The 72,089-nt window shown below is 39.0% G+C and overlaps 1 protein-coding gene and 3 pseudogenes across 3 annotated transcripts; 1 reads left to right on the top strand and 3 right to left on the bottom strand.

The window, feature by feature from the left end:
* The first annotated feature begins 18,145 nt into the window (after positions 1-18,145).
* On the top strand, positions 18,146-26,647 carry LOC149815208 (putative ADP-ribosylation factor GTPase-activating protein AGD14). 2 transcript variants are annotated; one of them, XM_089989425.1, is made up of 14 exons: positions 18,146-18,282; positions 18,694-18,806; positions 20,475-20,536; positions 20,777-20,864; positions 20,981-21,042; positions 21,150-21,246; positions 21,371-21,835; positions 23,935-24,411; positions 24,511-24,672; positions 24,751-24,852; positions 24,932-25,015; positions 25,371-25,509; positions 25,589-25,634; positions 26,053-26,647. In XM_089989425.1, exons 2-14 carry the CDS (start codon positions 18,708-18,710, stop codon positions 26,189-26,191), a joined length of 2,022 nt encoding a protein of 673 aa, XP_089845551.1. In that variant the 5' UTR covers positions 18,146-18,282; positions 18,694-18,707; the 3' UTR covers positions 26,192-26,647. The 2 variants fall into 2 exon arrangements, with proteins under 2 accessions (XP_089845551.1, XP_089845552.1); XM_089989426.1 differs by lacking the exon at positions 18,146-18,282 and adding an exon at positions 18,343-18,420.
* A 2,898-nt stretch (positions 26,648-29,545) lies between these two features.
* LOC149815207 (cytochrome P450 82C3 pseudogene) lies at positions 29,546-32,333 on the bottom strand (annotated as a pseudogene).
* A 43-nt stretch (positions 32,334-32,376) lies between these two features.
* Positions 32,377-32,790, bottom strand: LOC149815206 (demethylepipodophyllotoxin synthase pseudogene; annotated as a pseudogene).
* A 5,198-nt stretch (positions 32,791-37,988) lies between these two features.
* LOC149815205 (nuclear pore complex protein NUP50A pseudogene) lies at positions 37,989-42,039 on the bottom strand (annotated as a pseudogene). The gene is made up of 2 exons (XR_016428109.1): positions 41,989-42,039; positions 37,989-39,789 (listed from the first exon to the last, which is right to left on the bottom strand). The product of XR_016428109.1 is annotated as a nuclear pore complex protein NUP50A pseudogene (transcript).
* Between the last annotated feature and the right edge of the window lie 30,050 nt (positions 42,040-72,089).

Raw genomic sequence — 72,089 nt, 5'->3', positions numbered from 1 at the left:
AAATTTAGAGTTTTAGTTAAACTAGGACTCTATCTTAGAGTTTCAGTTGGATTAGAACTCTAATCCTGATTTCAAATTTCATCCTATTTCCACCTGTTTTCTGAAACTCTCTCAATTATTGTTAGAAAAACTAAAATCTAGAGTTTCAGTCCGATCAGGATTCTGTCTCAGAGTCCTAATCCGGTTAGGACTTTATTTTGATGATTGTTTTTGCTTCCATTTTCACTCACTTCACCTGTCTTTAAAAAATTAGTTCACTTTGCAGAGTTTCAGTTGATTCAGGACTCTATTCTAGAGTTTCGGTTGAGTTAAGACTCTAACCTTGACTGCATTTTCTGACTTATTTTTACTGGTTTTGACAGAATCTTTCAAAAACTTCTTCGTTTGATTTTTAAAAAACTAAATTTTAGATTTTCAGTTAGTTTAGGACTATGGTCTAGAGTTTCAGTTTGTTTAGGACTCTGTTTTCAAAACTTTTGATTTTTATTCGGTAATTTCAACTCTGTTTTGAAACCCTTTTCAGACTTTATTTTAATTTTTTTTTAAAACCCTAATGCGGGGCCCACTCAGTTGGCACCACATCTAGAAAAGTTTTGATCCAGTTAGAACTCTGATTGATTCAGAAACTTTCAATCTCAAATCTCATTCTAAACCTCTTTTGAAAACCTGTATTTTCAAGATTTAAAATCGTTTTTGAAAAATCAAGTGAGGCTCACTCTGGGTGGTGCCACATTTGACAGAGTCAGGGTTAGTTTAGGATTAGTCAGTGTCCTAGAAAGGTTAAAAAAGTTAAAAGTGATTTTAAAACTTCATCTTTGCTTTTTAAGAGTTTTTAAAGCTTTTAAATTCGAGTTTTAAAAACCAAATGTGAACCCGCCTAGGTGGCGCCACATTTGAAATTTATTTGTTTTAATTAAGTTAATTAAGTCAATTAAAGTTAGATAGAGTCCCACCTAGGCTGGAATTCTCCAAAAAATTGTCTCCCTTGGTGGTTAATTCTAGATAGGGTTGAAAAGTCAAAGTTAGGTATTAATTAGGCCCTAATTAAAGGGATTTGAAAAAACTATAAAAATGAGACCTAAAGGGGGTCATAGGATCTTTTTTTCTCCTCTCCCCCTCTCCAAATTCGTGGCTCCCTCTCTCCTTAGGCTTCTCCTCTCCTTCCTTCATTGTTGTAGCCCCAAGGTAAGGTTTTATTTAATTTATTTTATTATTTTAATCATTTTTATTACTTTATTTCATTAAAATCACCATTATCGCCTCTTTTAGCATGTTTTTCCTTTTCTTTTATTTAAAAAAAAATATTGTGAGGACCTCAAGATGATGTTAAGTTGATTTTTTATGATACCTTACATGTTTTGATCCATTTACAATGTTTATTTTTTTATTTATTATGCTATATGCCTGAAAAAATTGAAATTCGCCCGTTCAATGGGTCGAATCCATATTTTAATGGCTAAATCAAATGTTCTACCATGCTTCTCTGATTTTATTTATTATTTTATCATGTTAATGCTTATTTCATGTTTTCAAGTGTCAAATCATGATTCATTGTCTTGTTTGCATATTTTTTCCATTATTTTTCATATTTAGATTAAGGTTTTTAGTGTTTTATCTATAATCCATGTATTTTGATCCCGGGCACACGAAAATCATGTTATTTCATGCTTAAGTTTTCATCAAAAAAATGTAATTTTTTTAGAGTTGGTTCATGGATTTGTAGCTTTGTCAAAAAAATAGAAAACCGAACCATGATTTTTAAATCGTGAAATCGCTATTGGGATTCAGAAACAACTTGCAGAGGTGATATCTCTCTCGTCAGAGATCTGATTTATGATATGTAAATTGGAATAGTTTCATGTTGATGTCTAGTATTTATTGTATTTTTTAATATTTTTTTGAATCTGTCTCTTATTTTTCTCTGTCAGAAGACAACATCAGTTTCTCAGAGCTTGTTATACTTCGTTTAAACCCTAGATTGACTTATGTCGATCGTATCTCCTTAACCAGAGATCTGATCGACTATCCGTGAAAAGTAAAACCTTCCTATGTGTGTATGTTGTTCACTGCTAAAATTTTATAATTTTTGAATGTGATTTGTTATCTTTCCTTGTACCCGAAACCAGATGCATGTATTTCAACTCGCTATATATTCGTTATAATTGATCGTATATTGCTGGAATGATATCTTCCTAACCGGAGATGATTTTTCCGATCTGTAAAAATGATAAATCTCTATTTTTCTAACTAGTATCTCTCTACAAATGTTTATGAATTTCCATGGTGATTTGATACCTAATTTAGGCCTGACACTGTGACAGGTATGTGCCCGTGGGCAAAAATTATATATTTTAGAGTTTTATTCAATTTTTATATTAAAATAATGTCAAAAATATATTTTTTCAAATGTAATTTATTTTTAGGGTTATCAGAACTATCCATGTTGATTTTTTTAATTTTTGAGTTCATTTGATATGTTATTTCATTAAATCATGAAAACAAGGTGCCCGCGGAGTTCCAATTCGAGTAAAACAATGTTAAAAATTACTCTTTTTGTGATATTTCATATTTTTATGCATGTTTTTCATATTTTAGGCTTTTATCATGTTTATAATCATGTTGGGGTACTTCATACTCGATTTGGCTTTGATTTGAATCCATTTGACCCCTAAATCCAAAGTTTTACAAAAATATTTTCTGAAAACCCTGATTTCAAGGCCATAGTCTTGTTTTTAGTGGTGTTTTTGTCATTTTTTCCCTAATTCTAAATTTTAAAGTTCTTTATCTTTATTATTTTTTAAATTTTATATTATATTTCATTATGTTTATCTCAGAGAAATATGAAAAAAAACTTATATTTAAATAAATCCAGTAGTTTCCAAATATTACTCGATAAATCCAAAAAAGCCAACATATCTTTACTAACAAGTTTTCTAGTTTTCCAGGTAGGGATGGCAGTGGGGCGGGGCGGGGGACGAGGTTTCCACCCCCGCCCCGCCTCAAAATTTTATCCTCCACCCCCGCCCCGCCTCCGCGGCGGGGATGGATTTTATCCTCCACCCCCGCCTTCATCCCCGTTTCATATCCTCCACCCCCGCCCCGTCCCCGTCCCCGTTTCCGCCTTCATCCCTGTTTCATGTCCTCCACCACGATCGACGCAGTCTGCGCCCGGTATGCCTCCTCGAAGGCGGACTGAAAGCCCGCCTCGCGCTTTCGGCATCGATCACCACCGGCATCTCCGCCATGGCCGCCACGACCTCGCTCCACACCATGCGCTCATAGTTAGCGACGTACTGCCGCAGCTTCTTGGTGTGCATTCGCACCCAAGCGTCGTCGAGGACGAGTCGGAGATCGGAGCTCTGCACCTTAACGATGATGTACTGAAGATTGTTCGTAAGGAAGAGGTAGGAGAGGGGTACGTCTCGGTAGAGCTCCGCCCTCCCGTCGAGCTTGCAGAGGAGGCTGAGTATGAGGGTGGAGGCCTCCCCCTGCGACGGCCAACGGTGGTCGGCGACGGCCCGACTACAATGATAATGCGGATGGGGAAGGGGAAGAGGCGACGACCCGGCTCGGCGGCTCCAGGGTTAGGAAATTAGGGAAGGGAGTTAGGGTTAGTAAACAATAAAAATATAAAGGGTTGGGGGCGGGGATGGGGCGGGGCCGGGACGGGGATGGGGCGGGGATGGGCCGGGGACGGGATGGGCCGGGGCAGGGATGGGGCGGGGCGGGGGAACGTGCCAGTCCATCCCCGCCTCCACCCCCGGACGGGGATGGATTTTAACCTTCGTCCCCGCCTCCATCCCCGTTTCATACCCGGTCCAAACGGGGCGAGGCGGGGTGGGGCCTCGCTTTCCCCCGGTCCACTGCCATCCCTATTTCCAGGGACATTAAAGGTTGTGTTTCTTTTATTTTTCTTTATTTAAATTCAATTAGTGATGTAAATTAAATATAAATTTAGAATAAGAGTTTAAATTCTTGCTTAGATTAGGGTTTGCATGTGCATATAGTTTAATTTTTTTTATAAATGTTAATGCATGATGATTCATGCATATTAAAATTCACTATGGCCTACACAAATGGCACATGCACTAGCTTCTAGGGAGTTGGCAAACTCGATTGAGTTCATATTTATGGCCATGGTCAGAATACGAACAAAATCCAGGTTTATCTTCTTTTAAGCCACAATCAGCCTACACTCTTAGGCTATCTTCAAAAACCATTGCATATTTTAATCTTTTATAAATGTTTTTCTCCTTTTAGAATCAAATGAGATATATTCAATCTATATCTGTGGTCATAGTCAGGGATATGAGGTGAATTTACTTCACTAAAGTTCTATAAGGCACATAAACTCTCTTTTCCAAACAATCTTCTAAATTTTTTTTAGAAAACTCAAAATTATATTCATACATCATTTAAGTTTAGATTGCATCATGAAAATAAAAGTTTCATAGGGCTACACGCCCCTTCTTTTGACCTATTTTCCAATTCCATTTCAAGGAAACTGATTTTCCTCAAAATTGTTAGATTTTCCTCAGAAATTGACTTTCTCAAAACCCTTGGTTTTTTGAAGGATTTTTCAAGTACTTTCTCAAATTTAATCCACGATTTTCTAAGTTAGATTCTTTACTTCAAAGTTCAAATTCAGAGAAATCAAGTTTTTTTCAAAGTTATTTGAAATTCCTCAGAAATCGATTTTCCTAAAACACTTGGATTTCTCTGAATTTGACATTTCTTTTCTTCAGAAATATCCTCTCAACAAAGGATCACGGTTTTCAAAGTGTCGTCTTTTCCAAGAATTTTCCAAATATTTCAAATGTCTGAAGCATACATCATGTTTTTCAATCAAAAATTTCTCTAAGTCATAGCACATGCCTGATTCTTTGTGCATCTAGGAAATAGAACATCGATTTAGACAAGTTGGGTAAAGCAAAGCATATGGTTGATCCTTGGTTTGATTACCCCTGGTTATGGTGCCAGAAACGGTTGAACCTCGTATCGACAGGCAAGTCTCATTTTTCAAAACTATCATGCATTTTAAAACAGAGGCGAGCTATTTTCAAAATCTTTTTCAAAAATGAGTTTGACTAGCAAAAGTAAAATTTTGCAATGATAACACCCCCACATTTCTCTTTCATGGGATTATGTTTTCATTTTTTTTATTGATTTAAATTATATTCCTTTTTAAAAATGTTTCATGTGTTTCCCAATCGTTTCCTGTTTGGTCGTTTCACACGAGCTTGGAAAAACTTGTTTCTTGTTTCCGCCTCTCAAGATGTTTTTTGTTTTCGTTTTCCTTTATGGCAACATTAGTTCAAACTCTTTTCTTTTTCTTTTTTACGAGGATGAATGAGTACTTTTAAATTTTCAAGCAACAATACAAAAAAAACTAAAAAAGGACTCATATTTTTCAATATGATGGATGTTGACATGAGGTCCCTATTTGACTGTTTTCGGAAAAAGTTTGGCCCATATTTAGAATTAAGTGCAAAAAGCTACCCCCTAAATGAAAATTTATCTATATATTTATATATTATATATTTTAAATGCATATTATTTGTGTTTTAAAAAATAGATTATACATATATTATATGTATTATAAGGCTTCAAAACAACTCTTTTTAGAGAATGAGCCAGCTTGTGATTGGCTCATAACGATCTCATAAGCCAAGCCCAAGCAGGCATGTACTTTTAACGAGCCAAACCCTAACAGCTCAAGCTTGGCTTGTTCAGCTTGTTTATCAGGAAAACCAAATTTCTAGGAAAAACTGAGATAACCACCATCTTTAAATTCTCACTGGCCTTACTTGTGCCCAAGATTTGAGAATGTGGATGATGATGCTTTTAATATTGGTTTCATAGCATAATGCAATACTAGTTAAGTTGGAGATTATGTGTGTATTTGAGAATGTGGATGAAGGCCTCTTTTGGCATAAATTGAAAATTGGAGTTGTTATATCCAACGCCAAGAGGATGCTTTTTGCAGTGCATCTTCAACACCACTTTAGCAACACCATATTTTAATAGTGTTCACATAATGTATGCAGTGGCGTTGCATCATGCATCACACATATACAACCACCCATCTTGGCATTTCCCGAGATAAGTGTTGTCATTGTCTTTAGAAATGTTGAGATGAGTGGCTGTCAAGGGGCGTTGCGTGTATGCAGTGCAGCGTTGCTGCATAAAAAGTGCACTCCTTTTAAAAAATACATGAAAACAATAGTGTCATTCTACATGATTGCCTAATATTGTCACTTGTGAGGCAAACCCAATTTCTAATCCAAATGTCAATTTGAAATTTTGATTAGTCTGAAATGATTATTCAATTTGCATTTTGGAGTCCTTGTTCCGCGAAGGCATTACCCATGTCCCATGTGTCCTTAATTAAATATTGATATTCTCATCTAGGGTGAACCCGCCTAGGCCCATTTAGAGCTTAGCCCATCGAGTTTTAAGTGCGGTCTGACTCATTTATTAATAGGTTGAGTTTCGGTCTGATTCTTAATGTGTTCGGGTTTGAAGAGCAACACATGACCCAGCCCATTGGCCTAATGGGCCAATGGTTTGCGGATCAGAGCAGCCTGACTCAAACTCATTCGTTGGTTATTTTTGAATTAAGTTCATAAATAAATTATTGTAATATCAAAAGCAATGAATTAAGCTAAAGATTAATTCACCCATCTATTTATCTTTCTATTTCTTATCTAATCAATACAACTAATTAGATAAATAATAATAGTTACTAAGTTACCATGCAACCTTCTACCAAAAAATTAATTAGGTAGCTCAGGCTCATCGGGTCATCCTGGTAGTCCCTAGGCTGACCCAAACTCGATCCATATATTTAAAGGATCGGGTTTTAGACCAATAACTAATGGGTCAGAACCTAAAACCTTGACCCACATCTGGCTCATGGTTGGCTGGGTCAGCTTGACCCACGAAATCGCCCGGCCTATTGTCCACCCTTATTCTCATCAATATATTTTTTTTGAAAGGCAAGTTGGGGTTAAGCAGACCCATACCGGAGATCTCTTATGCCCCATGTGGCAGAAAGATTCGAATCTGAATCTTGGCACAAGACCTAACTTACCACATGGGATACCACCTCGGTGGTTTATTCTCATCAAGCACTTGGAGCTAAAATATGAATTTTATATTTTAACACACAATTTGTATTTTATACTGGGTTTCAAACTTAGCCCTCCACCAATATCAGGAAACAACACTATCCATCGAAACATTGGAAAATAACATCCAATGTCGGGGACACCATGAAAAACAGCATCCATTGGCGTCACTTTCTTGGTATACCAAAAAATAACAGTTGTATCAAACACACCACCCACAGGCAAAGTGTCAGACTCGCCCTAAAACCATGGTCAGGAGAAGAACCTCAGTATCGGGTTCAGGGGCAACAACAATGTACACAGAGTTTTTGTATCCTCACGGTTTCCCCTAAACTGCAACCTCCAAAATTCCCACACTAAAGAAGGAATATCAAGGAAACATAAATTAAAATGTTATTTACTTTCTTTTATCTTGTTATTAATTCATCTCTTTTACACTTGCAAATCAACATGCAAAATTAATAACATAAGCTTGCAAAACAGCATGCCAAGCTTTTCACGGGACCACAGTCCATGGCAACAGAGAACAGTGCAGAAAAACCATAATATCATATTTGATTTTTGCAATGCATCAAAACTACTAAAGCAGAGAACAACCTGTCCTCGAGGCTCACTCAACCCCTGATGATCCAATTGGCCACCAATGCCCTCATAAGCAAACAATCATAAAGAGTATGACACTTATACATTCTATTTACACAATTTTCAGTGCACATTCATACATGCAATTTCCATAGATGTGCATAAGACAATAATATACATATGCATGTGTAAATATCCTTACAACAATATCCCGAATATGCGTCACAAATCAAGTCTAAGCATATGAGAAACATCACCCCTTTGTATACAGAATAAAGCTTTCAACAATCATTCATAGAGATAAAGATGTATCTCAATATATTCTAAGCAGTGCATTCATCCAATTCTTTTACCAATTAAGGCATATTGCTGACATCTAATTCCTTACATTGCATTTGATAAACCACAACTTGTTAAGACAAATCATAAATGTGTATTATACAACAAGAAATTGTAGGGTTACCTTTAATGATTCTTATATTTCACTGTTTACTTCCATTAAGGACAAAGCTATTGTTTACAATAAACTTGAAAAACACTAGCAGAAGTGAGCAAGGTAAACCTACAGTTTCCATGAGCTTCATGTAAGCTCATAACAGAGTGTTAAGAGTAATGGTGTTAAATTGGGATGCTAAATATGTCATTCATATAATAGCCTCAAATAACAGGTCGTTAGTTGATATGGATTTTAAGAGTTAGGACACTGATCTATACTGCATACCATCATTTCTTATAAATTGTTTCTCAAACACCACACACATTGCCCTCACTTTGACTAGGGTCAGAACAATTGTTAAGTTGTCTGTATCCAAAAGAGCACCTACAAAGAATAAGTTTTAGTCTAATACACTTGACATATTTTGAAGTATTTGCAGACATAGCATAACCAGTTTATTTCCATAAGCGAAGAAAATTTGGGCATATCCACTCCAAACTACATATGTTTTTTTTTTGTAAGAGGTTGCCAGCACATGGCTGACGGGGGCTGGGCTATGATCCAGTCCAGCCGACTGGGTCTGGCAGGGTACCGTAGTGCACAGGGTGGGCCTGTGCAACACTTGCCAGAGCCAGGCAACAGCCAGTCCACACCAAGACACTTTTTTTTTTTTTACATAGCCAGCACCCAGTCAGCTGGGTCTCAGTCCAGGCCTAGCTGAACCCAACCAGCTAGGTCTGTCTCGGGCAGCCTTGGCACAACCTGGCTGGAAACTGCCAGGCTTGCATTGGTTCAGCCACATGCTGAACTGGGTCCGACCCAGCCTGGCATGCCCAGCCAACATCGTGCTGGTGCAGCTCGACCAGAGCCCAACCACACCTGGCAGGGCCTGGCGTGTCAGGCCAGATTTGGCTAGCTTGACAGCCAGCCCACTAGGAAACTACAAAGTCCCGGTAAACATATAAAGATTTTTTTTCTTTTTAACTTCGAAAAGACACAAGAATACATACTTTCATTGACAGCATAACATCAGAGATATAAAAATTTCAGGCACTATTATGTACAAGTAGAGAGGAAAAGAAATTCAGTATACATGTACATGAGCTTTTTGCATAAGGTACGCTTGTATAAAGCCAATATACTCAGATTCCTAAAGTACACAACCAGATTAGGAAATAAATCTCATTTGTTATCATAAACATATGTGCAGCCACGTTTTTTGCTTTATTTCCAGATTTACATGCCTTACTAATCCAAAACATGGGTTCTTCAAAGAAAAACCAACATCACCATGGGGCACACGCATGAAAATCCATATTTTTCATAAATAAAAATTCATTTTTACTATAAGAACACATCTATACGTATGTTGTTTCAATTAATCTTCAAATAAACCATAAAACACATGGATTTCATCCATGGGACTTGGAGCAAATACTCGGATTTGCCCCTTCGCATGTATTTCTACTAAAATACTGCATGGAGTCGAATCCATGTCCTTTTTCTCATCTAAGATAAGAGAGAAACCTGTACCTTGAATCAAGTTATAAAAATGATGGTGGAAAAGGGCTTGGAGCTGAAAAATCAATGGCTTCCCCTTCCTCTTCTTCTTCTCTCTTTTATCTCTCTTTTCCTCACCTTCTTTTTTTCCTTCTCTTTCTCTTTTCTCTCACTTTTTGAGGTCTTTTTATAGGCTTCAATAGGGGAGGTCGCTCCTTCATTCTCCAGTCCACCTAGAAGAGCTGGAGAGAGAGAGAACTTTTAAAAAAAATAGAACTCTTTTATAAGAGTTTTCCAAAATTTTTAAAACTCTTCACATTTGACTTTTCAAAGTTTTATGTTTTTAGAAGTCTTTCTTAAAACCACTAAGCCAAGACATGGCTCTATAAAGGGTCCTAATCAACTATCAAAAATAGAATTTCAAAAATAATATTAAATAAATAAATAATTATTTATTTATTTAATATTAAATTACAAATAAATTTCTGAAAATTTCTAAAAATTACCAAATCAATAGGGGAGTCTTCTTAACATAAATAAACCCCAATTGAAAGGTTTTAGACAAATTTAAAATTGGAAAAATCATTGGGCTTGGATTTAGATCAGGTTCCGATTCAAGATCCAAACCCATACCCAAAACGAAAATGGATCAAGACCTGAATCAAGTCCAGATTTAAGTAGGACCTAAATAGAACCCAAACCCATAGAAATTTGGATCCTAGGCCTTGGATCCAGTCCGATCCAATCCTGAATTCGTTTCGACAAACTGCTCTTTTTTCAGAAAAATGTGATTTTCGAGTCAATCGTAGCTCGAATCGAGGAAAATAAAGTACCATTGTGCTCAAAATTCTGAGACACATCCAATGGTATATAACACACATATAAAATTTCATTTTTCGTCAAAAATTAACCTGAATTTTGCTCAAATTTCGCTTGAATTTAAAAGTTGAAAATAAAACTCTTTATCTCGCTTTGATTGACTTGTCTCGACCTTGTCGATGATACCTGGGTCAAACCTGGACTCAAAGGCATCGATCTAAAAATCGAGCCTCAAACGATTTTTCTCCCCGACTTAGACAAATTTTCGAAAATCTCAATAAATGTTTAAGTACTAAAATACGAGATCTTACATTCCGGTCTTATGGTGGCGGGAGGATGGGCGATGGCGATAGTGGCTGGCGGGAAAGAGGCGATGAGGTGGATGGTTCTTGGGGTTCTGGCGGTGGCGGAGGCTCCATTGAGATCACTGCAACATCAACAAGGTATGAGGGAGTTGATCCAACCCACCGTAGGAAGGAGGTTGCAGAATACGCAAAAGAAGAGGACCGTCTGAGCGATAGAAGGAGATCCTATTATCCAAGACAATGAGACTCAAACTTGCAACGTTTCGCTGAGTCACCACAATGACCGGGAAATTGACCGTACGGTCGTTGAACATGACAGAAAGAGACAACCAGCGGTCGACCTTACCTTGACACATGTCAAGAAGTCTCCAGAAGCTTTCAATTCCCTTTCCTCTCTCGTTCCTATCTTCGAACCAACTCCCCACCCCTTGATTCAATTGAAACCGTCGGTCTCACCATGATTCAATGGACCGGCTACCCTCCATTCTCCTTCGGATCAAGCCAAACTGTGCATTATGGATTTGAACCTATCGATAAAATCTCGATCCAAACGGGGATGGGACGGGGCGGGGCGGGGGAAAGTGTTGGTCCATCCCCGCACGGAGATGAATTTTAACCTTCATCCCCGCCTCCATCCCCGTTTTATGCCCTCCATCCCCGGTCCAAACGGGGTGAGGCGGGGTGGGCCCCTCTTTCCCCCAGTTCAATGCCATCCCTAGCTTCACGAATATAATTTTATGCATTGAAGTGAAGACTTCAGTGCAGCGTGGCTGCATGACAGCTATCTATATAGACATTTCTCAAAATGAATTGGGTGCCCATCTCAAAAAATGTTGAGATGGATGGTCAGAGCATAAAAAGGATCAATAAATTAAAAAGCTGTTCTAGACTCATTTTTTCTCCTAGGCATTAGTATAAGAATGATCAATGAATTGGGTGCCCAATCATGCATAGGGATGGCAGTGGACCGGGGCGGAGCAGGGTATAAGGTCTCCACCCCCACCCCCATCTCAAAATTCTGCCCTTCATCCCTGCGGGTTTTGATTTTAACCTTCATCCCCGCTTTCATCCCGGTTTCATATCCTCAATCCCCGGTTCAAATGGAGCGAGGCAGGGTGGAGCCCCGTTTCTCCCCTGTCCACTACCATGCCTAAAGAATCAGAGGAAGGTTTACTAACAGAGATCAAGAATGTGGTGAGGGAAAGCCTCCATCCCACACGGGTTTTGATTTTAACCTCCATCCTCATTTCATGTCCATCCCCAGCCCAAACGGGACGAGGCGGGGCAGGGCTCCGTTTCCCCCCGGTCTGCCATCCCTAACTCTGCAGCACCAAAAGGAAGTACCAAATATGAAGAATTTGATGATCCAGGTTCAACAAAGTGAGCCGCATTTAATCTCAACCTTTGAATATCTTTGCAGAAGCCACCGGCTTATTAATTTTCGTGGCATCGGCCAATCACTAAATAGTTATTGATGTATTTGTGGGTATTCAAAGAATGGGAAACTGGAATATGTTTACCAACCAAACCAAATATGTATATGTTTGGTGGTATAAATCAAGAATTTCATATATTTTTTTTGCAAATCTAATCTTGCTCCATTTGCTAGGAATAGACTGTTGGATCATCATAATCAGATCAAGAAATGAGCTTTTCTATTCTTAAATATTTATGACAATTTCAAGGCATTGTTTTTCAACCCTTAAAACATTCTTCTTATAAGTAATTGGATGATCCAAGAGTTTGTTTCTATAAAACCAAGTTTCTAGATCACATCGGTAATGTGAAAATTTTGAAAATATTAAAAGAAAAACTATGAAAATCTTGGTTCGTACTAGTAAACATATTTCAGTTACCCTTCAAAGCATAACTTAGAAAGATATTTTATTATCTTGGATATATGGTCCAAATCCATAATTTAGTTGGATCTATTTATGGGTACACCCAAAGCTAATCTAGTCCTTAGCCGTGTAAGTAGAGTTTTTTGGCTGCCTTGAACATGTATTGGTTATGGTACTAACCCCAAAAACACGACTACCTTTAATTTCTCTAAAAGAAAATAACTACATTTAATTATTTAAGTAACATAGATGCCTACATTGTTTTAAACTGAAGTATTTAAAATACCTAGACCTCATGGCCCACGGGAAAGGAACTGGATACTTTCCACCATATTTGGGAAAGACCAAGTACCAGATACTTCCAAGATATCCAAATCCAACCTACATCAGACCAATTCGTATAAACTAATAAAGGATGAGCTGGATAACTGATCCAAATCCAACCTTGCATTACTATTCTTAATAGAAACTAGAAAATTACACAAGAATACCCTATCTAGTGTCTAGTGTCCACTTGGCAGCTCGAATCCAACGTACTGTGGACCTGGATAACCTAACGTTTTTCCCAAAAACGGGACCCACTTCAAACTGCCACGAGAGAGAGAGAGAGGCCCCATATATTGGGATGCCACCAGTTCGGGTCTTTTACTTGGATTTACATCTGACTAATAATCAACTTTAATTGTACTAGATAATCGGCCCGTCCATATGGTTTGCCTTATAAGATAAGTCAAACGTTTAAAAAAGGTTTACATCAATTACATTTATCAATATTGAAAGTAAAAATAATGAAAATCATAAATACATTGATAAATTTAAAACATTATAAAATGAGGAAACACATTGATCTGATTCAGGTCCAGGTCCAGGTCCAGGTCCGAGTATGGCTAGAAATTATGGACTCATACACGTTAACAGCTTCAGGTATGTGTCTGGTTTGGTATAATCGGGTGGGTCCCCATATTCTAATCGAGTTTAAAAATTACATCAAGTCCAACTCATCTTGATTCCAGTTTGGGTATGACTAAAAAAAATAGACCCATATGGTTTAATCGGTTCGGATATGATCGGCTCGGGTTTTAACGAGTTCAGTTTGAGCTCGGGTATTGATATACTTGGTATTTAATTTAGACCTAATTACTTGGAAAATAAAAAATCATGAAATTAGCTATTTATTAAAATTATATGATAATAAATGAGAAGTTTATTAGAGAGAGAGAGAAGTTATAAATAATAACTCATTAATTTTTGAAAAATTTATAATGTGCCATGTAAGACTTCGTTTTTAAAGAAAACACTATGCAAACACCTGTATAAATTTTTAATTACATTCTTAAATATTTTTTAAAAGAAAATTACATTCTTAAGTCACATGACAAGGATGTCAATAAAGAAAATGTTATAAAGCATCCAATTTTTTGCACATGATACCCTTGCTTCTGCTTTTATAATATTTAGGATTTAAAATGCTACAAGGGTTAACTCAGATTATGGCAAATGTATATCCAAAATAGCCAATCAAAACTGGATTCCATACTCATCTGATTCTGAATCCAACTCTAAATCTGACAAGATCCGATTTTGATTACACGTAAGTGAATACCCGTTCAGGATCAATAGCTAAGCGGGTCCCAATTAAGGGCTTTCTCCATCTGGCTCCAAATCCAACACCAATATGATCAGGTTCATCTGGTGATATATATCCAACCTGAGGCAGGCCTATCTACATCCGTACGAATACTGGATCCAAAATGATATCCTCGATGTTAGCTAACAGCCTAACACCTTGGGATGACTGTCCTCATTCTGGATGCCCAGTATGGATCCATCATTGGAACTTACACTCCATAGTGACAAAAGTTTTTATCGGCAATTTCTCATTTTTCAAAAACTTGAGAGAAATTGAAAAAATTCCATAAATCTCATGTTTTTTTGACAAAATCTTGGCAATAAAAAATTAATTAAAAAATATACAATTTGTTTTTTTATAAGAAAATATTAATAAAAATTATTTTAAAATAAAACTATAAGATTTTTTCAAGATAAATAGCCGTTTAAAACGTAAATATCACTTTTAAATCGTGGTATTTATGTTTTTTCATAAATCTCGCGATATTTTGAAAATCTTGCAAGAAATTGTCGTTTTAAACTTTCAGGCAATTTCTCATGAGATTTTCATAAATCTCGCGATATTTGTCACACTGCACTCCACCTCCAACACTAACTTAATGCCAAGCAACGAGCATCAGTGGGGGTTTGGGACAGATTCTGATCCGATAATAATGGATCTAGGTTTGCCTACCGGGTCCAATGGGCTAACAAAGTCATCTCAAATTCAAATAGAATATGAAGCCTCGAAAAAGAACATGCATGCTAGATAATTAGTATGACCTCCTATATATATATATCAGATCAACTTATGGATATGGATGCTCCCATTTTAGTTAGACTTGTCCGTTTGTCACAAGAATAACTGGACATGAGGACATGGGATGTGCGTGTTCGGCTCGCAAGTTTGATAATTTTTTTAAGAATGGACATGTGGACACATGACACAGTACGGTGGTACACATTCTTTTGGTATGGATCTAGCCATCAAATGGTAGATCTAACTGCACATGCGTTTATCGTGATTTATTTACTATGTTAGAAAGTTTTATCATGTCTAATCATCATAAGATTCTATTTTTGAGAGTAAAAAACAATGACTCACAATTCATAAATATAAGGGTCGTCTATAAATGATGTAAAACATTGTATTTTAGTCAACTTTAACACATGAAAATAGTATAGAATATGTTAAGCATAATCCAATTAAAGGTTAGATTTTGCATTTGGAGCTTAGATCCATGTAAATGTGTACCCCAATAGAAACACCCTTAAATATTTAGAAATGTTTTTTATTGTAAGAATTTACATTCCAATCACCGTGCCCGCTTGTGCCACTAGATATATGAAGCCAAAATGGTGTGTTCTTGTGAGATAGATACTAACATAAAGTTTTGGATCTAATCCCATCTCGATCCAGCCCATTTATAGCGTTAAGGTCAGTATTGTAAAACATTGGGAGTTTTTTTAACACTTAATAATGCAGATGACATCAATTTTTCAATAAAATATAAGAATAACAGATCATATATATTGCACACCCATGCACATAGATAAATGTGATTTGTGTTGAATAATTACACACACATGGCATGCATAAAATAAGATGATTTGATTAATCCTAGAGCGGTTAAACTAAATTATAAAAAAATTTGATGAGCCAATGCCATATATTTTTTAATATTATTTGTTTTGAATATCCAAAATTATGTTAAATTATTACCATAAAATATATGGGATCATGAGAGGGGTACTGCATGGTTATGACAAAAATAGTATGGGGCTTATCTTGTTGCAAGGTCAAAGCTAGGTGAATTTCTTGGTGGGCAAAGGGACATGGGTATTCTACACCAATGAGCTCGCGAGTGAGGTGGTTTTCCCATTGGCGGAGAAGAAAACGAGTATGGGAGTACAGGCTGAGTTGTGCACAAATCCATCCTAGGCTCATGCACATGTCTACTTGGATCATTGTAAATCTTAATATATTCCTTAAGAATCTGAGTGAGATTCTATTATATGGGCAGGACCACCAATCACGGAGGGGAGGATAAGGAGCAATGCCATTGCACACTTTTAATGTGCTGCTGCACCTGATCACCTATCATCTTTGGGATACAGCCTGTTAGCTGTGGGAGCAACAGCAGATATGGTGGGTGATCAGTCAGCAGCACACTAAAAGTGTGCAATCATATCACACCCAATGTTGTTAGTATCGTCCGATACCTATTGTATCGGCAGAAATTTGATATGATACTAACCCGAATCGGCTATTTTTTAATAAATATAAAAATACTTATATTTATTTTTAATATTGTTTTAATGGTTTTAACAAGTGTCACCTTCTGATTGTCATAAAATAATGTTTTAATTATTTTTCTAGCTGATTCTGAATGATTCACTTGAGAATCGGTATCCGTTCGATTCACCTGAATCGTTGGCCAAACGATTCAGGGCCGATACTGACAACATTGATCACACCTGATCTCAACTCCCAACTTTGGGGCAGAGGTCCTAGCCTCGGAGTTTTACGATGCGTGCATGATGACAGTAAGTATGGCAGGCTAAGCCAGCACGACCAGGTCTTCGTGCCAGGTGCGTTTTTTTTGGCCAAGACTCAGGTCAGAGTCAAGAAAGGCTGGCTCTCCACTTCATGACCCCTAATTTTCATAACATGCATACTTTTCATATAGTTTTGTTTAGTTGTTATTTGGGTTAGACCTTGGACTCTGTTGGACCCACAAGGTTGAGTCTGGGTCACATTTGACCAACTGATATTCCCATGTGAACGATCTTTAGTTGGAGGTTCCTTGCAACTTTTATGTCAAAATCCAAAGTATTCCTTGATGACAAGGGAAAAGAGGGCCAGATTTGTGACATCTTAACCAATGGACCATAGAGGGGATCGGGTAATTATCCAAGTTTCTTTTTAATTTTCTTATATCTTTCTTGGAACCATAGTGACATTTTTATAGGCAATTTCTCGTTTTTCAAAAACTCACGAGAAATTGAAAAAATTCCATAAATCTTGCATTTTTTTCGGCAAAATCTCAGCAATTAAAAATTATAATATTTATTTTTTATAAGAAAATATTAATAAAATTTATTTAAAAATAAAAAATATAAGATTTTTTTTTTTACGATAAATAGCCGTTTAAAACATAAATATCACACTTAAATTACGGTATTTTATGTTTTTTTCATAAATCTCGCGATATTTTGAAAATCTCACGATATTTGTCACACTGTTGGAACTCTTTTTCCCGTCCATACAATTGAACAGTGACATTCATTTAGGCTCATTTTTCAATTACATCCTCACAAAGATATATATCAATATCATCACCCATTTTCTTCTTCACTTCCATTGTCCCCCTCATCTCCTTTCCAACACCGACTCCCAAACAGTGCTTTTGATTGCTTAGGATTTGAGATTCACGGATCTCTGGCCTGATCTCTTGTCTCAATGGACCAAAATTAACATCTTGTTTCTCCCGTCCTTGTTCTTTTCGTAATAGGAGATGAATATTGTCAAATGACTGTTTCATGCACCGTCCACACCAGCTGCACTCTCCTAGTTCGGGCCGGTGCATCAAACAAGCCCTTCGGGATCGATATACAGAGTCAATGTTATAACCGTAGGGGTGAGTGAACCAATCCAAGCTTCATTAGACAGCTTAACATATCTATGTCCCGATTCATTTTTAGTGGACCTTGGGTCCATATCCAAAGGCACAATCCAAAAAAGAAAAAAAGGGAACTCGCATGCCCAATATTGTCATTTTCAAAAAAGTTAATTTTTAATAAAATTTAAAGCTAGGTTAGGGGCATTTGTGTCTGTTGATCACGAAAATTATTATGTTCCTCGTGTAAAATAATCCCCAAAATGCAAAGAAATAAAAAAAAGTGAAAAAATTCTCCTGTAATGATTTACATTCGTCGATCTTCAAATCTCTCTCTCTCTCTCTCTCTCTCTCTCATGCACCCCATTCCTGACGATCCGACGCTCAGTTGGACCAGCTAGGGTTTCTCAGACAACCATTTGAAACCCTTGACACCAGAAGGTTACTCTTTCTCTCTAGGTTTCTGGAGATTTCTGGGGATGATGGTAGGATTTTAGCTGATCTGATGGAATACGGTTGGATTCCGTTCCGTTGATCGCGAAAACTCGGGATTTTGTCGGTCATCTGGCAGAAATTTAGGTCTTTCTCGTGAATTACGGGTCCGATTTGGGGTTTTTGGGAACTGGGATTTTCGGGATTTCGCGTCTCTTTGTTAAAATTTCCACTTTTTTCATTTTGGTGGTGATGGGGTTTCGTTCTTTTCTGTTGTGTGGGCGAAGCAGGAGATCTGGGAGGGATGGCGAATCGCATGAGCTGGGGTTTTCGGGATTTTGCGTCTCTTTGTTAAAATTTCCACTTTTTTTCATTTTGGTGATGATGGGGTTTCGTTCTTTTCTGTTGTGGGCGAAGCAGGAGATCTGGGAGGGATGGCGAATCGCATGAAGGAGGACGAGAAGAACGAGAGGATAATTCGCGGCCTCTTGAAGCTCCCCGCGAATAGGAAATGTATCAATTGCAATAGCCTGGTGGGTTTTGCTCGTGATTTCTTGATTTTGATAAAAAAAAAATCCTTTGAAGAGAGTCGAAGTTGAAGCAATCGTAGATCTTGAATTATATTGATTGTCCATCGTATTGAGTTGTGGAACATCTTAGTTTGATTTCTTTAGATGAATTTGTTAGTTGGTTTTGATAATTTGTCTAATAAAAAGCGTGAAGTTTCTTGTTTTCTTTTAGTATTTTTTCAAGGTATCTTCTCTTCCATAAATGACTTCTTCCATGTGTGAAAGCTGCAATACCAATCACATGTTTGAATTTATCGTTTCAGTTTGATTTGTTGTATATACGTAAGATTTACATAGATTTAATTATGTAGGCGTTCAAATACTTGCTTCAATCTCACGATCTATATTAGCCATGCAAACAATTTGGGTTCTCCATCTTGAATTGGTTATGATTTATGGGGTGTTGCTATCAGTGAATTCTCAACTTTTAAGTAGCATCTGATCATGCCTTGCTTGGTCCAAATGGGTAAGTTGTAATGGGGCGATCCATTTACATTGAACGATTTTTTTGGTTATATAGATTGAGTTGCTCCTGTTTCCAAAATTTCACCATGTTGGAACACCAATTAGCTGTCTTAAGTGGATTCATCCTCGAGTTTCTTTTTGCCTAAGTTGTTTCTTGGACGTGGTTGACTTTTCTCTTAGCTAGTTTTTGCTTGTAGGTCCGCAACATTTACATATCATGGATCAAAGGGAAGAATTTCTGCAACATCAGTTGTCTTCTTTCATGCATTCTATAAAAACACTTTATTTTCTTGATTTTTTGGAAGTGGCGAAGACACCAACAAGATTGGGAAATTGGTGGTGCAGTTGAGTCCGCTTGAATTCTTGGAAGTCCTATAGGATGTACAAAGTTCACTTCCCAACTTTTTATAAAGTAGAAACCCAAATTCTTAAGTATCAATAGAGAAACACAAGTGGCAACATATAATTATAGCCAAATGAGTAATATCAATAAGCTTAAAAGTCACGCTAAAATCCAAAAATTGCTTTAAGTATCAACGTCAAATTCACAAGTCATGACTTATAATTGAGATATCATAATGCAAAATTAGCATATAAAAGCCAACACGAGAAGTAACAAGGAAAGAGGGTTAAATTTACCTTTCAAAACATACCTAGGCCACTAGATAATAACCAAAATTATGCACCATATTTACCCTTGAAAACACACCTAGGCCACTAGATAATAACCAAAATTATGCACCATAATTACCCTTGAGTAGCCGGTAGCAACCCAATATTCCGACAGTAGACTAGTTGACTAGGGTATCCAATCAACTGCACATTATGTTGGTTCCGACCAGTCTCACATTTAACAACATGGTCTGATTTCTTTCAAAGAAAAAATGGAAGGGAGGAAATCTTAACCTGTTGTAGAATTCACATGGTGAGGAGAGGTGAAAAACATATATTGACCGATAAATTGCAACTATTTGCCTGACTGTACTGTTTGCTGGTTTTTCTTGCATTTTTATTGTTTGTTGATGTCCAATGCAATCTACTTCCATCCTTTTTGCTTCTTTTCGTTATTCTATTTAGGACCGACTGTCTTTTTAATGATCAGAATTATTCACGTCATTAAATATTTCATATAATGAGATAGACTAACTCTTTTTGTTTGCTAAACAGGGGCCACAGTATGTCTGTACAACTTTCTGGACATTTGTTTGCACGACCTGTAGTGGGATACAGTAAGTTTTAAATGGTTTTTCTTCATTATGTAATCATGTCTATGTTCTGTTCATTGTCTATTGTTCTGCACATTGATCTTATTGGATTATGTAATCAATATAAACATTGTCTGTGTCCACAATTCACTTTGTCATGATATTATTTTCCCTGTTTGTTATATCTCATGTTCAGACAGTTTCTGTGTTCAAGCTGTTGGTGTTATTGTTCTAATTTGTTTACTATTCAATAATACTTGTCAGTCGTGAGTTCACTCATCGTGTGAAGTCAGTTTCGATGGCAAAGTTTTCTTCACAAGAAGTCAGTGCACTTCAGACTGGTGGAAATGAGGTATTGCCTAATAGATACCAATGTATAAAGTTAATTTTCAACATTTTTCTTTTATCTTAATCATGGCATTTCTATCTTAAATCTTAGCTTGAAATGGTTCTTTTGCATTCTTTCAGCGTGCGAAGGAAATCTATTTTAAAGAGTGGGATCCACAACGTCATTCAGCACCTGATAGCAGGTATTGCTAACTGTGTTTTCTTTATTTGTTTCTAAAGGAAGGGTTTGGAGTGTTGGCCTTGTTTTGGTTGTTGTAACCAGTTGCTAATTCGTGCTTTTATTTTTCAGTAATGTTGATAGGCTCAGGGACTTCATTAAACATGTCTATGTGGATAGAAGGTACACTGGGGAGAGGGGTACTGATCGGCCTCCAAGAGCGAGAATGGTCTGTTTGCAAAGTTTTGGTGGCTGATTTGCTTCTCTCATGAATGATATTTGTTTTTGTCAGTTTTTATAGGTTATTGTGGTGGCATCTTCACATGCTATCTGAACTGTTTGGTCTTTGTCAGGGAGATAGGGAGGATTCAAATGAAAACAGGAGGTCAGATGCTTATCGTGAAGACTCTCGGAGTCCACCATATGAGGATGTGTATGATCGCCGGAGAAGGCCTGAACAGGGTCGCTATGATGATAGAAATACTAGATATGGATATGATGATAAAAGAAGTCCCGGCCGATATGAGGACATGTACAAGAGAAGTCCTGGGCGGTTTGAGGTTGTAGATGATAGGCGTCGAGATGATAAATTTGGAAATGTGAATCAAGACAGGAAATTCGAAGACCGACGATTTTCTGATGGGCCATACAGGACTGAGGAGAAGTCACCCAAGCATCAAGGGGACTCAGACGTATCCAGTCCTCCTGTGGTGCGCCCTGTTAGAGATATTTTGGGTGAAGATGTTCCGCCTTTAAGGGTCGGTGATCCTCCAAAATCAAATGGTACCAAAGGTGTTGATGGTTCTGCTCGTGCACAGGTTGCTTTTATAGTTCTGACTCCTGTTCTAAAATTGTTTCAGCTTTGATATGCTGGGAGTCACAAGTGCTAAATGCTTCTAAACTATAAACATCTTTACTTCAAATATAACTGCCTATTTTATGTGTGAATGACAGATAATACATGTTTGTTTATAATCATTTTTATGTTCTATTGTCGATTTATTTATCTTTTTGCATTGTGGGTGATCCTAGTTGAGATAGGCACCTAGCCTTGGCCTACATAGAGTAGATCCACCAATATTAGGTCTAGAAAATGGACAAACATCCAAATTCTGGATACCTATATCTTGAGTATCCATGGCTTCTGATATATCCATGCCTAGGAATCCAAACAAGCTCTGGATGATCTCCAATTTCTTCATAGTGTTTGTTTTGCTTGTGATGCAAATCTTATCTTGAAATGACATCTCAAAGGTTTCTCACAATCAGTTCATGGCAATGTTACAGACAATTTTGCTTGGGTTATTATTGGTAAGGAAACATTTTGGGATATTTTGATTTTTTTTCTTGGAAATTCTTGATATCTGGTAAAAGAATTCAAAAAGATACCTAGCATTTTTTTTCTTTTTAAAATAGGCAAGCTGTAGGATTACACCCATAGGATATGAATTAAAGGTCCTTTGGTTATGATAATGAGATCTAACCATCCAGCTATCACATTTGAACCCCAAAATATTAAAAATTTTGGCATTTAAGAAATCACAAATTTGTCATTGTTCTACAATAAATTCATGATATTAGCATTATAATGAAAATTTAAAAAATGCACCTAAATGATTAGCGATAATAAAAAACATGTCTGGGTTTTCAAAATTGTTAAAAAATACACGTAAACTTATGCTTCATTAATCAGACCTGTTTTTTGTCATTTTTACTTGCGTTATCACAAACCCAAGCTAAATTTTGAGACTAAAGTTGCTATTTTACCCTCAAACTTCCTATGTTAGGTTTTTTTTTTGAGTAAAATGGTAATTAACTTTGATGGAAGTAAACTCTGGGTTTTTGAGTTAACCATGAAAAGATTTAGGTGTGTTTTCAACAATTTCAAAAAATTAGGTGTGTTTTGATTTTTGCTAATGGTTTATGTGATCCTTTGAAAATTTCCCAACATTATATTAAAATATGCATATAGAATGGTTATATCACAATTTTCATTTATTTAAGTTTTGGTTAAATTATGGGAAAACTCACCAACCTCGATTTATCATGATTTTTGTGGCATTAATTTATGGAAGGGATACTGCTTGTTGGTTTCGGGGTAAATGTGAAAGTGTTGGCTTTTGAAGATTTGCTTTCTGATCTCCCCACTCATTATCTGCTGCCTTAATATCACTTGTTCATGGGTACATAATGGTTAACCATAGTTTTTCTTATTGTCTATTTTGCTCGCTATGGAGGCTATGACTGCATTTCAAGCTCATCTATGAGTGCATTTATTGTTGATTGATGGTGGAGGCTTAAAAACTCAATCTTTTTTTCAAAGAAAAAGAAAGCAAGCAAGGATGAAAATGGAAAAACCAACCATTTCGCAATTCAAAATCCTTGGCTGATTAGGATGCAGGATTGAAGGCTCTGTATTGAAGCCATTCACTATTTAGACTAGTATATCTTCCTATTTTATAATCAAGCTCTTGATATGTCTTTCTTTTTTGTTTTGTTTTGCCTGATTACCAATCTAGGGAATGCTCCATAAGAATATTGTTGATAATAAATTTCAGTTGCCAGAAGGATTTCAATCTGGAGGTTTATCCCTTGCCTAAAGCCCAAAGATCTGCAAACTTCTTAGCAATTTGGTTTTCAATTAAGTTTGCTTTAAAAAATTAAATCATTCTAAAATGTAATAATTGATCATTAAGAGTAGGAGGGATTCTCAACTACGGAATATCAATTGCATGAAAGTCTGTGCTATATAGACCAGTGCACTTCTTTTTCTCCAGCTTGGCTTACCTGTGCTATTTCAAATGCAATATGTTTGATTCATGCAAAAAATTGTCGAAGTTTTCCTTTAGATAATTTGATATAGAATGTGCACTCTCTATTTTGGAAGGTTTTCATTTTGATTTTGTTTTAATTGCAGCGAACTGCATCTTCCAGTAGCATGGGTTCCACCGAGGGAAATCCAGTAGAACTGAAGAGAGTGAATTCGGGAAGTTTAATTGATTTCGCTGCAGAACCTGAACCTCCTGTTGTTGCAGTGCAGCAGGACCATTTTTCTGGTCAATCTATTTCTCAGCCAACAGCCAGTTCATCAGTTGGCAGCAATGACTGGGCATCATTTGACAATCCCTCACAGAACAAAGCTGTTGCAACATCTTCAAATGCAGCTACACCAGCTTCTGTACTGGAACAATTGTCATTTGACTCATTTCCCATCGTACCAGTTGCAAACATCTCCACAGCGCCTGTTGGTGGTGTTGATCCGCTTGTCAAAACTAGTTCAGGTGGGCATTGGCAACTTATGCAGCACCAACAGCCATCTCCATTTCCTTTAGCTGATGGTCAGTCTGCAAATGTGCAGTTTCCGCAACAGGTTACTGTGGTTCCCAATAACCAGGTAACTCCAGGCTATTTGATTTACTTTCTGGATGGTAATTGCTATATGTTAATTCTTCTCTATGGATTTGCACTCAGCTCCGTATTTTTGTCTGTACAGCCCTGGAATTCGATGCTTTCATCTAATGCACAAACTCAGTTAACTGTACAAACAGCACAACCATCACAGGTGGCTCCCAAGCAAACTCAAGAAGCTACAGGGGCGGCACCACAGCCCAATCCTGCGGATGCCAATCAGAATGTTAGAAAAGCATTTCCTGAGGTAATAAGATAGGTTACCTAGCAAAGACAATATTTTGACTTCGTATGAAAATTTCTTAGTTAAAAATGTGTTCTGCAGAATCTTTTCAGTCTTTACTCAGTGGCACCTGCTCCAGTCCCTGGTTGGCAAAGTCGACCGCAGATTGGCTTCAATTTTGGGGGCCATTATCCTGCTGCAATGGTACTTGCATGCTACAGACTCATTGTAGTTTCTAATATCATACTTTAGAAACCAAGTAACAATCTGTAGTTTATTGCAGCCAATTACCACTTTCCCACAGTCTTCAAAGTCCACAAATCCATTTGATCTGACCAACGAACCAGCACCAGGTCCTGTAAATATGGTATGCATATTTGTTTCATCTCAGCTATTTTGCTTTTTTTTTCCTGGATCGTATGATGAATTATTATGCCACGTTGATAAAAGAAAAAAGTGAGGGTAGACAAATGTAATGATGGAAAAATCCACTCAAGTGCTCGAGTTGCACACGTCATACTGTGAACCATTATATCCTCTGTTGTTTTTGAACTCCTTGGGGGGTTTGGCCATCAGAATATGCAAGCAAGTGGATAATAGATACTGGAGTACATTTTCTGCAATGTTTTTTTACTTTTTTATCTTCTTATTTCATCATCATGTCTAACCATTCATGTCAAAGGAGGTGTCTGCTTTGAGTTACTCATGTTTTTATGGTGCAGTTTCCTTCCATGTCGTCTTTGCAAGGAGCACTGCCAAATGTGCCCACTCCTGTGCTCATGCATCATGCTGGCTTTGGTGCACCCACTTCTCAATGGGTGCCATCACAAGCAACTACATTTCCGATGTCAATGGCTCCAGGTGGGATGGGCCTTACAATTTTATAGTGTTTGGAATATCATTCTACCAGATATGCTAATGAATATTTTGGTAACTGCAGGTGCCTACATGGCTCAGCATGTGCCTAACAGCTTGCAAGCTATGGGGTAGGTCTCTTCTTCTCTGCTGCATAATTTTCTCATAATTGGTGACCCATCAGACAAAACCTTATGTTGCTAGGTTCTAAAACTATAAGTTGCAGAAACCAGAAACACAATCTTCGGATGCACTTTGATGTCAACTGAAATGTTCATCTCTTCCATTCTTTGTCTTATTTATTCTCATCTGTAAAAAACAAAGCAAAAACTTCAGGCTTTAAACCAGGATGATGATTGGACTTCAGCTGGTCTGCCCTTGCATTCCATACTTTTCTTTCTAATTGGGTGGGAGTTGTCTGAAGTTTAGGTTTATAATTGTGTGCCATTGTGCAGTCCAAAGATAAACTTATACTATTAGTGTATGCTTGTATGCACTTTCATGCGTGCATTTAGATGAACAGCTTTTGATGAATTTGCATCATTGCAGACAACCAGGCCTGGGAACTTTTAGCGGTGGTGGGGTAGTGAAAATTCCTTTTGGGGCTGATCAGCAGCCAGCAGTTGGAGGTCCACATCCGTCTGCTCCAAATACTTTTGCATCCCTTGGGGGAAATCCTTTCGGATAAGATTTTGAAAGTGTCTTAATGTTTTAATGGTCATCATCTTGGTCCTAAGTTAATTGTCGGCCTCCATTCTTTCCAGTTAAATGAGGATCATATGAAGCATGCTTGGGTTAAACAAGTCTCTGGTCGGTCCTGATCCAAGTTAGGCGCTTACATGGTTTTGTTGGTCATGTAAAATTGAAGTTGAAGGGGAGGTATGTGAATTGGGTAGTTGCTATGGAACATAGGCAGTACAAGAAATTGAAAGTCTCGTGCGATTGTTTCTCTAGTGTAAATGTATTGTTGATGATTATGGTTTTTGAGCAGGTGGGTTCCCTGCCTGCCTACCTAGTGTCTTGTATTTTTTGTTTCAGCTTATTGTTTCCTGTGGTCACCTTCGCACGGTTAGTCGTTAGGACTTGTTTGTAAAATGATGTGATGAACATGGTTGTTGAAATGAAGTTTTTGTTGGTGTTAAAATCTCTCTCTCTCTCTCTCTCTCACACACACACACACACACACACATAGGCTGAGCTGGGGGGGGGGGGGGGGGGGGCAGAACTGGGCTGTAGCCCAGTCCTGCCTCCCGGTCCAGTTTTTTTTTTTTTAAAAGCCCAGTCTTAGCCCAACCCTGATTCCATATGAAATAGATTTTTATCCATTTTTGTAGCCCAGCCTAGCCCAGCCCTGACCGCAGCAAATAGTTTGATTTGTCCATATGAAATAGATTTTTATTAATAATTGTAGCTATTTTTTATTTTAGCTCAATTTTTTTTCCCGAACCCGACTATCACAGCATTTTTTTTTTTTGCTACACCCCTGTTTGCGCACCCCCCCCCCCCACCCACACACACACACACACACATGAATCCTAGCTACGCCACTGCACACACGCTAATATGCTGTACCAGCCTGTCTTTTCAGTATATATTTCAAGCTTGCCTTTTACCGAGGATTTAAGTATGGTTTGGTTGGCTTTAATGAGGAGAAGAGTGAACTGCTGATTTGGATCTTTTAAATAATAAGGCAACTCTCCCGATTTTGGTTGAACCTAGTCTGCTTCAATTGATCCGATCCATTAATGCAAAAAGGCAAAGAAAAAGAAAAAAGAAGAAAATAGCCTTGGTAGTTTTGTGATGGTTTGTCCTGGTGCATTCCCGTTGAGGGGGTGTGTTGTCTCTTTCCTCTAGTTAATCCATTCATTGTCAGCCTGCCCCATCACCCTACTTTATGTTGTGGGGTTTCTTTTGAAGCTCACCTTCAAGATCATAAAGAGAGAAACAACCTTGCATTTCATTTTTCACCTAAACCTTCCTATCATACCATAAATAGCATTCACTGAATAATACGGATACGCAGGTCTCCCAATATTAGAGATATGGATGCCTATTGCCTTCTGATGATAACCAGGGAAAACCACCTCACAGGCCAAGCTAATTGGTGTAAAAAACCCAGGTCCCGTTGCCCACCAGTGAGTACACCTGGCTTCACCATCTGTGAGTTTCAAACTCATGACGTCCCTTCAATTGGGTGACCAGTATGTCGCCTCTATCAGATGATCTGGCCGAGCCAGACCCTCTTCACACTGTTCCATTGGGCCAATGGCCTGAGTCATGGGCTGTTCTTCAAACCTGAGCCCGTTAAGAAGGGGCCATCTCCGGGCCGGGCTGCACTTAAAGCCTGGTGGGCCCAGCCCTAATCATAAACCACATATATTTTTCTCCCAGAGGCCCATCTGCACATTAATTATCAAAGCAATACATCACAAGGAGTGTTTATTTCCATGTCCTACGACAAGGACTATTGATTCTGACGTTCATGGTGAGTAGATGCAACTAGGAGTGGACATTGGGCCGACTCAGCCTGATTTGGGCTTGACAGGCCCCGACCTAGTAATAATTGGCTCGGGCTCGGGCTCGGGCCTGTTGGGCCCTATTCATTTTGCAAATAGGCTGGGCCCAATTACCTTATCAGGCTAAGCCCATCCCGATCTGACAACCAGTCGAGTAGTCGGATACCCGGCCTGATGTTGACCCCTTGCTGCTCTAACAAGCAATCACCTTTCCAAGACATACTAAAAAGGTAACCAAGAGACCTACATGAGTTAGCCCATTTGACTTAGCCCACTGCTCGACCTGGAGTTAAGGACTAAACCTCGCTTCTATGGACTTGAAAGTAGAATACCTAACTGGAGTCAGGTGAGCTTGAAGGAGGGCGGAATCTAGCCTAGCCAAGCTTATGCTTGAGCCTATGCACTAAGTAGCTTGGCCAAGCTCAAGCTTCTACAAGGCCTCTTGGCATGTCATGATGCAGCTTGGCACTGGCACTGGGGTGCAAACCGGCCTGACATACCGGACGGGAAGGGCAGCACATGTCGAATTCATGCATCACAATGGCTTGACAATTGGAACGCAAATCAGTTGGAGTTTGGCCCTGAATCCAAACCAGATCCAATCCAAATTGTCAGATCGAGTAGTATATGCCTCAATGTGGGTTAGTTTTGGAACAAACAAGGTCAGGTATAGCGATATTGCAGTTAGAATCAGGCAAATCACATGGTCGGATCTAGATAGAATCATATCCAGCCAACCTGTTTTATTTTTCAAGACGAAGATTAAAAGATTTTGCCCATGTTCTGTGGATATAGTAGCAAAGTGACTCAGACCATAACCAGATCTGAGATTCTTCTGTAAGATCTGAGTTTAATCCTGATCAGGTAATTCGATGTAGGTGCTTGACAGAAAGTCATTTTAAGTATCACAGTCGATTAGTATCACCACAACCAAACATGGATGTCAACGGGGCACCAATTAGTTGGATTCAGTAAAGGAAAACAAATCCAATTAATAATCAGGTTTGGATTCAGTTTAGGATTTCTTAACCGAATTCAAGGACATCCAAATCTAATTACATGTATTTAATCGATTCACTATTACCTTTTCTCCATCCAAATCTAACTCCGATTAGTTGAATTTGGTTATTGTCAACATCTGACCTGAATCCGAACAGTTCACATCCCTATAACCAAACCAAGCCCTATAATGCAAGGCCTTGGTTGGGCCAGCCCTAACATAAATCTTAGACCTGCACGTGCAGAAAAAGGGGCATGTTAAGAATGGGTTAGATTGAAGTAGACCCAAATGATACAAAAAGGTTGATCTTGCAATGTTTGACTCACTTTGCCTTCCACTGCAAATCTATTTAAAACACCCAAAAGTAAGAATGACATTTATGTCCAAGATATCCATGCCATGATCAACACATTTATTGCTATCAAAACACAACTTAAGTCATCTACATAAAAAACTCAACTTTAATCATTTATCTTTGTGGAGTGAACTCTCTCTCTCTCTCTCTCTCTATAACATAGATTGGCTCTCATTGATATAGATGTGAAGGCAGACGTGGTTGCAGCAAGACATGGAGAGGGTTCAGTTTGGGAAGGGTTAAGCCAAAGCCCTCAGTCATGTCAACCATATCATTCATTGGTGTAGCCCACTCAAAGCCATGAAGCAGACGTGCCAAGGTCAGGTGAGCAACCTGTAGAGCAAGTGACTGACCCGGGCAAGACCGCCGCCCCGATCCAAATGGCAACAGCTCGAAATGCTGACCACCTACATTGACATCCTTGTGACTTGTCGAGAACCTCTCCGGCCGGAACTCATCTGGGTCCGCCCACACGCATGTGTCCTGCTGGATCTTCCAGACGTTTACGTATAGGCATGTGCCTGCTGGTATACGATACGGACCTACATTGACTGGTCTGATCGATTCATGCATCACGAGCGGGTCTGCCGGGTACAGGCGCATTGACTCCTTGATTATGTTGTGCAGATATGTCAATTTCTTGATATCTGATTCGTCCACATTCCGGTCTCTGCCAACATGGACATCCAGCTCATCTTGAGCTTTCTTTAACACATGGCGGTTGTTCAAGAGGAGAGAGAGGGCCCACACCAAAGTATCTGAAGTAGTGTCTGTTCCTGAAGCTATCATAGCCTGTAAGATCACAAGAATCAGTAAGTAGATTTGAGTGTTTAGCCCTCGTACCTCTCTTTAGACAAAAACACAAAAGTTTGTTGCTCGCATCAGTTCTATCATTCAATTGAAGTAGGTAGTCAGGATTAGGGATGGTAAACGAGGCAAATGAAGAGAAGCTTGGGCTATCAAGCTTGGCTCGTTTAGGTTCAGACCCAGCTTGAACTTGGGTTCATGCATGCCTAATTTTGTGCGAAATTCACTTTGAGAGTTTAGTGATTTTTAGAAGAAAATCACTATTGTGTTTAACACTTAAGGAAATCACTTTTGTGTTTCAGGATTTTTCTTGGTATGTTCAGTGGTTTTTGTAATTATTGCCTTTAACACGAAATGCCGGAGACAATTGGACAAGTGTTGCATTTTGAGTGGCCGAGTACCTTCAAAGGTACTCATTCTGATTATCGGATCCCATCCCATGAATCAAATCATGCATGATCCACAACTATGTCTATTTAGCAGGTTGGATATGCATCAGATCATGCATGATCCACAACTGGTTGGACCTAATTCGGAACTATGGCCCATTGATATCACCTGGACCATTCAGCATGGCTGCACAAGCATGACATATTGCCAGGGTCCACTCAGTTGTCATGCATGTAGAGGTCAAGCACCACAAACTGGAAGCTAAAAGCTAAGATGTGCAGTGAGGACCTACACATGGTGAAGATATATTGCCCAAGAAAAAGTAAGATAGATCAAGGCAGTTGGCGAGTAAAAAATCTGAGGGCTCTTACTTCAGCTGACAAGTTAATAAGAGATTTTACTGATTATCGCCTTGCTAAAGCTGTGTGAATAGGTCAGCTAAATTTTGTTACCATGAGCTATATTAGTACTACCATCACATCGACCATTGCCATTATCATCAATTGCTCCATATCATGGGCAGCAATATCATTAACATGATCACCATCAACAAAGGTGATATAGAAAGAGAATTGAGAGATAGGAGGCATCTTGCCCCAAAGTCAACATTATCTTATACCAACATCAATATCATCTTTGCCATACCTATGATGCTACAACATCATGAAAGTAAAGCATCACCATCATGATGCCATCAACTCTATTAACACCATCATTCCTCTCAGTCAACATGCAATCAAACATTGATGTTGATGATAGGTACATTTTGGTGACAAAGGTAATGATGAAAATCATGTTGGCAATGATAGTGCAGGATGACAAAGCATGATGAGCAATCTGTCATTATAAAACCTTTCTGTTGCTTCCATAAGAGTGGTGATGATGATACATGGCTATGGGGCACGCCTCATTTCTCTCTGCCATTTCCTTATATAGCTCCATTGTTGCTGATGGTGTTGATATTGGCTCATGCTTATTGTAGTGGCAATGGCACATGATGATGGTGATGATGTTAGATCATGATGATGACAATAGAGGTGTCTGGTTCCAAAGAATGCCTATGTTTGGATTCTCTGAAAAGGAATCTTTCTGGCCTTGAAAAATGCATCTGAATTGCTTTCCCTGGCAAGGAAGAATTTGTTATGGTCATCTAAATAGATGACTTATTTCCAGGCTCTGGTGGAAAAGGCATGGAATATAAATTCCTTGATTATAGATTCTGCCACAAATCAAGCAGTAGTTTGCAACATTGGGTGGATAGCATACAAATGTTGCAGATGCAATCACAAAGAGAAAGGAACCAAGAAATCAACTAGTGTATCTTTCAACTCACCATTGCAGTTGCTGTGATTATGGAATCTGAAGGGTGGGCCTCAGACAAATGGTTGTCATCAAGAATTGAGATGAGAATGTCAATAAAATCATGACTACCATTGCAGGAATCTTTTCTTCTGCGGTGCTCCACCCAACCAGTGATAATTTCATCCAATTTTCTTTTGACTCTGCTCATGGCTTTCAAGTGACCACCTATATCTAACCATTCAAGGAATGGAAGTGCATCAGGTGTGAAAACTCCAAGTAAATTGAAGTACTCCTCTATCAAGTCACTGAAAATGTGTGCTTTCTCTTCCCCAGAACGCCTTCCAAACACCATTCTCATCATGACATTCATTGTCAGCAAGCCAAACCTCCTTTTCATCTCCACTGGTTCATTTTTTCCAGTCACTATACAGCAACTTAACAAGATAGTCAACCTCTTCATGCCTGATGTGCTTAAGCAACTCTAACCTTCGAGCTGAAAGCAACTACATGGTTGAGATCCTAGGGATCTCACGCCAGTAGGAGCTGTACGGCGCAAGGCCTAGCTCAGCATAATTGTGGCCCAGATACCGGCCATTGCAGAGCAATGGCCGGCCAGCAAAAGATCTATCATGAGTGGTGAAGCATTCCTTAGCCAACTCGCTACTGCTGATCACTAGTGCTCTTCGCCAGCCTAATTGAAGAGTGAAGATTGGACCATACCGGTCAGAAATTGCAGCGAGAGTTCTATAAGGAGGTGAACCTTTGTTGAGTAGGGGGAGGTGGCCAATTATGGGCCAACGTCCAGCTGGTTCAGGTGGTTCATGAGATTCTGTGGATGGCTTCCTTGGCCAAAGGTGATAGAGGAAGAAGGTGGCAAAGAGGAAGGCCATGACCTGCATGACTTGGACAGTTTCCATGGTTGCTGGATGGCTTTGAAGGACTGTTTTCCACGGTAGTAGAAGGTGAAGTGCAAATATGATCAAAGCACGCTTACCATCTAGGTAGTTGACCTTGCTACAGTAAATTGAGAGCATTAAGACTGCAGTATTTGCATATAAAGACAGAAAAGAAGTAATAAATAGTCCTCTGCTCATGTTTATCAAAATATATGATATTTCACTCAAGCATTGCAAGATGAGTCCAAATTTTAACTCAAAGTATAGGACTTTTGCTCTCATTAGATATCACATTTCTGTTCTGTCATTTTACACAGCAAGTTGCCAACAACAACAACAACAACAACAACAACAACAACAACTACGCCTTCATCCCAAAACAATTGGGGTCAGCGATATGAACCAAAAAAGAAATTCATTTTGGGTCTTCCACATGAATCCTTTTCCTCCAATCATTTCTATCCAACGCCATGTCCTCGGTGAGGTTCAAAGCATTCATATCCTTTCCTATCATCTTCATTCAAGTCTTCCTAGGCCTACCCCGACCTCTTTTAACTAATATATTTTCCCATTTCTCCAACCTTCTAACTGGAGCATCATTAGGCCTTCGCCGAATATGTCCAAACCACCGTAAACGATTCTCTCGCATCTTATTTTCAATGGGTGCAACACCTACCTTCTTACGTATCTCTTCGTTCCGAATCTTATCTTTTATTGTATTTCCACACATCCATCTAAGCATCCGCATCTCAGCTACACTCATTTTTTGAATATGATGTCTCTTGGCAGCCCAACATTCCGTACCATATAGTAAAGCGGGTCTAATAGTCGTCCTATAAAACTTTCCCTTCAACCGCAATGGCATTCTACGATCGCACAGCACTCCAGTAGCACTTTTCCATTTCATCCACCCAACCTTTATCCTATGATTTACATCTCCATCAATTTCTCCATACTTTTGAATGATGAATCCCAAATATTTGAAATAATCATTCACCGGTATATCTTGCTCACCAAGCTTCACTACACTCCCATCACTACTTCGTTGCTTACTAAACCGACATTCCATATATTCAGTCTTACTCTTACTCAACTTAAAACCTCTAGCTTCCAATGTCTGTCTCCATAATTCTAACTTAGCATTAACCCCAGCTCTAGACTCATCAATCAAAACAATATCATCAACAAACAACATACACCACGGTACATTTTCTTGAATTGATCTCGTAAGCTCATCCATCACTATCGCAAATAGGAAAGGGCTTAAAGCAGATCCTTGATGTAACCCAACCGTTATCGGAAAGGAAGTGAGTTAGCTAATTACGAGTAAGAATTAACATGATACTAAGTTCATGATACTTAGCAGTATGAATACCTGCATTGGACCATTTGTACATCCAGATTGTCTACCTCCTCTCTATCTTGACAGTTGAGATGTGTGCCTGATCATCACCTAAGCGTTAACCAAGTTCATGAACTTGGTAGAAGTCATGGTTTTCATAAACTTTACCATGTTTCACATTCCAACTGGACAGTACCATAGGGCTGCGTTTGATTCAGTGGACACCAGGTGGCATTTGTCCAGGACCTGCGAGTTGCCCCCTAGGGATGCGACTCACAGGTCCCATGCACCCTTGTAAAATATAAAGGGGTGGGAAGAAAGCTGTCCCCGACGGGCCTGCTTGGTTGCTGCGTATCAAATGCGGGACAGCACCTGGGCAGGGATTAGTCTGTCCCCACTTGGGTGCATCCCGAGATTCAAACGTGCCCTAGAGGTGTAGAAGCATCACCTGGAACATAAGTAGTGTATGTAATTCATGAACTTGGTAGAAATAATAGTGTTTATGAACTTTTTGTATAAGATCCAAACAAGAGATGTATGCTATGAAGTAGTGTAATTCATTTATGTAGTTGAGTGAGCACTCAAAAAAGTTGTCTGTACCTTGCATTACCATGAAAAAATTTCCAAGGGCTAATAAAAAAAGAAAAAATTTCCAAGGCACAAAACGTCACTATGCAAGCACCAATAGGCATCTCAAGTTGTTTCTTTAGTGTAAGAAATATACTAGTAATAGCTTGTCACAAAATACCGCAGCATCTCAAAATTTTACATGGTCTTGTTGGGTGCCTAAGAGGTGAACATCTTAGTACTTCTTAAGAACGCATCGTGGGCATTGCATGACAAAAATTAGGCGCAGTTATAACATTCTTAAAATGACGTTGTGTTTGTTTATAGTATATATACCCTTTATTAATTTGTTGGGCTTTTCTGACCATTTGCATTATAAAATGGTCAAGCCACACACAATATGCTACTGTTGGTGCTTTGGAGGGTAGCAGGGTTTTTGGGAAATTACTTGGCCATATGACTGAATTTTTTTTTTGAATGAGACAGGGATTTTTATAACTACTGTAGATGCTTTGGAGGGTAGGAGGGTTGTTGGGAAATCACTTGGCCATATGACTGAATCTTTTGAATGAGATGGAAATTTTTGTAAATAAGGTTGCAGTGAAATTGAGAAATTATTTGGCCATATGACTGAATCTTTTGAATGATATGGGTATTTATGTAAATGTGATTAAGGTAATAATAATGTTTTGTTATTTTATATACTTTTTTGAGTGAAATAATTACAATCGTATACGTGTTGCCTGTTAAGTTGTATGTATATATATATTTATAATGATTTAATAGGTAAATATCCATTAGGGGTATTTTGGTCATTTCAGTCATTATGATAATTTTCAGAACATTTATAAAATCTGGATATAAGGTTCTGGTATTTAATCAAAATAAAATAGTAATTGACCATGAAAAATTCTGAAAATTTACAGGGATGAACTAGACACATAAACGAAAAGAACCAGTTTTACAGAACTGAAAAATGATCTCCTATTAGGGAAATAAAATTCAGGCAAAATGGATCAAAATCTGAGCCGTTAAAATGACACAGGGTGACAGGGTTATGGTTTTCGACCCAAAACTGGTATGAAAATACCATAGAAATCGCTGAAATTTGGTATGAACAAACTAAATTCAATTTAGAAAACAACCCTTTTTACGGATCGAAAAAATCATCTCTGGTTAGGGAGAAATCACTCCCGCAAGTTGGTCCTGATTCTGCTAAAATCCTGACGGTGCAAAATAACAGGTTCTGAATCTCGATTTTTAAAGTGGGTCAAACAAACTCAGAATGATCTGATTTTTGGTGGAGAGCATGAAGACATATGCATAAAGTTACAGTAAAAAATTCAGATTAAAATGAGCTCTGGTTACATACAAATCGATAGATCTAAAATGCACCAGAATTTAAAGTATAATCTAGAAAGCAACTGAACATGATGAAAGCAAACTGCACGTGCGTGGGTGTTCAAACATGAGATCTAATGCCTTAAAACATGAATGAGTAAAAACTTTGAATGAGACTCTACAACTCTTCAAGTTGAATGATGCTACCTACGCTGGGAGGAGCTCCCAAACCCCCCTCCTGTAAGGGCAAAAACTCTAAATTAGGCTCTACAACTCATCAAGTTGAACGATGCTACAGTCCGTGTGCAAGTCAGTCGGTGTTTGATGGAGAAATGTAGGATCGTTTGTTGGATGTGCACAGAAGTAGAGAGAGAAGGGAGAGAGAGTGAGATGGTTGATGTTCATGGCCTTCTTCAGGGGGAACTCTTTGCCTCCCTTGGTTTCTTCTCTAGAAAGAGAGAGTTTTACATTGTTTTACGGAGAAAGAAGAAGAAGATGACGATGAAAAGTTCAAACAGACATTTTTGATGGCTCAGGTTTGTTTCGTCGGATGACCATCGGGAGGAGCCCCCAAACCCTTCTCCTGTAAGGGCAAAAACTCTGAATCAGGCTCCACAACAAATCAAGTTGAACGATGCTATCCACATTGGAAGGAACCCCCAAACCCTCCTCCTATAAGGGTAAAAACTGTGAATCAGACTCCACAACTCATCAAGTTGAATGATGCTACCCACGCTAAGAGGAGCCCTCAGACCCCCCTTTTGTAAGGGTAAAAACTCTGAATCAGACTCCATAACTCTTCAAGTTGAATGATGCTACCCACGCTGGGACGAGCCCTCAGACCCCCCTTTTCTGTAAGGGTAAAAACTTTGAATCAGACTCCACAACTCTTCAAGTTGACTGATGCTACCCACGTTGGGAGGAGCCCCCAGACCCCTCTCCTATAAGGGTAAAAACTCTGAATCAGGATCTACAACTCATTTAGTTGAATGATGCTACCCACGCTGGGATGAACCCCCAAACCCTCCTCCTGTAAGGGTAAAAACTCTGAATCAGGCTCCACAACAGTCAATGTGCAGGTCAACCGGTGCTTGATGGAGCAATGTAAGATCTTCTATTGGATGTGCATAGAAGCAAAAATAGAAGAGAGAGAGTGAGAGGGTTGATGTTCATGGCCTCCTCCAGGGGAGATTTCTTTCTCAGATAATCCTGCAGTGCAGAGACTGGGTCTTAAATAATCATCTTCAGGACACTTAAGTCTTTACAACCACTTTTTTTCAAGAATCGTCATTTTTTTTTACACCAATGGAGAAGAGGGTACTTAAGTCTTTGCAATCGCATCAAACTCCAACGCTAATTAATGCTGACAAACATGGGGATACGAGACACACATGCTTACATACGTGGTGCTCTTTGGGACCCCCAAACATGAGATGTAGCTAACTGCCCTGTTCGGGAAGGGGGGGGGGACATATAACCTGCTTTGGGCTGAACCAGAGCGAGGAGCGGTTTCTCTGAGAAAAAATAAAAAAGTTGTATAATTTATATAAAATAGTTTAAATAATATTTTTGTAGTTAAATGTCAAGAAAACAAATGTACTTTTTTCATAAAATTCATGTGTGTGTCTCTGTACCCGTGTCCATGTGACATAGGATGGGATCCCACTCATTTTAAGTCCATAACAATGATTTTTGGATGACAAGGAACCCTCGCCGAGAACTGGGTCACTTGATGGCCCGCCTCCCTGCGAGGTAAACCATGGGTGGGGTCACCAACACCCAAACCCTTAGGGAGAATGTGGATGATGTGCAACAGTATACCCTTAGGTATCACAGCATAAGTTCTGAGTACATATCACAACCACCACTGTAACATTTCGACAAGGGGCTCCAAGCAGTGATCTTCCACACACACACACACAAGAGAGAGAGAGAGAGAGAGAGAGAGAGAGAGAGAGAGAGAGAGAGAGAGAGAGAGAGACCCAAAGTTCCATACTAGTAATTATGATAAGCTGTATCAGGAAAACAGTGTCAAAACTTTGCAATGGATCTCTTATAATTTATGAAAACAGCCTCATGCCACAAGTATCCCAGAGAACAAAATTATGGATCTGAAATGGCCATTTACCTCTCTCAATCTAGATTGAAGAACTCAACCAATTACAGTGGCCGCCATATTTGAAAGCCCAAATACGCAGATCTCTAATACTACAACATAAGGGGCAACAGAAACAACTATGAATTCATTCAAAAACTTTCCTGTATGAAGACGTGGAGGTAGGCTTGCTTTTCCTGGCGAAAAGTTCGTGGCTCTAGTCATCTGAAGCCTTTGGAGAGTTCTCAGGTGTCTTCAGAACTGTACTTTTCTTTCCTTTGTGATCCATCACCGCTGCTCGAAATGTATCCACAATAGAACTTTCCTTGAACTTCAAAGCAAATGTAGTCAGGGTATTTTTACCTTCAACAGCACTATTGATGCATGCAAAGGTGATGCCTTTCTTCTCCATGTTTGTGAGTTTCATATCTGGATAGAGGCCCGCATTCAGGATCAACCTGTAGTACCCTTTAGCCCTCATTACCAACCTCGCCTTCCCAACACTGTCTGTAGCAACATTCAATTTCAGCTCACCTTTGCCTCTTTCCTTCCAACCACCATCGAGGAACTCAAACAATGCGGCATCAGCAACAAAAACTGCCTTCTCATTTTCTTCACCAGTTTCGACAGGTACCTCCTGCATCGCAGGCAGAACATTTCCACCGGATTTATTAAAATCTCCAGCTGGAGTACCAAGAGATGAGCCTCCATTGTTAGAGATTCCAGTACCAAATAAAGGCAAAGATGTGTTGCTGCCCTTTAAGCCAAAGATGGAGGTTGATCCAGAACCAAATCCTGAAGTACTGAAGCTGAAAGAACCATCTGTTGTTGGAAGTTTCCCAAATGAAAAAGATGGATTGGCAAACCCAGTTCCTGCAAGACCAGTAAAAGCATTCTGGCTGCTGGATAATTGCTGAAATAAATTGAGGGGAGCTGATGTCCTTGTTTTCACTCCGCCGCCATTTCCCTCCCCTTCTTTGCTCACAGCTGGATCTTCTGAATCTACTGCCTCCACTTTATTGGTTGCACCCGACGGGATCACATCTTCACCAGAATCACCCTTCGCTTCATCACCTCTTTCTTTGGATGATCCATCAGTTCTGGTCTTTGATTCTTCAGCAGTGCCATTAGTTCCATTTGGCTCTTTTACTGAATCTCCTGGAGTTCCTTCACCATCTCTTTTGATGTCTTCACAGTTGGAAACCAAGTCCGCAGTGGGTTCTGGCAACGGTTTATCCTCATCAATTTTCTCTGGTTCACCAGTGCCATCACCACCCTCCTCTTTTGGAAGCACTTCATCATGGGTAGGATGTGTAACAGTAGCTGTATCAGACAGCTTTGCATCAGAAGCAGCATCACTTACAGCAGGAGAATCAGCGGGTTGGGAAACCAAACACACACCAGCAAATGGGTTAGAAGCAGCAGCAGATGCAGGCTGGTTGCGGCGAACCTTAACAATCCTTCTAGTTGCTAACACTTCATCACTAGCTTTCTTAAATGTCCCCATTTCCTCTTCTGGGGCATCGTCATCGGCATCAAGGCCTGGATCATCACGAGAGATCTCCCTTCCAGCAACTCTCTTTTTAGAAGGAGGAAGAGAATCTCCATCTCCCATTGGAAATAATATGTAAAGTACAGTGATTCTCCTTACTCCAAGTCAGGTTTGTTCAAAGATCTAGAGAGATATCACAATACATCCAAGGGTAAATTCAAAAGTTGCGGAAGATTAAATTAAAACATTTTGCTAAAAATCTGAATCAGACCCAAAAAAGGCAATCCCACAAACCGTAACTAAGTAGAATCAGGTAGCATAGTTATTCCATGGCAATAGGGCTCTGGCCGCTGGGCCAAGGCTTGTTATCATAACCGGTGGGTGATAACCCAATGCATAATTAAGAGCCACTGATATCTAGGTGTCCATACTCAGGTAACTCAGCATGTTGTGCCATCAAAATTTAAATTTAATCCAACAATGTATAACATAACAGGGATACATAAATGAATCCACAAAAGGTTCCTGTGTCTATGTCATAAACAGAGTTACGAGAAGCTTCTTAGGTAGGTGGAAAGCATGCTTCGTAGAAACTCGTTTCGGAAGCACAATACACCTCGCTTCAGAAACTTCACGAGAATCTCGATTCTTCCACGCTTCTCCTATGCTTCCCACACGCTTCATCCATGCTTCGCTACAAACTTCCAATATGCTTCTCTCACATTTCTTTTCATGTTTTCCATGTGCTTCTTCTCACGCTTCCACTCACTTTCCCTGTGCTTTCTCATAAATTGATAGCCATCATTTTTAAATTTTAATAAAAATCTAATTCTTGCACTAAAAATCATGAAATATAAGAATAGTCATTTTTATTTTAGCTTTTATTTGCTTCTTGTTCAATTCCTACTCAGTTCCCACATTGCTTCATTCATCATTGTTTATTCCTATTTTGCTTTTAAATTGATTCCTCACTTCTCGCTTACTATAAATTTTAAAATGTCTCATTTCTCGCTTCTGTTTCCCGTATCATTTCCTGCTTATGCTTCTTAGTCTGGCAACCTTGGACACAGGCAGTTTAGATGAAGTCACAGGCTGTAACTTGTAAATAAACCCTAATCATGATGTTAACTTTGTCCAGAGAAAAAGTGAGATGACTATGACAGGCATAACAATGTCAAAATGCGATAAAAGCCAGCAGGAGGAGTTTACAGTTTTACACCATACAAGAACAATATACAACTTGGAGCAGAAAACACCACCCCACATGCAATTTGGGTCATCGATGGCAATGACTGATAATATAATAAATTTTTTCACAGTCGAACCACTAACATAACACATATTATGGAAAGCTAGGCACAAAACTTGTAGAAATTCAACCAGCATGTTCAAAAAAATGGAATGTGATTTCTTTCATCCAAAAGACAAGTTTTGTTTCTCTGATGAAAGGAAAAAGCAAGAATCTGACTAATCATACATCATAATGTATCATTTTCAAATACATTAGGCAACGAAATTCACATTTTCGATATGTAAGGCAAGGATAAAAGCATAAATTCCATGTTCATCACATTTATAATGGATCTAAAAGTGTATACAGTTTCCTACTAAGTGAAAAAAAAAGATTTCATCTAATAAAGCTGAAATTGTAAATCAATCTGCATAGAAACAAGCCATCAAACTAAAGTATCATACAAGCACTCGTGTTGAAACTTTGACATTAAGTGAACAATCTCACGAAATTCATAATACCAAAATTACCAGTACAACACGCAACTTTTCTAGATTACCAGAAAGAATAAACTCGCTACTCTTCAAACAAAGAAGCACCTAAGTTCTGAACAACCAAACAAAAGATAAACGAAGTCTATAGTAGATTGACAGTACGTCTCGAATTCGCAATCTGGGAAGCAAAACTCGTTCGAACGAAAAGTGAGGACCAAAATATGGCGGACAAAGAACTAGGGAGAAAATCTCTCTCTCTGGAAAATAGGAAACAAACAACGAAATATTCAAACCATCAAACCCATAAAAGCTCAGAAAGAGAGCCCCAACTCAACAACAATTCCCGGAACCACCAAATTCATGAATCCTAAACACAAAAACACGAAAATGACAACAAAAGAAGAGTTGGGTACAACCGAAATCACAACAATCGCATAAAATCACGAAAAACTCGGAACAAGAATAGATAGGGAAAAGAGGGCAACATGAAAAAACCCTAGATGCTCAAAGGAAACACACCCAGATACCATCCAACATAAAAAGGAAAAAAAGTCAATCTCTAAAGAAACCATACATCAGATTTCTGACATAACCAAGATTTAAGAAAACAAATTTAATTTAAAACAAACAAAAAATTAAGGGGAAGAAGAAGCATACCTGCCGAGGTGAACCTCTCTCTCTCTCTTTCACACACACACACTAGCTGTCAATTTAAGCGTTCTCGTTCCTTCTTTTATTTTCATCTGAATTTTATAAAAAAAAAAACTAGAGTTCCTTAGATACCCTCACTAGTCGAAGACAATCATAAAACCTTTGCTTGCCAAGGTTCAAGCAGTAAGGCTGTAACTGTAAGCTAAAAATGCATCTTTTGGGACAAAACTGAACTTTACTATTTTTAAAGAATAATTTATAAAAAAACTGCCTCGCTTATCAGTTAAGTTATATACAAATGACATCTATCTCTTTGCTGATTACAACTAGCTGCCAGCTGAATTGAAAAGGAGTCGAATTCAGGATGGGGCTTTTGCAAATTTTGGTTGTCCCGGATCCGAACTTATTCGACTCTCCAATGTATTTTCTGATCCGAAATCCAAACTGTTTGCATCCCTTACTTTGCTTTTTATAAATCATGTTTGGAAGATACTCTTGGTGCTGCTAAAACAGTCAATTAACTTTTATTTAGTAAAAAAAGTGATTAAAATGGCATCATTATTGATTTGATTAACAAAAGAACATAAGATGAGTTGTTTAATAAAGAAAGAGGAAAATGTAATTTTGTACCTCAATGAGGCTTGCGATGCATTCAAGTAGACAATTAGGTAGCTTTTTATGACATCACTAGTTTTCAAATTGTTATTTTGCTTAAGTTATTGATGAAGTGAACAAAATTTGACAAAGGATTTGTCTTTGAGAAAAAGCCAATTGGCTTAGCCTTACTAGCATTGAGCTTCGTAGACACAATCCATGCTAGAAGTAGGGTTAATAGTTGGTATTTAGGGTGTGTTTGACTCCCCGTCTAGGTTAGGACAGAACATCTTGCCCAATACAGACAGGACGGTTGTCCTATCCAGAATACACTGTCCAATTTATCCTCTACAAGTTTTTTTTTTAGTTTTTTAAAAATTGTACCATCCCTACTGTTCTAGGCGGTGGGTACAAAAAAAAAAGTGTCGCACATCTTGCGGACGTGCATCCGCTGTTTGATTGTGGGCATGTGACGTGAGTCGGTGCAGAGCACACAATCAAACATCCACAAGTATGCACTTTTTTTTTTTTTTTAACTAGTCGAAAGACTTTGAGGTCTTTCTTGTCCACTAGAAAGTACACCCAACTTTGAGCTTGTGACAAATCACAATTGTCCTTAATTAGGAAGGCAAAGCCCCTGTGGACAATCCTTTATCCCCAGTTCGAATCCGGGTATCGCCTGATTAACACAACAAACCTTTTTAATATTGAAATGTCTTTTTCATATTGAAACAATTGTACTTTCCTTGGTAAAATCTTTTTTGAGAGTAGGAAGTGAAGAATGAGATAACTGGATAGTTTTTTTTTTTTAATGTTGAGGAACCCTTGCCGGGAACCGGGTCACTTAATGGCCCGCCTACCTTCAAGGTAAACTTCTGCTTGGGTTAACAACGCCTAGGGGTGTCAACTGGACGGGTTTGGTTCGGACCCCTCTGGAACCAGACCTGGTCCTGATTTTTGGGTACGGTATCCGGTTCGAACCCATTATAAGAGAAACCAAATCCGGACCTGATAAGAACTACATGAATCAGACCTGGGCCATACCCAGTAAAATAATATTTTTTATCATTTTTATATTTAAAAAATGCGAGTCTTAATCGAAACTCGGGTTGGGCCCAAGTTTGATATAAAATTTCACAAACTATACCAGGATCCATGTATTAATTGGACCTTCGAGTCCAGACCCAAGTCTTAATCGGGTCTTCATATTTATTACCATACCCGGACCTTATAGGGTTTGACCTGGTTCGAATCCAGGTAAACCCGACTCGTTCACACCCCTACCTACAGCCAAGCCCGAGCACACCAGTTAAAGTTACTACTATCATGAGACCAAAGGGGTCTCTGTTTTGAATCCCCATAGACGTTATCCCTCAACTTGCTTGAAAATTTTGATACAAATTTTAAAAATTGATTTAACTAAAAACCATGATTATGCTTTGACTTGTTTTCAACTTGTTTTCATTGATAAATTTTCATTGGAAAAACTTTATTTAAGGGCCAATCTTTTACCCTTGATCTAAAAAAAAGAGCCTCACATTCCTGAGTTTCCTGATATGAGATTTTTTTTCTTTCGAAAACGACCAAACAAAGGCCAACTATTGCCATTCACTAAAGTGAGTCAAATACTTACACTTCTCTTTTATGGTAAAATAAGTATTTTTTAATTCCAAAGGGCAATAAAAAATCATAAAAACAAATCAATTTTTTCCAAAAGATGATGGAGGTTAACCTAGTCTCTGTTTGGCAGACCACATCAGAAAATTCAGTCTTTTGGAATTAGGGGCACAAGGTTGTTCCATAAATGGAATTTTCCCTTCCATCCATTCCCAACCCATGGCCGGGCCCTTGCAGAAGGGTGGCGACTTGTTTGACCACTCTGCAGCCCGGCCCATTTAAATGGATTGGACACTTTGACAGGGCTGCAGCCCATGCTTTGGTGTACAGTGTTTGGATATTGATGTAAGGATATATGGGCCATACCATAAGTTCAAGGGGCCCCTGCCTCCTTAGGAAGATATAGACCAACCGGTCGGGTTTGGTTCAGACCCAAGTCAATCATACTTGGACCCGATTTTCGGGTATGGTATCTAGGCTCGGGTCTAATCAGGTCTACTATAAGAGAAATCATACCCAGACCCAATAAGAACTACATGAACCAGATCTGATAAAATAATATTTTTTATCATTTTTACATTGAAAATTTATGAGAATTAATTGAAGCCCATGCTGGGGCCCGGGTCTAGTATAAAATTTCACACTATACCCTGATCCATGTATTAATTGGACCTTCGAGTTTAAACCCAGGTCTTAATTGGGTCTTCTTATTTATCACTATACCTGGACTCTATAGAGATTGGTTTGATTCGGGTCTCCAATTGACACCCCTATATTGACCTAGTTGATTACAAGGATTATCTATCTAACCAAAGGTTGACAGACTAGGAAGCGGAAGCGGAAAATGACATGGGAAACGACAGTGAGAAGATTATGAGAAAATATATAGGAAGGTAGAAGTAAGGAATAAAAAAAAAATATAATGAATGAGAATCAAAATAAAATACAAATAAAGACTAAAATAAAAGTGACTAATATTAAATTTCATGATTTTTTTTAGTGTAAGAATTAAATTTTTAACAAAATCTAAAAATGATGACTACCAATTTAGCGAAAGCACATGAAAGTGAGTGAGAAGAGTATGAGAAAATACATAAAAAAACATGAAAAATTGAGTAAGATAAGAATAAATGAAGCGTGTGAAAAGCATAGGAGAAGTGTGAGGGAATCGAGGTTCTTATCAAGTTTCAGAAGCGATTTTTCGGGAAGCAAGCTTCCCACCTATTTAAGAAGCTTCTGGTAACTCTGATCTAACCTCGTTCATTCTTCTGTTTTTTATCACACATGAATGACAATGACCCAAAAGGCATGTTTGCAACAAGTGAAAAATTGGTGGTTTCCACAAAAACCACCAGTAACCGAGGCATTTTCATGGGCCCCAACCCAAGTAACCAAGCACACGGGTTACTTTCCAGGGAAAAAAGCTCCACGTAGCGCCCCCTTCCACGACACACGTAGAGCCTCCTTCCACAACACACAAACATGCCCTAAACTTGTTCATTGAGAGTCCCCACTGGTAGAATTGGGATCAGGTGCAATCACATTGCATGAACGCAATGTGCGGCTGCATCTGATCACCCTCCATATTTTGTTGTCCCTACATGTGACAGGCATATGGATTGGAGGGTGATCAGGTGCAGCCGCACATTGCATTTGTGCAATGTGATTGGACCTGATCCTGCCTCCACTTGTATGGGACTAGGTTTGGGTGGATTAAGACCACCATGCTTGTCCTATTAAGGGTTTGGACATCATGAACTTTGGTCATGGTTTTCTTGATGCGGAAGATGCTAGATTGTGAGACCGAAGAGGTTTGGCATAGTGTGACGAGGTCTAGACCGTTTGACGAGCAGTCTAGATTCAAATCCCATGTGCGTCACTTTCCTACGTAACACAAAGCTTGGCGACTCCCTGGGGTCAAGAGGTAAGCCCTCAGAGTTTTATGCTGACATGGACAGAGACCGTAAGTACTGTGAGACAGCTAAGTCTCTGTGCATAGATCATTTCTCCGAGTAAAAAAAAAAAATCCAGATTATAGACTGGGCTCAAGGCCACTAGGCTTGATTGCTCCATTACATGGCCAGCTTGAGCTTGGACTATACTCAAGTTTGGACCCGTTATGGGGATCCAATGTGTCAAGCCACTGTGTGTCATTAGTTTCACATTGCTGAGAATGATCAATGTCAAGATGGATGGTGACGGGGGACCTAACATAATGGCTTTATGCATAGCTCTACTCATCAGATTATCCTCAAAACTATATAGTAATCTCATCATTAGTACCGATTGCGTATTTGTATCATTAAGCATGGGGTATTTCTTATGAAGAAATTTCAGTATAATTGTACGATTACTAACAAAAAATTGAAAACATTGTTCAGTAATATAGAATATCATATTTGTAACGTGTCCTTTGTTTGTTGTGTATGAAATGTCATCAAATTCATCAACTCCAATGCGTGCACTTGTGTGCTAACCATTGTCTGGTATCAGTCAAGAAGGTTTTTTTTTTTTGTTTTATAACCCGACCAGCACTAAGATCTGATCACGCTGGCTTAGCCTGCCATACCTACTGTCATCATGCCGGCAGTGTAAAACTCTAAAGCTAGGACCCCTGCCTCCAAGGCTTATATAATTGTCTTGTTTGGAAGCACCTAGTTGGAGGCTTCAAAAGGAACTGGAATCTTTCTGAGAGAAGAATTTGGAAATTATCGCTCTCTCTAAGAAAAAAAATGATCTAAAAACAAAGATTTGGAAGGAATTGGCTTATGTGGATTCTATTCCTATTTTCATGGTTTCACCAATTCTTTTTATCCAAACAACAACATAATGTAGGAATTGAAAAGCTTGAATCCTCATAACTACTTCAATTCCCTCTGGTTTCTCTCTCACTTCCCACTTCCCACTTCCCACTTCCCAAAGAGACCCCATGAAATCTTTCACCCATTTTGGCAAAGAATTAACACAACTAATTGGGCTGAAATTATTGAAATTCGTATGAACTTTAAATTATGAAAGTTTTTTCCTGTTTCTTATAGAAAATGTCAAAAAAGCTTAATTCTGATGGATTTTCCTTGACTAGGCCATTTACATTTAGTAAGCTTTCTTGTGAAAAGAGAAGCAATGGATTAGTTCTAATAATGCTACACATGTCAAGTGGCAAGTCGATTAGCAACATAATCAAATAACAAATAAATGGCATGTTTGAGATATAAGGATTATTCTGCACTTCAAATTTTTATCCAGATATTCACCCCTCAAGTCTAAAAGTTTGTTTCTACTTCTCCAAAATGTGAAGTTCTAGTCTGCTATATTTTTGCCTTTCATCAAGCTTTTGTGAATCATATAGTGGGCCAGAAGTAGCTTATTTGATTAATAATGCTGACTTGAATCCTTTCCACCCTTACTTTTTTCACTTTTAACTTGGTCTACTTTATTCCAAGTCAAATGCTAATAAAATCATTAGTTTACCCCAATAAGCCTATGATTTATTCCTCAAATTGAAGAATTTCCTGTGCAAGTAGGGATTGTGTTCGATCAGGGTTGACCCCATAATGGATCTGACTTTCAACGAGTGGATCTGATTCTGAATCCATATCCGACTTTGAACACATGGTATATAATTCCTGATCTGGATAGGATCTGACCCTCTTTAATACTGGATTCACAGAAAACGGGTCAAGTATATTGGTTTCCCTGTGAAAAAAGCAAAACATGTTGGTTTTGGTGCGGTTTTGAACCTATTTGTTTATCTGATTCTTATTCGAATCTGATTGAACCTTACACTATTTGTTGTGGATATGACCCATTTATAAAATAGACCTTATTTTTGTGGACCGTATCCACCCCAATTACCTTCGGTCGGGTTTTTCATGGATAAAGATCCAACCCACTGGAACCCCTACATGCACACTGATTAATGGTTGTTCTTGCCATCACAAGCTCACTTTGTACATACACACTCTTAGATTAGTGGGAACCACATGTCAATCATGATTAGTATACAGTTATCACATCAACTAATCTATCAGTAAATCTCAGCCGTCAATATTGATCAATCCACACCAATTTGGCTTGGGTAAACACACAAGGAGTAGGTTTGAGATTGCCGTAGGAAATTCAATATCAGAGAGCACAATGGATATTTCTCACGAAAATTCCATTCAAGGGTCAACCTTTTATCACTAATTTAAGAAATGGGCTTCCCATTTCTGAAATTCCTTATATGGGTTATACTTTTCTTGAAAACTATCAAATAGAGACCTTAGGTCAACATCCATCATCTTAAAAAAAGTGATTCCTCTTTGGTTTTCCATATTGTTCTTTGAAATTGAAAAACACTCATTCAATATCACAAGAAAGAAAAGATAAATATTTTGAACTGTCAATTGTGAAAGTTATTATTGTTATTTGACTTATGGTTTAACCTGAGTTAATAGATATTAATAAAGGTAGGTTCTTGTTTGACAGTTTTCAGGCCTATATCAGAAAATTCAGGCACATGTGGCCCACTTTTAGAATTAGGGGCAAATGCTTGGTCCCTACACTACAAGAAATCTGATTTTTTCAGGCACATTCCGATGGCAGCGCCATTGTAAATCGGCTTTTACTGGCGCAAAAATAGGTTATGCCAAAGAAAAGATTTACACTGACACAACAACTCCAGCTCCAAAACGGTATTTTGTGGTTGCGCCAGAAAAAACTGAGTTTCTTTGGCGCAAATCCTATGTGCGCCAGTGAAAATCCAGATTTCCTGAGAAATGAGATTTTGTGGTGCAATTGCTGCACCAGTGAAAGCCTTGTCCATAAAGCGTTCACTGGCGCATATCTGGCGCCAATGAAAAGTTTTGCCTGTCCAGTGAAACTGTTTTCACTGGCGCAGATTGGCATTTATTTGTGCAGATGTGGATTTTCACAGGCGCGCGCAGGATCTTTGCCACAAGAGCTCAATTTTTTCTGGCGCAACCCAAGATTACACCAGAAAAGATCGTTTTCACTGGTGCTGAAGTTGTTGCGTCAGTGTAAATCTTTTTTTGGCGCAACTTATTTTTGCGCCAGTAAATTACAATGGTGCCGCTAGTTGCGCCAGAAATTATCAGATTTCTTGTAGTGGCTAAATGGTCTTTTCCCTATTTCTTCACTGTGCTAGTTTGCTCTAACATAGGCAAACAGTAATTAACTGATTTATTTTCTTGTACAATTATGTTTAGTAGCTTAAGTTCAATACATACAAGGATGCTTGTAGGAGATTTTTTTTTTGCTAGGCCAAGGGAAAACCCCTCTATCACCTACGGCACATTGGTTGACCCTCGGTTGGTAAAACCCTCGAGGTCCTGCCCCTGTCTGCTGGGAAACCTATTGAATTGCTCTCCTTTCATGAATGGTGATTGTTGTTACACTCAGGCTGGCTGACCTCTTTGAGATTTGAGGCCACCGTCTAGGGCCTCAAATGAAAAATATATATAATGCTTATATTTCACACGCTGAGGACCAATGAAACATGGCACATGCTGAGGGCCTCCAATGAAAAAAAAATGGAGAAATATGGGCCTTCATATGCGTAGGGTCTCAACTTCTCTTGAGCTACCCCTGGTTACACTTATATAACTTCGTAGTTTTCCTATACCTGTTATGTTATGTTGGATCAATTTTCGGATCACATGGTTTCACAATCATCATCATGATATAAAACATGATATAAATCATAATATGCAGCAGAATACAAATCATGATTTTCAACAGATCGAAACAGAAACATGGAGCAGGCATGTCGGGTTCCGCATAATACCAAAATCCTGACAACAGCATATGAACAAGCAGATGCACATAACACAATAAAAACAAAAAAAGCATGTTAATACTGTGAAAAAGGCTAAGGCGTAGGAAAGTACTCCCCTTAGAGAAGATTCGCCCCCACATACTGTGCAAACAGGGTCCGACGTCCTTCCCTCAAGATACAATAGCCTCGACAATCAGACCGGTGCACTTAGACGGATCGTCCTTCGAAAACAACCTCCACGAACCGAAGTAGCAGAAAAAACCCCTTTCGGGATAACTCAGGAGAGAGAGAGAGAGAGAGAGAGAGAGAGAGAGAGAGAGAGAGAGAGAGAGAGAGAGAGGAAAAAGGAAAACCACAGCTCTTCTTCAGAAATTAGTGTGTCTTAGATCTAACGTAACCCCAGCACTAACCACACTTTTATAACCCACGAACGATTACAAAACGTGGAAGAAACCCGTTACGAAATTCGAGAAGACGTGACCCGTTAACGGAAATCAAAGAGTCGAGACCCGTTAACGGAATCCGAAGAAACATAACGGGCATGAACTACGAAGAGTCGTGACCCGTTAGCATTTCCAAAACCCGTTAAAGAATCCAAATATCCACAAAAACTTTGAGCAAAAAGAAACTTTGGTCTTGATTGGATATGGCCCTAAAGGGCCAATTACCCGAACCCGGCACGGCCCGGCTCAGCACAGCGCGGCGGGCGGGCATGCGCGCGCGTGTATGTGTGTGGTAGCCATCCCAACCTCTTGTTCTCAGGAACAAATGTAAGAGTTTACATGTGGGTTATAAAGCCCACAACAAACTCAAACACAATCAGTATGGGACTATTCTACGTCATCAAAACCAAACTTTCTCTAAAACAACCCACGTTTCTTCTTTTGAATTCTCTTTCCCCTTCCTTCTTACACCTAACATTCCCCCACAAATTTAAAGAATAAAACCAAGATGCAAGATAAAACAATCTGCAATAGGACATATCATGCTTTCAGCAATGGTACCTTCCAGTTTGAACTACTACCTTAGTTGACTAACTTTACCCCTACAGGAACGAAGTGAACTGAAGTCTTGAACTTGAACCTTAGGTGTAGGAGTGTCTATTAGCAACAACATGATAAAGGTTTCAGTTATAATCATTAGGGGCGACACATTAAAGGCCATGCGCCCGAATTCTGTTTCATGAGTGACTTCAGGAATAACCCATTTCCTTATACTGCGGTCACACAGTCACACTCACATAGGTGGGCTTCTCCATAGATGCATTGCTAACATCTCGCTCATAAGGCTTTGAACCCATTCAGAGTTTTAACTCTTCCTTAACTAGCAGGTACAACACCTTTCGAGAGTAATCAGGGGAACAAACATAGATACATAATATATCATACATAAAGTGCTATCCAGTTCACTCTACAGTTTGTTATTACCACATTGAACCTACTTTATGGGATCTCCACTCAGATAGGTTGGGTTGCTACTGTAGATGAACTACTAATGGGTTTCAGTCCCATCCCCTCTCTGGATTTCAGAACTAATGACTTATCTAGTTCTTTTGTTAATAGATCAGCTGTGTTCTCTTTGGATCCAACATAGTCCACATCAACCACTAACTGAGACACCAGTTCCCTTACAGACTTTATTCTGACTTGAATGTGTCTCCTCTGCTTTTGGTTATATTTTGTGCTTTTAATCTTTGCTATTGTGGCCATATTGTCACAATGCACAGATATCGCAGAAATTGGTTTGCACATTAAAGAAAGTTCCTCAAGAAGTCCCTTTAACCATTCAGCTTCCAATCTTGTGACATCTAAAGCACAGAGTTCAGCCTCAAAAGTAGACCGAGACAAGAGCTTTACTGATCTCCAGGCGACTGCACCACCACCCAAAGTAAATACATACCCTACCACGCCATAACTACCAGAGTTCATGGCTATCCAGCTCACATCACTATATCCCTCAAGAACTGCAGAGAATCTCTTGTAATGCAAACTCAAGTTAATGGTTCCTTTCAGGTATCTAAGTATCCTGTATAATGCCTTCTAATGAGTGTGATTTGGACAACTTGTATATCTACTTAATTTTGTCATGGAGAACGAAATATCCGGTCTCGTGCAATTTGCAAGATATATCAAACTTCCAATAATCTGGGAATACCTTAATTGAGACACAGGAACATCAGTTGTATTCTTATGAAGAGGGATAAAAGGGTCATATGGAGTTGCTACAGATCTCCCTTGGTTATAGCCAAATTTCTCAAGTACTTTCTCAACAAAGTGAGATTGAGAAATGGTTATTCCCTCAATTGAACGAGTCAGCTTTAAGCCTAAGATCACATTTGCAACACCCATATCCTTCATATCAAACTTACTACTAAGAAACGACTTTGTCTCATTCAAAATTCTCATATTGGAATCAAACAATAGAATATCATCTACATACAAGCATAAAATAATACAACCATCATTTTTAACTTTGCAATAAACACACTTATCAGATTCATTGACAACAAAGCCAAATGATAAAATAATATTATCAAACTTCTTATGCCATTGTTTAGGGGCTTGTTTTAGTCCATATAATGACTTGACAAGTCTACAAACTTTATTTTCATTATCAGAAGCCACATAACCCTAAAGTTGATCCATATAGATATCTTCTTCAAGATCGCCATGCAAGAAAGCGGTTTTCACGTCCATTTGATGGACTGAGAGATCATAAATGGAAGCCAGTGCAATAAGCACCCCAATAGTGGTTATTCGAGTAACCAGAGAATAGGTATCAAAATAATCTATTCCCTCCTTTTGTTTGAACCCCTTGGCAACCAGTCTCTCCTTGTACTTGTTAATGGATCCATCTGGTTTCAATTTCTTCTTAAAGATCCATTTGCACCCAATTGTGAAACTACCACGAGGGAGGTCAATCAGTTCTCAAGTGTCATTAGAGACAATGGAGTCCATTTCACTCTTGATGGCATCTTTCCAATGCCTTGCTTTAGGTGAAGCTATTGCATCTCTGAAAGTGAGAGAATCATCCTCGATAAGGTAAGTGATAAAATCACTTCTCATATCCTTGGTAATCCGTGGTCTCTTACTCCTTCTATGTTCAACCACTTCCTCAGACTCAATGGGTCTAGGATGAGAACAAAATGGTTCTACCCCCACATCTATTACCCTTTCCACATGTTCGGGAATGGAACTAGAAGTTGAAGGTATATCTAAAGAAGAAAGATTCTGAGGTACACCAACTTTCATGGGAAATACATCCTCAAAGAATGTAGCTTCTCGAAGCTCAACAATAGAGTTTACATCTATGTCAGATATCTCAGACTTAATCACTAAGAACTTGTAGGCATAGTTGTTCTCTACATAACCCAAAAAGACAACATCTACTGTTTTAGGACCCAGCTTTTTTCTGTTGTGCTCTGGGACAAGTACCTTTGCAAGACACCCCCACACTTAAAGGTATTTCAAGCTAGATTTCCTATTCTTCCAGAGTTCAAAAGGGCTACTATCCTTATGCTTCTGAGGAAATCTATTCAGAATATGGCAAGCCGTATTCAGAGTATCCCCCCACATATAGGTAGGAAGTCCAAAACTTTCAAGTAGAGTATTTATCATATCAGTTAGGGTTCTATTCTTCCTTTCTGCAATCCCAATAGATTGAGGAGAATATAGAGCAGTAAACTCAGCAACTATGCCAACAGATTTGCAATATTCATCGAGTTTATTAGAGGTATATTTTCCCCCTCTATCAGACCTCAATCTTTTAAGTTTTCTACCAGATTGTGTTTCTCCTTCATTCTTAAAAATAAGAAACTTATCAAAAGCTTCATCTATTGATTTTAGAAGATACACGTAACAATATTTAGTGCCATCATCTATAAAATTGATAAAATACATTTTATGATTTCTGGTTAACACTCCATTAAACTCACAGATATCTGTGTGCACCAGATCCAATATTTCAGAATCTCTAACAATCGTATGGAATGGTTTTCTACATTGTTTTGCTTGTACACAAATTTCACATTTCTTAGTTTTATCAATGGAATGCTCATGAATCATTTTCAAGTTCATCATGCGTTTCACAGAATTGAAATTCACATAACCTAATCTATTGTGCCACAAATCAGATGATTTTATGTTATATGCAACATTAGACAATGAATCAAAAGAAACAACATTTTCTAATTTATCACTGCAAACATGTTCAACACGAAGTTTAAACAAACGATCATCTAAATACCCCTTGCCAATAAATGTTTCAGAATGTAAAATAACAACTTTATTACATTTAAAGTTAAATTCATAACCCTCTCTAACAAGACATGAACCACTTAGAATGTTTCTTTTAACTACAGGCACATGGTGCACTCTGTGTAAAGATAGAACTCGTCCTGAAGGAAACTTCAGATCCACGCGTCCAATCCCTAACACCTTTGCATCCGTTAAATTGCCCATAGTTACAGATCTGCCTGCAACAGCCTGGTATGAGACAAAGACAGACTTATCAACACAAACGTGCACATTAGCCCCAGTGTCAACCAGCCACTCAGTTGGCTCATAAACGTGATAGATTTGCGGGTTAACTGAGACATACCCAATACTGGTCCCAACGACCTTAGTCACCATGTTGACTTGAGGCGTTTCATCTGTGGTCCCATGAGCTTTGGCTTTCTTGGAAGGACATTCCTTAGCCCAGTGCCCAACCAGTCCACAGTTCCAGCACAGTTTGTTCTTTGCCTTTTTCTGGATTTTGGCCTTAGGTTTAAACTGGTTTTTCATTACAGATTTCAGTTTTTGTCCCTTGCCCTTAAAAGATCCGGTCATCATGTTCACTTTAGGCTGTTCAGTCGACATCAAGATCTGTTTCTGGCTTCTATGCTCTTCTTCAATGACAATGGCTACCATAAGATCATCCAGGGAAATCTTCCCTCTACGGTGCTTGAGAGACATACCAAAGTCTACCCAAGACTTAGAAAATTTCTCCACGATGGTCATAACTTGAAACTTCTCAGAAAGTTTCATATCAGCCTCAGTCAAACTATGGAGCAACAGTAGAAACTCGTGTGTCTGCTTAGTGACCGACTTGCCTTCAACCATCTGATATTTCAGAAACTTGGCAACGTAGTACTTTTCAAGACCTTGGTCTTTGGTATTGTACTTCTTGTCAAGTTGATCCCATAGGCCCTTAGCAGTGGTGAACGAGGAACAATACACATCGAACAACGTGTTGGACAGAGCCAACAATATGCAACCACAACATATACTGTCCTTTTCTTTCCACTGTACAGCCGCAGTGACCGCAGTAGGGTCAGGGTCAATATCAGAAACCGAAGGGCAGTCGAGTTCCATAACCGACAACAACCCTATCGTAGTGAACCAGATTTTCATGCGTTGTTGCCAACGCTTGAAATTCTGACCTGCAAACTTTTCCGGCGTACCGGACATGTCCACTTTTTGTATAAAAGTGGAAGAGGTCGACATGCTTAGAATCTTCTCTAAGACTGTTGGATCGATTTTCGGATCACACGGTTTCACAATCATCATCATGATATAAAACATGATATAAATCATAATATGCAGCAGAATACAAATCATGATTTTCAACAGATCGAAACAGAAACAGGGAGCAAGCATGTCAGGTTCCGCATAACACCAAAATTCAGACAGCAACATATGCACAAGTAGATGCACAAAATACAATAAAAATAAGAGAAGCATGTTAATACTGTAAAAAAGGCTAAGGCGTACGAAAGTACTCCCCTTAGAGAAGATTCACACCCACATACTGTGCAAACAAGGCCCGACGTCCTTTCCCCAGGATACAATAGCCTCAACGATCAGACCGGTGCACTCCGACGGATTGTCGTTCGAAAACAACCTCCACGAACCAAAGTTGCAAAAAAAAACCCTTTCGGGATAACTCAGGAGAGAGAGAAACAGGGAAATGGAAAACCGCAGAGCTCTTCTTCAGAAATTAGTGCATCTTAGATCTAACGTAACACCATCCCTAACCACGCTTTTATAACCCACGAATGATTACAAAGCGTGGAAGGAACCCGTTACGGAATCCGAGGAGACGTGACCCATTAACGGAAATTGAAGAGTCGAGATCCGTTAACGGAATCCGAGGAGACGTGACCCGTTAACGGAAATTGAAGAGTCGAGATCCGTTAACGGAATCCGAAGAGCCATAACGAGCACGCACTACAAGGAATCGTGACCCATTATCATTTTCATAACCTGTTAAAGAATCCAAATATCCACAGAAACTTTAAGCAAAAAGATACTTTGGTCTTGATTGGATATGGCCCTAAATGGCCAATTACCCGAACCCGAACCCGAGCCCAGCCCGGCCCGGTTCAGCACGAAGCAGTGGGCGGGCGCGCGCGCATGCGCGTGTGTGTGTGGTAGCCATCCCAACCTCTTGTTCTAAGGAACAAATGTAAGAGTTTACATGTGGGTTATAAAGCCCACAACAAACTCAAACACAATCAATATGGGACTATTCCACGTCATCAAAACCAAACTTTCTTTAAAACAACCCACGTTTCTTCTTTTGAATTCTCTCTCCCCTCCCTTCTTACATCTAACATCCCCCCACAAATTCAAAGAATGAAACCAAGATGCAAGATAAAACAATCTGCAACAGGACAAATCATGCTTCCAGCAATGGTACCTTCCGGTTTGAACTACTACCTTAGTTGACTAACTTTACCCCCACAGGAACGAAATGAACTGAAGTCTTGAACTTGAACCTTAGGTGTAGGAGTGTCTATTAGCAACAACATGATGAAGGTTTCAGTTGTAATCATTAGGGGCGACGGATTAAAGGCCATGCGCCCGAATCCCGTTTCATGAGTGACTTCAGGAATAACCCATTTCCTTATACTGCGGCCACACAGTCACATTCACATAGGTGGGCTTCTCCATAGATGCACTGCTAACATCTCGCTCAGAAGGCTTTGAACCCATTCAAAGTTTTAATTCTTCCTTAACTAGCAGGTACAACACCTTTCCAGAGTAATCAGGGGAACAAACATAGATACATAATATATCATACATAAAGTGCTATCCAGTTCACTCTACAGCTTGTTATTATCACATTGAACCTACTTTGTGGGATCTTCACTCAGATAGGTTGGGTTGCTACTGTAGATGAACTACTAATGGGTTTCAGTCCCATCCCCTCTCTGAATTTCAGGACTAATGCCTTATCTAGTCCTTTTGTTAATGGATCAACGGTGTTCTTTTTGGATCCAACATAGTCCACATCAACCACTAACTGAGACACCATTTCCCTTACAAACTTTATTCTGACTTGAATGTGTCTCCTCCGCTTTTGGTTATATTTTGTGCTTTTAATCTTTGCTATTGTGGCCATATTGTCACAATGCACAGATATCGCAGAAATTGGTTTGCACATTAAAGAAAGTTCCTCAAGAAGTCCCTTTAACCATTCAGCTTCCAATCTTGTGACATCTAAAGCACAGAGTTCAGCCTCAAAAGTAGACCGAGACAAGATGGTCTGCTTTACTAATCTCCAGGCGACTGCACCACCACCCAAGGTAAATACATACCCTGCCACGCCATAACTACCAGAGTTCATGGCTATCCAGCTCACATCACTATATCCCTCAAGAACTGCAGAGAATCTCTTGTAATGCAAACTCAAGTTAATGGTTCCTTTCAGGTATCTAAGTATCCTGTATAATGCCTTCTAATGAGTGTGATTTGGACAACTTGTATATCTACTTAATTTTGTCATGGAGAACGAAATATCCGGTCTCGTGCAATTTGCAAGATATATCAAACTTCCAATAATCTGGGAATACCTTAATTGAGACACATGAACATCAGTTGTATTCTTATGAAGAGGGATAAAAGGGTCATATGGAGTTGCTACAGATCTCCCTTGGTTATAGCCAAATTTCTCAAGTACTTTCTCAACAAAGTGAGATTGAGAAATGGTTATTCCCTCAATTGAACGAGTCAGCTTTAAGCCTAAGATCACATTTGCAACACCCATATCCTTCATATCAAACTTACTACTAAGAAACGACTTTGTCTCATTCAAAATTCTCATATTGGAATCAAACAATAGAATATCATCTACATACAAGCATAAAATAATACAACCATCATTTTTAACTTTGCAATAAACACACTTATCAGATTCATTGACAACAAAGCCAAATGATAAAATAATATTATCAAACTTCTTATGCCATTGTTTAGGGGCTTGTTTTAGTCCATATAAAGACTTGACAAGTCTACAAACTTTGTTTTCATTACCAGGAGCCACATAACCTCAAGATTGATCCATATAGATCTCTTCCTTAAGATCGCCATGCAAGAAAGCGGTCTTCACTTCCATTTGATGGACCGAGAGATCATAAATGAAAGTCAGTGCAATAAGCACCTAATAGTGGTCATCTGAGTAACCAAAGAATATATATCAAAATAATCTATTCCATCCTTTTGTTTGAACCCCTTGGCAACCAGTCTTGCCTTGTACATTTCTTGGCAACCAGTAGTGCCATCATCTATAAAATTGATAAAATACATTTTATGATTTCTGGTTAACACTCCATTAAACTCACAGATATCTGTGTGCACCAGATCCAATATTTTAGAATCTCTAACAATCGTATGGAATGGTTTCATACATTGTTTTGCTTGTACACAAATTCACATTTCTTAGTTTTATCAATGGAATGCTCATGAATCATTTTCAAGTTCATCATGCGTTTCACAGAATTGAAATTCACATGACCTAATCTATTATGCCACAAATCAGATGATTTTATGTTATATGCAACATTAAACAATGAATCAAAAGAAACAATATTTTCTAATTTATCACTGCAAACATGTTCAACACGAAGTTTAAACAAACGATCATCTAAATACCCCTTGCCAATAAATGTTTCAAAATGTAAAATAACAACTTTATTACATTTAAAGTTAAATTCATAACCCTCTCTAACAAGACATGAACCACTTAGAATGTTTCTTTTAACTACAGGCACATGGTGCACTCTGTGTAAAGATAGAACTCGTCCTGAAGGAAACTTCAGATCCACGCATCCAATCCCTAACACCTTTGCATCCGTTGAATTGCCCATAGTTACGGATCTGCCTGCAACAGCCTGGTATGAGACAAAGACAGACTTATCAACACAAACGTGCACATTAGCCCCAGTGTCAACCAACCACTCAGTTGGCTCATAAACGTGATAGATTTGCGGGTTAACTGAGACATACCCAATACTGGTCCCAACGACCTCAGTCACCATGTTGACTTAAGGCGTTCCATCTGTGGTCCCATGAGCTTTGGCTTTCTTGGAAGGACATTCCTTAGCCCAGTGCTCAACCAGTCCACAGTTCCAGCACGGTTTGTTCTTTGCCTTTTTCTGGATTTTGGCCTTAAGTTTAAACTGGTTTTTCATTGCAGATTTCGGTTTTTGTCCCTTGCCCTTAAAAGATCCGGTCATCATGTTAACTTTAGGTTGTTCAGTCGGCCTCAAGATCTGTTTCTGGCTTTTATGCTCTTCTTCAATGACAATGGCTACCATAAGATCATCCAGGGAAATCTTCTTTCTACGGTGCTTGAGAGACATACCAAAGTCTACCCAAGACTTAGAAAATTTCTCCACGATGGTCATAACTTGAAACTTCTCAGAAAGTTTCATATCAGCCTCAGTCAAACTATGGAGCAACAGTAGAAACTCGTGTGTCTGCTTAGTGACCGACTTGCCTTCAACCATCTGATATTTCAGAAACTTGACAACGTAGTACTTTTCAAGACCTTGGTCTTTGGTATTGTACTTCTTGTCAAGTTGATCCCATAGGCCCTTAGCAGTGGTGAACGAGGAACAATACACATCGAACAACGTGTTGGACAGAGCCAACAATATGCAACCACGACATATACTGTCCTTTTCTTTCCACTGTACAGCCGCAGTGACCGCAGCAGGGTTAGGGTCAATATCAGAAACCGAAGGGCAGTCGAGTTCCATAACCGACAACAGCCCTATCGTAGTGAACCAGATTTTCATGCGTTATTGCCAACGCTTGAAATTCAGACCTGCAAACTTTTCCGGCGTACCGGACATGTCCACTTTTTGTATAAAAGTGGAAGAGGTTGACATGCTTAGAATCTTCTCTAAGACTGTTGGATCGATTTTCGGATCACACGGTTTCACAATCATCATCATGATATAAAACATGATATAAATCATAATATGCAGCATAATACAAATCATGATTTTCAACAGATCAAAACAGAAACAGGGAATAGACATGTCGGGTTTCGCATAACACCAAAATCCAGACAACAGCATATGAACAAGCAGATGCACAGAACACAATAAAACCAAGAGAATCATGTTAATACTGTGGAAAAGGCTAAGGCGTACGAAAGTACTCCCCTTAGAGAAGATTCGCCCCCACATACTGTGCAAACTGGGTCCGACGTCCTTCCCCCAGGATATAATAGCCTCGACGATCAGACCGGTGCTCTCCGATGGATCGTCCTTCAAAAACAACCTTCACGAACCGAAGTTGCAGAAAAAACCTCTTTCGAAATAACTCAGGAGAGAGAGAGAGAGAAATTGGGAAATGGAAAACCGCAGAGCTCTTCTTCAGAAATTAGTGCATCTCAGATCTAACGTAACCCCAGCCCTAACCACACCTTTATAACCCACGAACGGTTACAAAGCGTTGAAGAAACCCGTTACGGAATCCAAGGAGACGTGACCCGTTAACGGAAATCGAAGAGTTGAGATCCGTTAACGGAATCCGAAGAGCCATAACGGGCATGGGCTACGAGGAGTCGTGACCCGCTATCATTTCCATAACCCATTAAAGAATCCAAATATCCACAGAAACTTTGAGTAAAAAGATACTTTGGTCTTGAATGGATATGGCCCTAAAGGGCCAATTACCCAAACCCAAACCCGAGCCCGGCCCGGCCTAGCGGGCGGGCGCACGTGTGTGTGGTAGTCATCCTAACCTCTTGTTGTCAGAAACAAATGTAAGTTTACATGTGGGTTATAAAGCCCACAACAAACTCAAACACAATCAATATAGGACTATTCCACGTCATCAAAACCAAACTTTCTCTAAAACAACCCACGTTTCTTTTTTTGAATTCTCTCTCCCCGCCCTTCTTACGCCTAATATGTTCTTTGTTGGCTATATATTTATAACTTCTTTTGCTTCTCTCATGAGCTAAATCCTGGCTGGTGGGTCTTACAATCCAAGGTTATTAATCCTTAGAGATGCGTTTTGAATTGGATCTCTAATCTCTAATTTGTGGGAGCCATACTAACATTTTGAGTAATAAAAAGAAAAGGAAAAACATCAAATATGAAATATTTGATCTATGTTTGAGAGCCTTATAATGGGATGGAAACATGGTTTCAATTGGTTCCAAAACAACCTTTTTGTTTTAAAAGGCAAGCTCGGGTTAGGCAGACCCCCACCAGTTATTATTCAAAGTACTACTAGGGTTTGAACCTGCAATAATCCACCACAAGCAGATGTGTACTGATAGCTCCTACCAACCACACAGAGCCCCGCGTTGGTTGCCAAAATATCATTTTGCCGATGTGTGATGTTGAGAGATGGACTTGCCAAAAACATCCTCTAGTAAAAGGTGTTGAAATGTGGTGTTGGGCCTGCCAACACCAGTCCCAATGCATTGTTTCACTCCCAAACAGCAAGACAACATTGGAGCATGGCGGAAACCACAACACAACCTCCAATTCACTGCTCCCAAACGTAGACTTACATTTTAAGAGAGTTGCATGTGTGGAGGAGAGGGTCGGTCAACAGATATGTGAATATTTGATCCTCAAATCTCAGTTTTATGTCTTAGATCCGAGGTACTCAAATGCACCATAAAGCGGCCATTTTTTTTCGATTATTAAGGGGCCGTTGTTTCATGCCCTTTCTTGCGAAACATATCCTCTTTCATAAGAAAGAGAGCCTCTTTCCTAAGAAGAATGGTAAGTGCCTATTTCCAAGGAAAAGTATCTTGAGTGGGAGTGTGTAACAAACAACCCTTTAAATTAAGTGAATGGAGCTGCTAACCTACCGTTGGGCAGAATCTAATTGAAGTTGTGTGGTTCTCAACCCCTTTGATTGCTCAGACAATACAACAAAGCCAGCATAGTGGAGCCACCCTACCAACTTATACAGGCGAATTTAAGACTGGATTGTCCTATAAAAAAATTTGCCAAAATGAGAGGGTTTAGGACATTTTGTGACTAAAAAGAAATCATAACCAAAACACCAAGGAAAAGGCATTCACTTACAAATGAAAAAAGATGAATCTAGATTTAATTTAGTGGCTCCAAACTTGCGATTTAATATATTATATTTTAGATCTTGGTCTAGGTTTATACATTTACCTTTAAGTACTAATGGGCCTTTCCATTTCCAAGTCTGTATCCAAATAGATTAGGTCTAGATCATAGTGGAAATCGCATTTCATTTAATACAAGAAACAACTAGAATTTGTTACATGATATTGATTGCTTTTAGTTGAGAAAAGCTAATATCCCAAATGGCTTGATTTTAAATTTCATATTTATTAATAATTATTATTAAACTACCAATAAACTGGTGATATGTAGTTGGCATAAGGCCAACATCCGATGTTGACTGCAAATATGAATTTGCACATTTAAGGGGAACCTTCTCTTGAGAAAAAATAAAATTTGTGCACCCCTCTTTGTGAGTGTATCCTCACTGGAAGATTATTGAAGAAGCACAAATTTGTAAGGTTCCAAATAAATTTTCATGGAAGAATTGGAATGAGTAGAATTAATTGAAGTAAAAACAAAAAAGCACGGATTGGTCCAATCAAAATCATTTGGTTTATTCAAGTTTTTAGAGCAAGAATCCAATTAGGCATTTCTCTTTGATTAGGGACACTTGTCATAAATGTGGCATTAGCAATGTTACCAAGGGGGGGGGGGGGTGTAACACCCCAATTTTTATAACCCGAAATTGGTGGAATTTTTTTTTTTTGAAATACATTTAAATCTTTTAGCAGTTAACAGCGGAAAAACACATTGGGCATAAAACTTGGCGTGCTACTTCAGATGAATGCTTGCAAACATATACTTATGGAATTTAAACTTTAACAACTAATTAACTATGCATGAAATAAAATTCAAGTTTCACAATATCCAAAATTAATCACATTTGTCCTTGAATTGAATTAAAGTAAAATCAGAGTTCAGAATTCATGAAGCAGAGGAAAGGTAGGCTCAGTCCCCGTCGCAACCTTCCGCCTTCGCACGTAAGTACCTACTCATTACTTGAAAATTTTTAAACCATATAGGGTCAGACAACATGTCTCAATAGAGTAATTATGCTAAACTTGTAAGACAGAATAACAAGACAAAGATTTCAATAGAAATTTCATAGTTTAACATTTAATTTAACTTAAACAATCATACAACAACTAATGCATGTTTAGAATTTTCATATATAACAGAAAAACATAAATCCATATATTCAAAATACAAATTGCATGAACCATTAAAATGCATGACTTACCATATGCATAAGCTCTTCCAATGCATGCATATTTTCTTATCTTTAGTTACATTTTCTTAATTAGATGATGCATGCGATGCCAAATTAATGCACACACCATTTAAGTTATCACTTCGTAGCGCTGCTGATACGACACATGCAGACATTCTCAGATCAGGACCATGACACATGACGTGTTTTACATACAGGAGTGACTTTAGCCTGGCCAGGTCCATTCACTAAGACAGGGTGAGGAACGTTAATACGAGAGAGATTACCAACACCTTTCAACCCGATGCATCAGTTTTTTCCTCATGAGTACTATAACCTCTACGCTGCAGTCTAATGCTGAGGTTTTCCCCTTAAAATCGTGGGAGGGGAAGAGCAACCTTCTGTGCCCGTAACAGAACTTGCCCCACGAAGTTTTGTATCACCTGCTACTCTCCAAGCAAGTATCTTGAGTTTAATGCCACATGATTACTTGATTACAGTCATACTTTTTATGCAACATCAAACTTAAACCACTTTATGGTCATGGATGCATTCTTATAAACCATTGGACAAAGTCATATAATTAAACTTGTAACAGACATTTGAGCACATGCGTAGCATAAACATCTTATTCATTTTCACACATCATAATGCATATGCATGTACATGGCCAATGCAACAAGGAGAATATATATGAACATCCATATCAATGAAACAATCATATCATCACGATATCATGGACATACATGTAGTCAACACATTTTTAGAATTTAAAATATAAACTTGTATTCATTGGACCTTTTGATCCTAAATCTTAAATGTGTAACCTTCCATTTACAATTCATGCCATAATCATATAAGATTGCATAAAATCAGACCTACATAATCATTCACATAATGCATACTAATTTTATAAAGAAATTGAAAAAAAACATATATACTATGCACCCTTTGAGCCTTGATTTATGAATTTGCCCTAATTTTTTTCCAATTTCATAACTATGTCCGACTGGTACAGAGCTCACAGAATTTTTTTTTCTTTATGAACAGAACTGAAATTTTTACAATATATAGGAATTGTTGTCATCTATCCATAGCCACAAATCGTTCGTAAAAACTCCTTCGTATGAGAGAGTTATGCATGTTTTACTACAAACCTATTTGTTTTTGTTTCGACTGTCACAGAGACGTGCTCGGTCCATGAACAGAGCCCAAATTTCTACAGTAGATGCACAATGAAGTTAGCTTTCCAACGCAATAATCGGTTCATCAAAACTTTTTCGGATGAGGGAGAAACGACCATTTTACTGAACGGAGGTCAAGTGGAAAACCTGGAATTCCTAGATTTGCATTTGGTGAATCAAACCGAGTCACCCGAATCCCAAGAAAAATTAAAAGAAATAGGGAATACGCCTGAAATAAAATTTCAAAAATTCTAAAATATTCACAGTAGATGGAACACTTCATAATCTATCAATCCAAACTAATATTTGCATAAAAATCATGGAATAAATCAAATACAAATATATTTTACGAATCTATTTCTAAGAAACTGATTTTTATGATAAACCCGATTTCAAAAATGGTTTTCTTTAGGGGAAAACGTGTTTTTGCCATGGATCATTAGATCTGAGTCAAACCCACGGTTAGGAGGGTTTGATCATGATCTAAACTCATGAAAAAACATCAAAATCCATGCCAAGAACTCCGTTCTTGCAAGAAAACCATAGAAACCCTACCTTTTGTTGAAAAAAATGTATTTCTTGATGGATGAACGGCCCTTTTTGCTCGATCCACCGATCAGCCCTTTCTTCCAGCAAGGTGAGGACCTTAGATCTTGTCTCCACACCCCTTGAGGCCTGGATCTTGCACTCAAGAACCAAAAGAAACCCTAAAAGAAGAGAATAGGGAAGGGAAAGAGAGGAGAGAGAGAAGAGGGTTTTTGGTGGAGAGAGAAGCTCTCTTTTTTTTTTCCAGCACAAATGAGGAGGGCAAGGGCTATGGGAGGGTTTTATAACCCTTTTTAAACTAGGTTATGTGCTGGAATTAATTCCAGCCCTTGATCTCATTAATGAAATTCATTTGGAGCCCTTGATCTCCACTTTGACTTTTCAAACTTTAAATAACCTTGAAAATCACTATACCTTTATTTTCAATTTGAATTTGAAGTAAGATGCCACATAGGATGGGACGGCCCATCTATAGGCTCCTACTAAACTAATAAAAATGGATTTTAATTTATAAAAAAAGGAAACTATTATATTAAACTATTATTGAATAATCATAAAATTCCAATTAAAAATCGTTTTTGTTTTATATAACCACAACTCATGTGAAAATGTAAAGGAATTGAATATAAGTTAATTCCATCTTATTAAGCATATTAATATGTATATTTTTAAAATCTACTTTTTTTAATTTATTTTATTTAAATAATTTTACTTAAAAGAAAAATCAACATTTTCTTTTTAAGTAAGACGTTTTCAATTAGACATCACTTAGAATTTTCTCAGATATCCAAACCATGTAGGGTTTATATTTACTACAATTCAATATAATTAAACCCCTTAATCCTTACTAATATACTCAAACATTAATTTTTAAAGAAATTAGGTTTCTATATTGGCACAAAATTCAAGACATTTCACAATGCTATAGAAAAGAACTTAGAAATTTTCGGATATTACATCCAATCCCCCTAAAAAAAAAATTCATCCTCAAAATTTGGTTAACATTACGTACCAAACAAGTATGGATATTTAGCTTTCATATCTGCCTCGGGCTCCCAAGAACACTCCTCAAGCCCGTGGTGCTGCCATCGTACTTTAACAAGTGGAATTGACTTATGTCGCAACACTTGTTCTCGTCGATCTACTATCTCTACCGGCCGTTCTTCAAACGTGAGATCTCTCTGAACCTCGACCTCGTCATACTGAATAACATGTGTAGGATCTGGTACATATTTCCTCAACATTGACACATGGAAAACATCATGGATGTTGGAAAACTGAAGAAGAAGTGCCAATCTATACGCGGTGCCTCCTATCCTCTCAAGGATGAGGAACGGTCCTACGTACCTCAGACTCAATTTTCCTTTCTTGCCGAACCGAAATACGCTCTTGGTTGGCGATACTTTGACAAACACATGATTACCAACCTAAAAAAAAACTTCTCGCCTCTTTGGATCTGCATAACTCTTCTGACGGCTCTGCGCTGTCAAAAGCCTCTTACGAATCAACTGTACTTGATTCGTATAATGCTGCAGAACTATAGGCGATTCAACAGTTCGATCACCTACCTCGCTCCAACAAACAGGGGACCTACAGGGTCGCCCGTACAATGACTCATATGGGGCCATGCCGATACTCAAATGATAACTGTTATTGTAGGCAAACTCAGCTAACTTTAGGTGCTTACTCCAGTCACCTATCCACTCCAATGCACACGCTCGCAACATATCCTCGAGTGTTTGAATAGTCCTCTCTGACTGACCATCCGTCTGGGGGTGAAAAGTTGTGCTAAACTTAAGCTTTGTCCCCAAAGCTTTCTGAAGTTGTCCCCAAAACTTTGACGTGAATCTAGGATTCCTGTCTGAGATAATCGAAACAGGTATCCCATGTAATCTGACAATCTTGTCGACATATAAATCCGCCAAACTCTCCAAGGTTTGATTCGCCCTGGTCGGTAAGAAGTGTGCCGACTTTGTAAGGCGATCCACAATCACCCAAATGGTGTCACACTGCTGGCGTGTCTTGGGTAGACCTACCACAAAGTCCATGGTAATGTCTTCCCACTTCCACTGCGGAATCTCAATCGACTGCATCATACCGCCTGGTCTCTGGTGCTTTATCTTGACCTGCTGACAGATTAAGCATCTCGACACGTATTCAGCGACGTCTTTCTTCATGCCAGGCCAGCAGTAATTCCTCTGAAGATCCTTATACATCTTGGTGCTTCCGGGATGTATAGTAAATCTGGTACGATGTGCCTCATCCAACAACGCTTTCCTCAACTGGGGCTCTGCGGGCACCCAGAGCCTCTGGCCGTACCAGATGCTTCCATCCTCCTCTAAGTGCAATGCTGACTGATCTTGCTTGCATGCTGTAATCATCTTATTGAATTCAGGGTTATCCTTCTGTTGGGCGATGATCCGGTCCATGAGTTCTGTCCGCACTGCCGTGCTAGCAATCTGAAGCTGAACCGATTCTGCTTCAAAATGCTTCCAGTCTATCAGGTCTTCGAGTAATCTCCACTCACTGCTGATAAAACTCGCAAGGCTTCCTGCCTTTCTACTCAATGCATCAGCTACTATATTGGCTTTGCCTGGATGATAAGAAATGGAGAAATCGTAATCTTTTAGAAATTCTAACCATCGTCTCTGCCTCATGTTCAAATCCTTTTGTGAGAAGATATATTTGAGGCTCTTATGATCTGAGAAGACCTCAAATTGCTCACCGTACAAATAATGTCGCCATACCTTTAGTGCAAAGACTACTGCAGCAAGCTCCAAGTCGTGAGTGGGGTAGTTTCGCTCATGCACCTTCAGCTGACGTGATGCGTAGGCGATCACCTTGCCGTGCTGCATCAAACCGCATCCCAAACCAGTACCTGATGCATCACTATAAATCACAAAGCCTCCTTGCCCAGAAGGCAATGCGAGTATAGGGGCTGTAGTAAGCCTTTTCTTCAGTTCTTGAAAGCTTTCTTCGCATTGCTGGGTCCAGACAAACTTAATTTCTTTACGAAGTAGTTTCGTCATAGGTGAAGCGATCTTCAAAAAATCCTGAATGAAACGACGATAATAGCCTGCAAGCCCGAAAAAACTGCGTATATCTGAGACGCTCTTAGGCTGTCTCCAATCTATGACTACTTCCACCTTGGCAGGGTCGACTGACACCCCATCTTTAGAGATTACGTGACCCAAGAACATAACTTGATTCAGCCAAAAGTCGCACTTCGAGAACTTAGCATATAGCTGATGTTGTCGAAGTGCTTCGAGGACAATCCTTAGATGCTCCATATGATCTTCCTCGCTCTCGGAGTAAATTAGGATATCGTCTATAAATACGATCACGAAAAGGTCTAGGTAAGGTCGAAAGATCTGATTCATCAGGTCCATAAATGCCGCAGGGGCATTTGTTAACCCGAAAGGCATCACCAAAAACTCGTAATGGCCGTATCGCGTCCTAAATGTTGTCTTTTGCACATCGGATTCTTTGATCTTTAGTTGATGGTACCCTGATCGAAGATCAATCTTGGAGAAGACCTTGGCCTCTCGAAGTTGATCAAACAAATCATCGATCCTGGGAAGAGGATATTTGTTTTTGATTGTTACCTGATTCAGCATCCTATAGTCAATGCACAAACGCATTGACCCATCCTTCTTTTTGACGAACAATACCGGAGCTCCTCAAGGTGAAACACTAGGCCGAATAAAGCCTTTATCCATCAATTCTTGCAGCTGCTTCTTTAGATCCTCTAACTCTGCTGGGGCCATACGATAGGGTGCTTTAGATATCGGGGTCGTTCCAGGCACCAACTCTATCGCAAAGTCCACCTCTCTGGTAGGCGGTATGCCTGGCAGGTCATCTGGAAAAACGTCTGAAAAATCTCGAACTACGTCCAAGTCTTCCAGTGGTGTAGTACTGGGGTCTATCAAAGAAACACTGGCCAAAAAGGCCTCACACCCCTTTTCTACACAACGATGTGCCTTTAATGCCGAGATAAGTCATCCTTTGCTCTCCTTTTTACAGGTCTTGTACTCGAGTACAGGCTGATCAGGGCGAGCAAATTGAATGCGTCGCTCATGACAAAGCATACAAGCGTAATGCTCATACATCCAATATATGCCAAGAATTACATCATAACCGACCATATCCAACAGGATAAGATTGGCAGGGAGGTTCTGTCCTTCTATCATAACCTCTACTCTAGATAGATATGTACGAGCGATAGAGCTACCACTCGAAGGTGTGATAACTTCCAGAGTATATCCCAAAGAAGTCAGCATGACACCAATCAAATTCGCAAAACGTATGGATACGAAGGAATGCGTAGCACCAGTGTCAAAAAGAACTTTAGCATCAAACTTTGCAATAGGGATTGTACCTTCAATGACGTTGGCATCTTCTTGCAACTCCTTTGCAGAAGTCGCATATACGCGTCCAGTAGCTTTCTTTTGACCTTGCGGCTGGGACTGCTGAGGTCGCTGCTGTTGTGGTCCTCTAGGAACAGGGGCAACTCCCTCCTGAGCTGGCCTCATAGGGCAGTCTTTGATGAAGTGACCCTGTTTTCCACACCTCAGACATGCATCCGAGACTCTATAGCAGACTTCAGGGTGCCTCTTGTTGCAGTGCTTACATACTGTATAAGACTGCGATGCTGGTGTGCCGCCCTGTTGTCCCTTGGCCTTCTTTGCGGGTGGCGCCTTACTACTCTCCGCTGCTGGTCGAGGAGCCTTATTCTCATTGCCCTTCGACTTGTCAAAACAGCTAGGCTGAGTCTTCTTAGAAGACTCCTAGTCATCCTGCGTCACAAAGACATCTTTACGATCTATCGAGATTGTTTTTGGAAGAAAAAAAACAAAAGTTGGTTCTAGTTTTCCCCACCTGAAGTGCTGTGGCCATCTCGATGGCCTGGTTGAGGTTTTGAGGACGGCTGGTCAGCACTCTCGTCCTCAGGCCATCACGTAAACCCTGCACATACTTCTTAGCTCGCGCCTCGTCACTGGTATAAGTATGTGGGCAACACTTCTCTAAATGTCGAAAACGTGTAGTGTACTCTGCCACCTTCATGGACCCCTATCGAAGATCTAAAAACTCTTGTTTCTTACGATCACGCGCGTACTGGGAAAAGTAGGTGTCCATGAATACCGCTGTAAACTCCTCCCATGTGAGGGCGCGTCGCTCATCAGGCATATAGCGTACTTCGCGTGTCGTCTTCCACCAGCTCTTGGCATCCCCTTGGAGCCGATAAGTGGCAAAAGAAATCTGCCTCTCAGCGGGAACCTCGAGAATCTCAAAAATCTCGCTTATGGCGTGAACCCATTCCTCCACTGCATCTGGATCTTCCTTACCAGTGAAAGCAAAAGGGTTCAATTCCATGAAGCGCTTGAACGACGCCCCATTGGTTGCGACAGCTGGTGCCGCAATATGTCCTCATGCTGATGGCCTGCACCATTGCCATTACCTCCATTGCCGGTATGGTTCTGACAATAGGCCGTCAGATTCGCGAGGGCTTAAAAAATGAAGTCCCTCTGAGCAGTCCAACCTGGGGGCTGTCTTCCGGCCATCTAAAGACACACACATTGATTCAGATTACTTATAAGTTGGGTATAAATACAAAATTCTCATTCATATAATCCTATCAGATCTACGTTATGATTCTTATCGCATTTATCAACAGAAATAATTACAGACATACAATTTTTACAACAAGTCATCAAAACAAATAGAACTGGAAGCATACTTACAACGATGGTGGTCGGTTGGATGAGCTTTGAGCCATGCTTTCCTTATGCTCTGATACCATGTTTGTAACACCCCAATTTTTATAACCCGAAATTGGTGGAATTTTTTTTTTTTTTGAAATACATTTAAATCTTTTAGCAGTTAACAGCGGAAAAACACATTGGGCATAAAACTTGGCGTGCTACTTCAGATAAATGCTTGCAAACATATACTTATGGAATTTAAACTTTAACAACTAATTAACTATGCATGAAATAAAATTCAAGTTTCACAATATCCAAAAGTAATCACATTTGTCCTTGAATTGAATTAAAGTAAAATCAGAGTTCATAATTCATGAAGCAGAGGAAAGGTAGGCTCAGTCCTCGTCGCAACCTTTCGCCTTCGCACGTAAGTACCTACTCATTACCTGAAAATTTTTAAACCATATAGGGTCAGACAACATGTCTCAGTAGAGTAATTATGCTAAACTTGTAAGACAGAATAACAAGACAAAGATTTCAATAGAAATTTCATAGTTTAACATTTAATTTAACTTAAACAATCATACAACAACTCATGCATGTTTAGAATTTTCATATATAACAGAAAAACATAAATCCATACATTCAAAATACAAAATGCATGAACCATTAAAATGCATGACTTACCATATGCATAAGCTCTTCCAATGCATGCATATTTTCTTATCTTTAGTTACATTTTCTTAATTAGATAATGCATGCGATGCCAAATTAATGCACACACCATTTAAGTTATCACTTCGTAGCCCTGCTGATACGACACAGGCAGACACTCTCAGATCAGGACCATGACACATGACATGTTTTACATACAGGGGTGGCTTTAGCCTGGCCAGATTCATTCACTAAGACGGGGTGAGGGACGTTAATACGAAAGAGATTCCCAACACCTTTCAACCCGATGCATCAGCTTTTTCCTCATGAGTACTATAACCTCTACGCTGCAGTCTAATGCAGAGGTTTTCCTCCTAAAATCGTGGGAGGGGAGGAGCAACCTTCCGTGCCCGTAACAGAACTTGCCCCACGAAGTTTTGTATCACCTGCTACTCTCCAAGCAAGTATCTTGAGTTTAATGTCA

This window comes from Nuphar pumila, chromosome 15, assembly GCF_984573655.1.
Source record: "Nuphar pumila chromosome 15, dmNupPumi1.hap1.1, whole genome shotgun sequence".
NCBI classification, from domain to species: domain Eukaryota; kingdom Viridiplantae; phylum Streptophyta; class Magnoliopsida; order Nymphaeales; family Nymphaeaceae; genus Nuphar; species Nuphar pumila.
This window is presented reverse-complemented; position numbering and strand designations above follow the sequence as displayed.

Coding starts and splice junctions, on each gene's coding strand:
- LOC149815208 (XM_089989425.1), top strand. CDS start 18,708: ATGGCGAATCGCATGAAGGAGGACGAGAAGAACGAGAGGATAATTCGC. Junction 20,537..20,776: donor ACGACCTGTAGTGGGATACA/GTAAGTTTTAAA, acceptor AATACTTGTCAG/TCGTGAGTTCACTCATCGTG. Junction 25,635..26,052: donor AACAGCTTGCAAGCTATGGG/GTAGGTCTCTTC, acceptor GCATCATTGCAG/ACAACCAGGCCTGGGAACTT.